Here is a 70718-nt window from a genome sequence, read left to right as displayed (position 1 = left end):
CTTGAGTTATGGAACCAGCCATGTTCCTGTGGCTGTTGGTGTTTTTAGTAGCATTGTTGTTCTCCTGTGTTTTATGCCATTCCTTCAACTAAGCCTGCTTGGAGAGTGCACCCAGGAACATGCAAATGGCTGAGGTTATTACCTTGGGATGTGTGGGTGCATGCGGGTGTGTGTGGTGTGTGCATGTGTGCGTGCGTGCGTGCATGCGTGTGTGTGTGTGTACTGTGGCTGTCTGCCTCTTGTGGGATACATGTAGATGTGGTGTAGAATCCTCTCACTTAATCCTTTCAGCTGCCCTCCAAGGTTGTACAGATGTGGGACTAAGGCTCAGGGAAGGGAAGTCACTCTCCTAAGCCACGCAGCCAGGGTGGGATGACATTTTGGCTAACCCAGTTCTATCGGTGCTTTCTGCATTGCCTGGTGAAACTTTTCAGCCTGTGACAAGTTGCACCTGACTTTCTGTCTGTCTCTCAGCTTAGCATTTGTTTGCTTATACCCTCTCTTGTTCCTTGGAGGGTATTTGCAACAACTTATGTCTATGATTGCTACAGGCACAAGGAATGCGAATGTCTTGTTCTAAAAAAAAAATCCACAAGGGGATGGAGTTCTGATAAGCATAATCAACCTCCAGTTTACACCATATGGCTGCTTCTTATGAAGCTGATATTTTCAGAGTTTATCTTTAAAATGGAACAGATTCTATAAATGCTTGACAAGTCAGCTACCAGCTCCCTGCCCCCCCAACAATAACAACTACCATTTATTGATTACTTGCTATGAGCCCAGTTCTGTGCTAAGTACTTGACATTCATTACCTCTTTCAATCCTCAAATTTACCCTGCAAGAGGTGAGCTAGGACCCTCGTCTTCCATAAGAGAAGACGGGCTTGGAGAGGTTGAAGGCACTGACTTACAGGGCTGCCGGACTCCCGGCTGTCACCTGCCTCCAGCTCTAAGGTGGAACCTTCTCTGTTGACTCAGAGAGACCTTGCATTCTTTTGCCCCCACCTCCAACCCCAGCTCGAAGGGGTGTGTGCCACTCACCTGACCCTGGAGTGCCAAACTTCGTAAGGCAAGCGGCAGCTACAGTGCACACCAGGTCCTAGCCCTGAGGGGAGGCTTCTGATTCTGGAGGACCTGTCCTCAGCCCTCTGCCCACTAGCCAGGGCTGGAACTCAGGGTCAAAGTCCGGAGTTATGGACAGGACACAGCAAGAGGTGGGGCTGGGCAGTGAGCTGCTCCCAGGAGCTGGACCCCAGCCAAGTCTCCAGACCTCCCTCCCCTTGCCCTGGTCCCTGAAAAGTTGCCTGACTTTTCTGGCGGATCCCAAGCGCCCGTGGACAGGCCTCAGGAAAAGGAGGGAAGGAGGGAGGGCAGGGGCTCTTGGAGGGCTGATGGGCACAAGGAGGGCTGTCTCCAGGGCCAGCTGGAGACAATCCTCTTTCTTCCCTCTTCTGGCTGCCATCCTGGGGGAGGGGAGGGATGTTCTCTGGGCTGCTGTGGGCCTGGCCTGCGGGGTGGGGGTGGCCAGCCTGGCAGTCCCTGAGGAGAAGCCAGAGGTACAGAACAGGGGCTCCAGGGCCAAACAGCCTGTCCAGTGCCATTCTGGGACGCCGGGTGAACAAGGCCAAGGACAGACTCAAGGCAACGCCTGTTTGGGCTATGAGGATGCGTGGTCCTTTGGTTTCGTATCCCAGAGACACAAGCGGCAGGACTCCAGGTCCTTCTGCTGCCAGGGTTAGACCTGAAACTGTGCTTATTAGAGCCCAGTATCATTAGGGCTTTGCTTTGGATGGGGAGACTGAGGCCCAGAGAGCTGGACCAACTAGCCCAGGGTAAGACAGCCTTTACATCAATCAACTTTAAGGTCTAGCCTCCTCCTCCCCCACCTTAGCATCATCAAATAAAAAAAAAAATGAAGTTAAAATAAGATGAAGGCAAAAACTTAGTGCTTATACTTTCTTTAACTATAAAAAAAAATAGGGTAATCTCCTTTTACTCTATATACTTCCATTTTGTTTGACTTTTTTTTTTTTTTTACAATAGTCATGTACCATTTTCATGTCCCTTTGGAAAATTTCTTGCACCTCTAGTTCATCATGGGAACACTTAAAGGTTAACAAAAGTTAATCAGATACCTTTGTGCACCCCTCACCCATCCTGTCAATGATTTGTGTTTTGTGAACACAAATACACCAAGCGCCAGTTCTAAATACTTTACCTTGGATTATCTCATTTAATTTTTTCACAGGGCTATAAGGTAGATGCTCACTTTATAACTGAAATTCAAAAACTTGATTCTAGTGTCCCACTAATGTTGAATATATACCTAACCTGAAACCCAGGAGCCCTACCCTTATATATATTTCCAAGAGAAATAACAACACATATCAATTAAAAGGTTTATATAAGAACATTCATAACCTTGACCAAGAAACAAGCTAACTACAGAATGTACAAACAAGTTGTAGGATTTTCATAAAATTTCCACTGTGGAATATTATACAGCAGTGAAAAGGACAGATATTGCTGTACATAACAACCTGGATGAATTCCACAGTCATTATATTGAGCAGAAGAAGTCAGAAATGAAAGAGTCCACACTGTAGTCTTTCATTTATATGAAATTCAAGAACAGGCAAAACTAATCAACCATGATAGAGAATGTAGGATGTGACTACAGTCATCTGTCACTTAATGATGGGGATACTTTCTAGAAATGTGACACTAGGCAATGACTTCATTGTGCTGTTACTGCCATAGAGTATAACTACACAAATCTAGATGGTCCAGCTCACTACACACCTAGGCTAGAAGGTATAGTGTATTGGGTCCCCTATCGTATATGTGGTTCATTGTTGACCGAAGCATTGCTGAGTGGTGCCTGATCGTACCTCTGGGGAGGCACTGACTGGGAAGCAAGAGATGCTGGAAACATTGCTGTTAATCTGCATGGAGATTACGGGAGGGCATACGTGAAAGAACTTCCATCAAGCTGCATATAAAAGTGAGATTAATGTACTTGGCACAATTAGAGAGTGGCAGACGAGGGGGTGGAAAGAAAGCAGGGGAGGAATGAAGAGTGGGAGAGAGAAAAATGAAGTAATTTGTCCACAGTAACTGTCTACATGCAGAAGCCCAAATGTGAATCCAGGTTAGGGTTGCCACATATAGTAAATAAAACCATTTAAGAGCAGGTCAAAACCAATTGATGGTGACAGAGGACACCCTATCTTTTATGCAGAATCCCTCACCATGGCCAGAGCTGAAATGCTTAACTACAGAGCTTACCAGAGAGGTGAGAAGCGGCTCAGGCACCAGGGATGCCGGGCACTGCAAGACTAGAGGGGTTGTGTCTCTTGCAAGTCCTGTGCTGTGCGCAGGAAGCATATTCAGTGTTATTATTTAATTTGGGGAAATGAAGTGGGGAGACACCTTTGGTTTTCATGATACAAACTACAAGAGAGGGAAGTCCTACAGGATTTTTGGCTATTGGAATAAGAAGAAGGTATTTCCTGGGAGGGATGAAGACTTTGATCTTTATCAGAGAGGGGCATCAGCTTAAAAAAGAAACAAAAAAGAAAAAGTTGAGGAAAATGGATCTGGTTGAATGAGTCCATTTTACAGTTGGATAAATTGAGGTCCAAGGAGCCGAAGGGACATGCTTCAGGGGTAATGGGCTCATTCTGGTCTGGTGATGACAAGGCCATTAAGAAACCTCTCTGAAATCCAAAACTCACTGATCAGCATGCTAAAAGGCCCTGAAGAACCTTTGGAAGCAATTTGTGTTTATTTGGCAGGAGTTGTAGGAGTTGAAGATCCTTTTGATGCACTGACTGGTTGATAAACAACATGGCCTCTTAGCTGCTCTGAGGTACACTCAGGCCAGGGCACAAGGGTCATTTACCTGAAAATTCTCTGCAGGAAGCAGAACTGGGTGAGGTGGGGGCATCACGTGGTATTATAGAATAACAGTTAACCCCCCATACTCTCTCTGATGAAATTTACTCTATCATTACTCTTCTAAGTATTGAAGTAAGCATACCCCCTGTGATTATACATACAACACAGAAGGTATAAAGAAGAAAGCACTAATCACCTGTAGCTAATTCCACCTCCTAATATCAATAGGGGCCATTGATATTTTTGAGTGTATATCCCCAATATTAACAGAAACACACCCAGGCGACAGAAATGGGCAGGTCTTCTCCCTTCTGTTCCCGTGTCATACATGGGGAGTACAGCACCACAGAACAGCTGCAGCCGGACACACAGGACACCTTGTCCCCCAGGTGGAATGATTTTTCCAGACAGTCCCTATGGGGGCTGTCCCTGTCATTTTCTGATATGACAAACAAATATCCAGCGAGTGTTTCTTGGCACACTTGTCTAGTTATTCCCTTGGGTACAATTTCTAAAAATGGAAATCTCTGTGCCAGAGAGTTCACACATTTTAAATGAGATCCGCACTTCAGATGGCCTGCCAGAATGACTCTCACCAATGACAAATTGAAGGGGGGTGTCTACCCTCAGGTACTTGCACCTTCCTAAGAGAGCCTTCTTAAAATCTGCAAATGCACGACGCATGTGTGCACACACTCACACACACCTTACCCTAATGCCAGCTCTGCTAATGAGACTACAATTTTTTTCAGATAGTGATGGACCTTTGGATTTCTTTTCTTATAAAGTGCCTTTTTTTGCCCATCATTTTGTTGCAAATATTTCCCCTAATTTGTTATATGACATTTTCAAAATATTTTTGCCATCAACTCTACTCCTTTTTTTCTCCCTTTAGGATTTCTGCCATTAATGTCATGTTTAGACATCTGGCTCCCCACCAATACCACCTCATGTTATAAAATACAAAGACTTTCTAGAGCCTTTGAGCCTTTTTTTTTTACATTTAAATATTTGATTCATCTGGGATTAATTTTGGAGAATAAAAGGCAGGGTAGGGACCCAACTTTACTCACGAGCCAATGGCACCAAAACTCTTGGTTGAGTCACATTTTCTCTACCAATTTTGACCTGCTTTTATCATTCACTACACTTTCCTGTATTTCGAGTATATTCCTTGGCTCTTCACTGCACCCCTTTGATGTGTTCATGGCTTTCTAAGCCAGTGCCCATTCCATTTTCATTTCTGTAGCTTTGTCATGTGTTTTAATATCTGGTAAAATAGATCTGTCCTCCTCACTCTACTTTTTTTTTCTTTTTTGCCTGACTCTTCTCCTGTAGTTACCATTCTGGACAGGTTAGTTATTAAGGTATGAATCCATGGACTCTGGATTCAAGCACACTGGGTCAGTACCCCAGCTTTGCCCCTCTTCCTGTGTGGTCTTGGGCTGCTACTTAAGGAAGCTAGACTGTAATCAAGGCCATGTTGCAGGAGGTCCAAGAGCACACACTTTACTGTCAACCCCAGGTCTCCTCTTCAAGGTCCCCAGATTTTCAAACAAGTCACCCCTTATATGTGTAGTTGGGGAGAGGGTAATAACAATTCCTGACTATTGGAAACATTAAATAGTGAGGTACTTTCTTCTATTATGGAATATATGAAATGGTGATTGTTACAGGACACAGTGCCCAGAAGGTGCCTAATAAATGCTGGTTTGTTCAGTTATCTCTTATCAAGACCCCTCACACCCCCAAAAATTAGGTTGGGATTTTCAGTAGAATTGCAAGGGTTAATGTGTTGCCTGTGGACACACAGCAAGTGGCAGTGGCAGAGTCAAGCTAGCCCAGGTCCAGTGAGTATAACCACTGGAGCAGGGAGGAGAGGTCTGGAGAGGCAGAGCCTTCCGATTTCCCAGAAACAAGAACCAGATTAGATCAGAGGGTAAGCAGAGGAAGGGAGACTCTGGCCAACTCCGCACAGGGGTGAGGAGCTCCCAGACATGGCTGCTGGTGCCCATCAACCAGTCCAGAAAGCTACCTTGGCAGGAGTTCCTGGATACCAGTGATTTGCCAAGGCTTTGAGTCCTTAGAACCTCCATACCCTGAAAATGGTGTTCCAAACTATTGCCCCCCATCTAAGCTAGGAAGAGTGATGATCTATGCATAGCCCCTGGGGTCTAATCCGAGCTTTGCTTTCAGCCTCAGCTCCTGCATCCAAAGCAATGATAACATTAGTTATTCATTTCTTAGAGCTGCTATAACCAAGGGCCACAAACTGTGTGGTTTGAAGAACAGAAATGTGTTGCCTCACAGTTCTGGAGGTCAGAAATCTCAAAAAAACCTATTGGTAAGTCCTCCCTTTGGGGGTCTGAGGATCTGGTGCATGCTTCTCTCCCAGTTTCTGGCAACTTTGGACATTTCTGGCTTGTGGCAGTGTGGTGGCTTCCCTGTGTCTCTGTCTCTGGGTCCAAATTTCCCCTTTCTGTAAGGACATAGTCATGTTGGACTAGGCCCCTCCCTCATGACGTCATGTCAGTATGCTCATCTGCCCAGACCTATATCCAAATAAGGTCATATGCACAGGTCCTGGGCTTAGGACACAACATCTTCAGTGGGGACCACAATCAGTTACACTTGGTGACATTAAAGATCAGGACAGCACACAATGCCTCTCAGAAGCACTATGACATCCCAGCCTCACAACCAACCAGCTGATAAGCACAACCAGTCCTGCCCCTGGGTAAACAACACAGAGTAAGGAAGTGAGCTTGAAAAAAAGGAAGAGGCTGGCCAGGAGCCCCACCCCTTGAACCAGCAGCAGGGTCTCCATGCGTTCCTGGTGGGGTTGTCATGGTGATTCCTCTACTCAAAAGTCCCCTTGGCCTCCCTGGTGGTGCAGCAGGTTGAGCGCCACCTATGAAGCTGTCCGCAGCCTCTGCAGGATGGGTTCGATTCCCAGGCGCCAGGGAGAAACCCACATGACGCGGCAGACCTCTCCTGCCTCGCCCATTGCTCCCCTCAGCAGTGTCTTCAGTCTGTCTGCCTGTTCTGCTCCCCGCTCTGTCTCTGGTGAATCTTCTCACCCTCCTGCGCCTCCGACTGTACCCCAGCTCTTGTATAAATAAATCTTTTTTAAAAAAGTCCCCTTGTCCAGAGGTTCCCCTCACCCTATGTGTCAATAGCTCCTTCCAGTCCCTATACCTTTACCTTTGTTTTCTCCCAATATTTTAAAGATTTTGTTATTTATTTATGCATACAAGAATTGGGGTACAGGCCAGAGATGCTGGGGGGAGGGTGAGAGAATTCACCAGAGACAAAGTGGGGAGCAGAACAGGTAGATTGACTGAGATACACTGCTGAGGGGAGCAGCGGGTGAGACAGGAGAGGTCTGCTGCGCCATGTGGGTTGCTCCCTGGCTGGGGATCGGACTCATGCTGCAGTGGCTGCAGATAAGCTTCATAGTGCTGAGACTTAACTCCATAGTGCTGAGACTTAACCCCTTGTGCCACCAGGGAGGCCCCCTCTCAAGTTTTTTTCAAAGCTACCGAATGCATTTCATTTATTCGATACTTACTGTGCTTGTCTAGGAACTTCACCTGTATTAATCCATTGAAATACCACATATTCAGCATATACTAAATATATTTATTTGTATGTTGTTTGGCTCTGCCCCCCACTTGCTACAGTGGCTGTTTTGTTCATGATGGACCCCAAATTCCTAGACTAGTATCCAGCAAAACGTTTATGAAATGAGGTGAGTGAATGAGAAAATAATACAATGTCCCAGCAGTGTCTGGCACGTACTATGCATTGTTATGGTCTATTTCACAGTATACATTAGATCAGTCTTTACATTCACCTTTCATAGCTGCTGTAATAAATTACCAGAATTTCAGTGGCTGAAAAGAACAGAAATTTATCCTCTGGTAGTTCTACAGGCGAGAAGTTCTAAAATGAAGGTGTCAGCTAGGTTGTGTTCTTTCTGGAGGCTCTGAGGGAAGAATTCAGTGTCTAGCTTCTTCCTGCTTCTAGAGGCTGCCTCCATGCTTTGCCTTGTGGCTGCTTCTTTCCTTCACTCCAAACCCTGGCTTCCACTGCCATATCTCTTACTCCTCAGGCCTGTCCTCCAGCCTCCCTGTCATTAGGACCTTAGGGATTATATTGGCCCCATACGGATAACTCAGAATTACCTCCCCACTTATACATCCTAAACTTGATCACGTCTGCAAAACCCCTCCTCCCACATCAAGTAACATACCCATTGTAGTGTAAGGGAAAATGTCAGGCTTTTCTGCCCTCCCACCATCAGGATAGATGATGGATCCTCGCGGTCCTGAATGCATGCCTGATGGCGGCACCTGGAGTAGGGTGTGGGCATAGGTAGATGGGATTCACCTGGGCTGAGACTGGGCTTTTAGTGGCAGTGTCACGGGGACGCCAGCAGAAGCCAAAAGAGAAACCGAGAGAGAAGCAAGAGAAGCAGAAGCCGAGAGAAGGCCGGAGAGCCCAGAGTGAAGACTTGCTGGGCACCAGCACCCCTGCCTGCCGTGTACCTGGTAATCAAAATAAAAAGACCTGCAAAAAGCCACTAAGGACTCTGACTCCTCCTTTACCTGGTCTGCTGGATCATAGAAAACCTGCACTGTGTCCATTCTGGCCCTTACAATTGACGTAAGTTGTCAAGATGATCCGTGCAGACAGGTAGGGAGCCCTCCGAAGACCTGGAGGGACTAAGAAGTAACAGACCATGTTTGCCTGTGACGACGCTGGAGGCGCTATGGTGGCACAGAGGGTGGACAAGGTCTGGGAGCTACGGAATAAGACCACGCCTGGAGGAGGAGACGCCCGAGAGAACCAGCCAATGACACCCGAAAGGACCAGCCAACAACCCCTGAGGCAGCAGAATTGTTGGGGAGGAGAGGACCATGATTCGGAGCTCGCCAGTGCTGACTCAGGGAGAGGCCAACAGACTTGGACTAATGGACTTGGACTGACAATCCCGCCAGAAGGCAGAGGACCTTGGCAGGTTATGTTTTTTTTGAGAATCTGGGGGTGGGCAGTGGGCCTTGATGGACAAAAGCAGCCTGTGTATGCCCAGCAGCTAGGCAGAGAAGAAAAGCCAACTGAAAAGGCAAAAGCTGGTTCTGATGCTAAATTGAGAAGCCCTGAGTGGCTGTTAAGCAGCCTGAGTATGCTGAAGACCAGTGAGTCTCGTAAAATCACCTGTGGGTGATGCCCTGCTCGTGGTCGAGTGAGGGTGAGGAGCTGAGGAACCCGTCCTTGGGGGACGGGTGGGGAACGTGGCTTGGGGTGGAGCCCAAGCCGAATGTAGAGTTTGGATCCCTGACCCATGTGCTTGTGCAGTGGGTTGGCCTGAGTGCAGGGGTCTGCGAGTCGCATTGGTGACTATGAAAGCCGAATGTTGGAGCGACTGCAGACAAACCCTGAGGGTTGGGTGATTACCCCCAACAGTAGAATAGAATCCCCAATCCCAGAGCTAGTGCATCCTGGGGGTGGATGCTGTGTGTGCCTTGTAGCCGAGACTACAGCCAGAGAAGGCCAGGAAGCCTGATGGCTCCTGGTGTGTTACAGCAGATGCCATGAGTGGTTCCCCTCCCTCGTATGAGCAGTGCCTTCAGCAGCAGATTTGGTGGCTCATCTGCTGGTACCAATAGTTGTCTTTTGCCACTAGGTTTGGGCCCTGCCTGGACTTATTTGTGTTCTGTTGTATTTTGTTGTTATATTGTGATGTATTTGCTTTTGTGGGCCATGGCTGCATTGTTTATGTTTGCTAAGAAAATTGTGTATATAAAGACTATAAGGCAGAAAACCCTGAGGGGGGTGGACTGTAGGGTAAGGAAAAATGTCAGGCTTTTCTGCCCTCCCACCATCAGGATAGATGATGGATCCTTGCGGTCCTGAATGCATACCTGATGGCGGGGGCCTGGAGTAGGGTGTGGGCATAGGTAGATGGGATTCACCTGGGCTGAGACTGGGCTTTTAGTGGCAGTGTCACGGGGACGCCAGCAGAAGCCAAAAGAGAAACCGAGAGAGAAGCAAGAGAAGCAGAAGCTGAGAGAAGGCCGGAGAGCCCAGAGTGAAGACTTGCTGGGCACCAGCACCCCTGCCTGCCGTGTACCTGGTAATCAAAATAAAAAGACCTGCAAAAAGCCACTGAGGACTCTGACTCCTCCTTTACCCGGTCTGCTGGATCATAGAAAACCTGTACTGTGTCCATTCCGGCCCTTACACCCATGCAGTTTCCAGGGCTGCGATATAGACATTGTTGGTTTCCATTTTTTCAGTCTATCAGAGTTTATCCCTGCATTTCACTTCCAAATAGTTAAGAAGGAATTGCAAGCTATCAGTCAAGTTCTCTTCCCATCCCCCTTCTGAGGCTGGCCTGGAAAAATTTCTTTTGCCTGACTTCCAAAGTAGAAAAACCTGGCTTTATACCCCCTAATTATATGACCTGGGTTGTGTGACTTAACCACTCTGTGCTTCAATTTTCTTACCCATGAAAAGAGAATCACAACAGAAGTAAAGTGGCCCAGCCCAGGAACAGGCTCGAAGGCCATAGAAGAAGACACAGTCCACCTGAGCCACCTGGGGTCAGAGAAGTCTTCCTGGAGGAGGTGACCTTGGAGCAAGAGTGGGGGACATTCACATGTTCCTAAGTCATGGCCCCAACAAATTCAAAAACACACTTTGCATTGCACCTAGCAGGAGAGCAAATAACTCCGTAACTTGTCATCTTTAATACTTGTAAAAGTGAGCTGAGACTATAAGAACGAAGTCAAGGATGACTTGACAAATAAATTATGATGAAACACAAGTTAGAATATCAAGTGAAAAGGATCCTACTGGATGCAACACCACTTGGGAGTGCCTCTTCCAGCTGGCTGCCCTCCTCCACGCCTGGACTTCCAGAGGTCTACAGGCTGAGGCCTGGGGCTCTTACTTCTCCTTTTCCTGCCTCAGCCCTCTTACAAGCCATGGGTAAGCCCACAGATCATTTGCACAGAAAGGCTCAGAATGACAATTCTTTTTTAAAGATTTATTTTATTTATGCATAGAGGATCTGGGGTGTAGGCCAGAGGTTTTGGGGCATGGGGGTGAGAGGATTCACCAGAGACAGAATGGGGAGCAGAACAGGCAGATTGACTGAAATACACTGCTGAGGGGAGCAGCGGGAGAGTCAGGAGAGGTCTGCTGTGCCATGTGGGTCAGCTTCCTGGCTGGGGATCCAACTCAGGCCATCTCAGTGATAGTGCTGAGACTTAACACCTACACCACCAGGGATGCCCTGGACTGACCAAAATTTTCAATAAAATGAGCATCAAATCAAGATAGGATTGGTAAAAATGCCTTGCTGAGTCACAGTGGAGCCTGAAGTGAGAGTAAAAGTCAGTGAGACAGTATTGAGCAAGCTTTGTTTCAAATGTAGATATTTTGCTTGTCATGGATTTTTGGCTTTAATTTCAATTCTCTAAAATATTGCATTAAAATATTGATCATATAAGAGGGCAAAAGACAAAATGTATTATTTCACATGCATATGGAAGATAAAGAAGTGAACAAAATGAAGAAATAAAAGTAAAACAATCTCTTAGATTATAAGAACAAAATGGTAGTTACCAGAAGAGAAAAAGGGAATGGGGGGTGTAGGTGTACCGGATAAAGGGGATCAATTGCAGGGTGGTGGATGGAAACCAGACTTTTGGTGGTAATCATCATGTCAAATTGCAGTGTTCTACACCTGAGGCCTATAGACTATATTAACCCAATGTTTGTTCAATTAAAAAATCAATAAATATTGGGCCTCCCCAGTGGCACAGCGGGTTGAGCGCAGCACTGTAAAGCTGTCCGCAGCTTCTGCAGGTGGGTTTGATTCCCGGCTGGCCAGGGAGACACCCACATGGCGCGGCAGACCTCTCCTGTCTCCCCGCTGCTCCCCTCAGCAGTGTACTTCAGTAGATCTACCTGTTCTGCTCCCCACTCTATCTCTGGTGAATTCTCTCACCCTCCCGCTGCTCTGGCCTCTACCCCTGTTCTTGTATAAATAAATAAATCTTTTAAAAATCAATAAATATTATTTCTCTTGGTTACTGAGTTTAGTTTTTGTTTTGTTGGTGGTCCTTTTAATTTTGTCCCCTCACCTAGGTCCCTGCCCCCTGCCCAGGGACCATGTGATGAGACCAACAGACATAATTATGACAGTGCAAATAACACTCTGTGGTTGTGGGTAGCAATGGGGGCGAGATGGGCATAGGGCACTACCAAACCCCGGCAAGGACACTGCGTCCAGGCTAGGGGGTAAGGAGGGCTACTTTGGAGGTGGTGTCTGGCAAGAGTTAGTTGTGGCAAGAAGAGGGCTTTCAGCTCTAGGAGGAAGAGAGAAGGGATGCAGATAGCTTGGAAAAGTGGGAGCGGGAGTGGAGAGGCAGTCAGAGCTAGGGCAGGAGGATTTGGGCTTAGTGTTGTCCAGGTGGCAGAATCAGATCTTGCTAGAGGTTTCTTGATGGCCTGGAAAGGAAGAGAGTGGATGGATGTAGGGGCAGGAATGACACAGGGCAGGTTTCTGATCCAGCAGACCGGGTCAAGGAGGAATCAGAGTCTCAGTGGTTTTTGCAGGCCTTTTATTTAGATTTACCAGGCACACAGCAGGCAGTGGTGCTGGGGGGCCGGGAGGCTGGCAGTCTCCCAGCCCCCAGCCGATCCTCACTCTATGGGGTTCTCTCTGGCGTTCTCTCTGCTTCTCTTCTTCTCTCAGCTTCTGTTCGTTCTTGGCTTCTACTGGCGTCCCCGTGATGCTGCCCTTATAAACTCAGTCTCTTAGCCCAGGTGTACCCACGTCAGGTGCCCGCCATCAGGCATGCATTCAGGACCACAGGGTTCCCTCATCCTAATGGAGGAAGGGCAGAAAAGCCTGATACTTTTACCTTACCCTACAATGGAAGAGCAGCAGGAGTCTACAGCATTGTGTAGGTGCCACGGTCCTCAGACCAGGACCATCCGCACCACCAGGGACTTGTTCAAAATGCAAATTTTCCAGCCTCACCAAAAACTTTAGTAAATTAAAGACTCTGGAGAGCCGGGCCTAGACGTCTGTGTTTTCTCCTGGGGATTAGCAAACATGCATATTTGAAAACCACTGGCCTGAGGTTCTCAGTCCTACAAACTCACACCACTTTTACAAATTCTGAGTTTGTGATTACCAACCAGAGACAAAATTCATAGGTAATAAACCCACCTAAATCTGTAATCTACAAGCCTCCAATTCATAATCTCACTGTAATACACAGGAGACATACAAGAATAACTGTAAAGAGGCGACAGGCATGTCATTCTGTAAGTGCTTGGGGACACTCCCTGGAGGGACACGGTGCATCACCGAAGCCTGTGTCTGTCTATAGTGAATGTGTTTGGATTTGAGAACTAAGATATTCTCCAATCAACTGAATTTTGTCACGATTTTGTCCTACACTTGACATTTTAAAATAAGTGCTAAATAAATATGGCCGTCTGACCGCTAAGAGTCATCAGCAAAGGCAAGTGCTTTTGTTTTAATGTAAGGAGTCCTATTAACAACTCCTTTTCCTAAATGGGAACAACTCCTGACAGATCAAACAAAACAAAGTGTAATATTCTCTTGCTTTTAACAAAGTCGCACTTCTGAAAATTCAGCAATAGATACTTTGTGTTGGTACAGGAGTCAGGTTCTGGCTTCAGAGAATCAGGTCTCATGGGAATGGAATAGTTTGGGGGGGACACTGCCCTGAGCATTGCCTGGCATTAGCATTCCTAGCTCCCCCTCTAAAGGTTAGAGGCTCCCCCTCATCACAGAGACACAGCCGAAAATATTTCCGCAAAATTCCCTCTTGCCAGAAAAGCTCTAGTGGCCCCACTGAGAACCACCTCGGACATGAATGGTGCCGAGTCACACCCCAGGAAGACGAAGGCAGTCCCTGGATGTGGGGGAGGCAGGGATGGGACCCAGAAGCCTGCCTGGGTTCTGGTTATTCAGTGAGGTGGATGGTGGAGCCATTTGTTAAGATGGAGAACAGGACTGGACCTCTGCCTGTGGGGGTGCTTGTGCAAGGTGTGTGTGGAAACAGGTGAGGGAGGGAATTTCAGGTATAGGAAACTTTCTATTAGCAAATCAAGTCAGTCCACTTTCTTTGATATCCGCCTTCATGTCACTCCATCCCTGTACTTGTTAGGGGGAAAAGGCTGTCCTAAAGCTAATTCCATACAGGCTTTGTGGACTCCACCCCCACCCCAGGCCAAAGCCAAAGACACTGGGAACTCCAAATCCCATCACCACCAAAGGGAAGGTGGCTGGGACCTGAGGGTGGGGTTAAGCAGTCAGGTGGGTATAAAGCCAGACACGTGGGCTTTGGAGGGGGGGGTCCCCCATTTTGGCTCCCCGCCAGCTCGCAGCGTGCGGCCAGCTCTGAGAGTAACTTTGGGTTTCCAGGTCGTCGGATCGGGTAGGACGCATTAAAGACTTTATTTCCCTATTTTCTCCCTGAGTTGTACAGTTTCCTTATTTCCTTTTCCCTTGTAAACAAACCTTTTATTAACCTTTTGTGTGTGTCTGTAGTGGAGTATTCATAAGTCCCTTGTAAGCGCGCGGGTGAGGACCCACAGCCAGGCAACCCGTTCAATATCGGGGCTGCCCTATAACATACTGATCACCTCTACCTAGGAAAATGGCAGCAGTGGCCTCCTCCCTGGCCTCTGTGGGGGCGTAATATCAGGCTGAGGCCAGAGGTGCAGGGGTGAAATAATTCACCAGAGAGGGTAGAGAACAGGAAAGGAAGGTTTATTGAAGTACTCTGCACGGGAGCAGGGGGTGAGAGGGGTGATACACCTCTGTGCAGGGGGGAAAAGAATTTGAGGCTCTTATTTATACTGTTTTACAGGCTTTCTTGGGGCTCGAGTTTGCATGAGTTATCCACTGGGAGGTCTGGCCTCAGCGCTGGCCTTTGACACAGAGTGTGCCCTGGCCCTGCTTCTGCATTCCTGGAGCAAGGCTGGGGTTTCTGGTCATGGTGGTGGGCCTTGTGGTCCTGTTTCCAAGGCAACCTCACCAATTTCCTTTATCTATTCAAGTCTCCCAAACCAGCCTGCTGGGCAAGGAGTGGGGGCTTGGTTTTTGACTTTATTAAAGGGTACCCCAACATTCGCTTCCTAGACGCCAGCTTCTGATGGACAACCTTCTTCCAGTTTCACTGTCTCTGCAACACTCTCCCTGCAGAGCTGACCTCCCTCCCTGCTCTGGTCAATCCTGCTCATCAGTTGGGCCTCAGAGCCAATGGCCCTTTCACAGGGAAGCCTTCCTTTGCTTCCCAAAGAGTTGGCTTTGTTTCTGGACTCATAGGAGTAATTCATATAACAATATTAGCAAAAAACAAACAAACAAACAAAAACCAAAACAACAATCTTTAAATTTGCCTAATAATTTGATTGACCTCTGCAAAGTCCCTGAGGACAGGCCCAATCTATTCTGCTCGCTGCAGACTACTCCAGGCCTGGCATGCACGCACGAGCTGCCTGTCAGGTGCCCCCACCGTGTCTCCATCACCCATCTCCCCGCCCAGCCAGAAACCCAGGCGGCCTCCAGGATCCCCGGGATCCAGGGACTGGAGCCCCCTTCATGGTCCTGGGCTCTCGCGCGTCTCAATGGCACGGCGGCGCAAGCGGCAGCTTTTGCTTTCCCGGCCCCTGCTCCTCCCTTGCCGCTCCGGCTGCCCAGCGGCCCGGCCTCAGTTTCCCCGGCTGCGCAGCGGCCAGGCCTGGGGGCGGCCGCGCCAGCCCCGGGGAGCGCGCCTGCAGCCGGGGCCGGGCCTGCGCGCGGGCGGGGCGCGCGGGGGCGCGCAGGCGGGGCGCGGGCGGGGGCGCGCGGGGGCGCGCGGGGGCCGTGATTGGCCGCCCGGGGCTCGGGCCGCCGCCCCCCCGCCCCCCGCGCCGCGCACGCGCGCCCGCGCCCCGCCCGGCCTCCCCCCCGGCCGCCCCCCCGCGCGCAGGTCGGGCGCGCGCCGGCGCGGGAGGCGGGGGCCGGGGCGGCGCGGCGCCCAGGGGGAGGGGCGGGCCCGGCCCGGCTCGGCCCGGCCGCCCGCGCGCGGCTGCTGGAGCGCCCCGGGCCCGGCCCCGGCGGTGGCGGCGGCTCGAGCTCCCGGGGTGCGCGTCGCCCGCGCGCCGCGCCGCAGCCATGGCCCTGGTGACCCTGCAGCGCTCGCCCACGCCCAGCGCCGCCTCCTCCTCGGCCAGCAACAGCGAGGTGAGCCCCGGGCCCGCGGCCCCGGCCCCGCCGAGCGGCCGCCCAGCCGGGCCTGGGCCGCGAGTGCGGGGCGCGGGGCGCGGGGGCGGCGCGGGGCTGGACCCCGAGGTGCCCGGGGCCTGCGGGCGCCCCGCCTGGGCAGCCGGGCCGGGCGGCTGCGTGGGAGACTTGTGGGCCGGGGTGTCAGACCGGCGGAGGGTGCATGTGCGGGACGCTGTGATTGTGGCTCCATGTGCGGGTGACGGCGGCTGCGATGCCCGCCGCGGGGGGCTGTGCGGGAGGGTGTGAGTTTGACCCCGGTCTGGGGGTGCCCCCCGTCTGGGGGTGATGGTGTGTGCTGGTGTGATCCCCGTCTGCGTGTGACTGCGTGTCACCTCCATCTGGGGGTGACTGCAGGAGACTGAGTGTGACCCCCTTCTGGGAGTGACTGTGCGGGTGTCACCCCCATCCCAGGTTGACTGTGCAGGGGATTGCATGAGTGTGACCCCCTTCTGGGAGTGACTGTGGCTGTGACCCCTGCCTGGGGGTGTCTGTGCGGGTGTCTCGAGGTGACTGTGTGGGTGTGACCCCCATCCAGGAGACTGTGAGTGACCCCAGTGTGGGGGGTGATGGTGTATGGGTATGCCCCTTGTCGGGGTGACTCAGTGAGCCTCTGGGTGTGATCCATGTGCAGGTGTGACCCCTTCCTGGAGGTGAAACTGGATGTCCCACTGGGACTCCTAGTTGGGTGACTGCGTGACACTGGCACTGAGATCTGTCACCCTTTGGCTGGCTGGCTCGGCCCTTCCCAGGTGCTGGGCTGGGGGCCTGTGACTTTCACTGTGCGGGACTCCAGCCTGTCTGCAGGGAACTGTACCTGGGGGTGCTGAGAGTGGGTGCTTGAGTTGCCCCTGTGAGTGTGCGATTGTTTCCCTGACCACATACCCAGGGACTTCTCAGTGTGCGTGGCTGCCATGTCGCCATGCGACAGTGACCGAATGACCCCCGAACACTAGGTGACTGTGTCTCACGCGTGTGCAGCTCAGGCAGGGGCTTTCCTTTTTGTAATTTCACTCAGGGATGCATGTGCCTGTGTCTGGAGCTGCATAGCTGAGGCCGGTCTGGGTTTCTGAGGCTGCCCTGTGTGGTTCTGCGTAGCACCCTTCTGTGCTTGGCTGGCTTCTCGCTGGGGAGCGGGTCTGTGCTGGGGCAGTTAAGGCCCTGGCCTAAACTCATATCCACAGCCAGGCTGAGTGTTAACCTGAAGACCGAGCAGCAGGAGATGTGAACTGTTTAGAGAAGGGAAAGAAGGCCGGGGAGGAGCCCAGGAAGTGGGCCCCAGCTTCTGGGTGATTTAGGCCCCTTTGGGGCAGGAAGGGGGTGGTGCAAGGGGGAAGTTGACAGAATAACAAAGCAGCAGCAAAGGTCTGTGTATGCCTCTGAGAGATGAGGGCCTGTCTGTGGTTTAGCAGCACTGTCTGTCCTGTGGCTGCCAGTGGGGTAGCGCTTTGACCTATTTTGCCAGAACTGGCAGGGACATTTTCAAAGTGGCTGAGGATGCCATTAATAGTTATCTTGTCTACAGGCAGAAGGTTCTAGTCGCCCCTCTGCTTGCTGAATGGGGCAGAAGGACATGGGTAGTCAATGTTGACACCTGAGAAGTTAGGCTGTGGTAGCTTCTCTGCTCTCCGTGGAGACATCTGCTCTCCTCCATCATCCCCATCACTGCTGTCTTGCAGTTTACAAAGTACTTCCATGCGCTTGATCTCATGTTCCCTTCCCAGAAATATGTGAGATGAGCGAGCACTTTGGTTTCAGGAAGGGATAACACAGAAGGCCTCTCAGATGAGGGCTCGGATTCTAAACTCTGCGTAGCCTGTGTTTACTTACACTTGAACTATTTGGTCTTAGACACAGCTCTACATTTTTATTACTTGTAAGCTGAAATATAATTCACATACCTTAAATTCACCATACAATTTAGTGGTTTTTAGTACATTCACAAGCTCGTGCAGCCATCAACACTCTCTAATTCTAGAACCTTTTCATCAGCCCCCCAAAAAAATCCCCAACCCTTAGCCATTATCTGCAGATTCCCTCCTGTAGTCTCCCACCAATTTCTTACCAGTTCTAGGCTACCACTAATGTACTTTCTGCCTCCACAGATTTGCCTATTCTGGACATTTCATATGAGTAAAGCATATATTATGTGGTCTTTTGTGGCATCTTTCTCTTAGTATAAAATTTTCAAGGTTCACCTGTGTTGTAGCATGTATCAGTACTTCATTCTTTTCATTGCTGTGTAATATTCCACTGAATGGACTGTTACACATTTTGTTGGATATTTGGGTTTCTTCTAGAGAAATGTTAAATTTTTAGATAAAGAATTATTTTCACAAAGCATCAATAACCTGATAAACATAAAATAAAACTCAACCAGCTTTTATTTGACTTCAGTAAATCAGCAACATCAGTTGTCCAGGCAGGGCCTGGGACAGTCCCTTAAAGGAAAGGCTTTATCCCAGCAGGGGTGAGACATGAAGAAGCAAAATGGAACTGAGCATACAAACACAAGTGCTCAGAGTCTGGGGATATGGCTCAGGCCATCTCTGCCTCTGGACTGACCGTCCATGGCTTGCTTCCCCACTCTGGGCCTCAGCTTGTCTGAAAGGGCTGGCTTCTCTGTATGTGTGTTCTTTGGCACAGGTTGCTCTCTTGACTGATCTTGCATGCCTTTTATCCTGAGAATCTCAGAGTGACCGAGACTCAGATGGTTTTGTAGTTCTGTACCCCCCAGATCACTTCCTTGCTCATCCAAATGCGTCTGGCTGGTGGAGTCAGAGATATTTAGGCAGCTTATTTCTGCCCCCGCCAGTCTGCTGCGCGCATGGGGCCCGAGGGAAATCACAGCCTGGCCAGCACAGTGACTTTCCTCCTTTTGTTTTCCCTCTTCTTTTCAGTTATTTATTTTCTCATTTATGTCACTTTGCTGTTAACCTCATCTCATCCTTTATGAGAACAGGCAGAGAGAACAGAATAGATAAATCAGTAATTTTCAGGAATGGATTGTAACTTTGTTATTTTTGACAAATGTTCATGGTGACTAATTTTCATGGGCAGATCTCCAGTCACATTTTTTGGGGTTGGATCAGGGTTTCTTGACCTCAGCACCGCTGACTCTGGGAACAGAAACTTCTCAGTTGTGGGGGTTGTCTTGTGTATGGTAGAACGTGTAGCAGCAGCTTGTCCTCTACCCACTAGATGCCAGTAGCACCCTCCAGAAAAATGCTCCAGATGTTGCCCACTGTCCCTTATTGAGAACCAGCTGAGATTCTCTTCTGAGTTTGTTGCTGTTGTGAGTTGGTTTGCTGCTGCTTCATTTTGGGACCGAAGCTCATGACCCCATGGCCAGCAAAGCCTGGGCCTGGGTCGCTCCCTCAGTGTGGGGTAGGGAGCGCGAGAACTAATCGATGGGTCTCCAGAGTGTGTCTCTGCATAGTACAGTGAGTCCAGCGATGTGAACATGTTCTTGGCAACTGAGACTTTAAGGGAAATGACATATAAGGAAACCGATTTTACCATAGGCTGATAGAAACGAGAGTGGACCTGCAGCAAATTTCTGATCACCAAAACATCTAAATAAAGACCCATAACACTCCTGACATGAAGCAATAATTGGCATTCATTCATTCATTCATTCATTCTTTCTTTCTTTTTCTAGCCCACTTATTTCTAGTTGGGTCGAGGGTGGTCAGAGCCTTCAAGGTCAGATCCAGTCCTAGACGGGACACCCCGCTGTTCTAGACCACATGCAACACACACCCATGAGCACATATGCTGGGACGCTTGAGACCCAGCAGGGAACCTCACGTGCACAGCTTTATGATGTGGGAGGAACCCAGGAACCCGGAGAAAACCCACACAGCCCTGGGGGAACATGCAAACTCCACAAGCGAGTGGCCCATGCAGGAATCAGTTGATTCTTTTTATCAACAGGAATTAATGTTTTTTTCTCATCAATGTCATAACAAAACAGCATTACTCACAGCCTGCCACACTGTCATGCATCATCATCATAAATGTAGGCACTCGGGAGCCTCTGCTGTGCTCATTCCCTGTTGAAATCGCCAGCTCTGGTGCCTGGCCCCTCCTGCGTGTGTCTGGTGCCCCTGCCCCTTGGCCTGGGCTTCTGTCTGGTTTCTGTCCTCGATCAACCTCACATCTCTCCCAGCCATCACTGCTTTCCAGGTTTCTCTTTCCCATTCAATGGGCTCCTCTGTGTAACATACAACACATGCCAAGTCCTAGCGGCACAGTCAGTGGGGGCTGGGGAGGGGACTTCTTCTCATTTCAGTTTTCTTGAAAGAAAAAAAAATAGTGATGGGGGCTTGAATCCTAGTTGCTTTTGGGGCCTGATCTCTTGACCTTTTGACTTTTGGAAAATAGCAAACTCACTTTCTCTCCTTTGTATAAACAAACCATTGGTCTCCCAAGTTTTATATAGAACATTTAAGAACCATCAGGAGCTTTTGAGACACACACACACACACACACACACACACACACACACACACACGGCCTAATCCTGGCCATCCTCCCTGGTGAAAGACTTGCATGGAATGGTGTTTTTAAACCCAAATGTTGGGACTTGTAATCGTGTTGATCACTCAGCTCCTGCCCAGCTCGAAGGAGGAAATGTCTTCAAACAGCCCCCTCCCCTTAAAAAAGAAAAACAGGATAAGATCCAAAACCACCCTGGAAAGTGGAGCACTCAGGGCTAAAAGTGGGTTGTGTAACAATGCCAGCTAGCAGGAATCGCTCCACGGGACTGTGGCGGGAATGTGGGTGAGCGCTGGGAAACCCGAAAATTCCACCGGGAAGTCACTCAAAGGAGCAGCAGAGCAGGATGGGCACGGGAAGGGCGTGGCTGTTTAAAACGGGCTTCCTGGACATCTGTGTGTTTTTCAGACACCAGAGCAGAAAATGCGAGACTCGTGTCTCGGGCTCTTGCTGGTGGTGTCTGTGGTGTGACCCTCTGTTTCTCTCTCCGCAGTTGGAGGCTGCCAGCGATGAAGATCGAAAATTAAACCTCAGGTAAGGAGGCTTCATTTCCTTCTCGAGGCTTCTTTCCAATCAGGTAAGAAATACTCTTGGGGAGAAGAACCTTCCAAAAGGAACATTCGCATTTCTTTTGGGAGTGCTTTAAAAATTATACCAAAAGCATATTCACAAGTAGCCTTTAGAAAGTATGCATACATTGAATGAGAAGCATCTTTACTAACACTGAACATTGAGAAAAGAAGGAAAGTAATTCCCATTTCACCGCCTTGCTTTGTCATTATGAGTCTTTTTATATACATTCTTCCAGATTTTACCTCTCCTTTAAAAAAAAATAATCGTCGTAATAGGCTCTCACTTTTCCATCCTGCCTCTGGGAAGGTATTCCCTTTGAGGTAAGCACATTGCTGATTTGAAACAGACATTCGACCCCTAAGTTTATTAATTCAAGGTGTAGGGTTTTTTTTTGTTTTGATTTTCCTTGTGAAAAATTTTTAGCCATGCTCATTAAAAAAAAATTCCTTAATCTTTATGTTGTAAGTTGCTATATTCGTCTATAGACACCAAACCATTTTTGTTTTTCTTTGCTAAAAACAAAGACCTTTCCTTTGGTATTTTGTTGGTTTACAGAAGATTTAGCACATTATATAGAATGTAATCTTTTGCACCAAGGGACTGGTCTTAAACTCTGACTCTCCAGAGTTTTAAAAAGTAAACAAAATTTCAAGGATGTTCTTCTTTTTAAAAAAAAAAAATGTCTGTTTGGTCTTGTGAGGGGGAGGAAAATTAATTGGAAAAGGAAATATGTGTCAGAAACTGGGGTCAGCGCTTCATTACCAAGACCAGTATGTCCCCTGGCTTCGGCTCAGGGGCAGAAGGGGTAGCAGGATCCGCAGTCTGGCTTTGAGGGCCTGTGTGTGGTGAAGGACAGGAAAACATCCTCTTTTACTGTGTGGCACTGTGTCTGTAGGTGATGTGCTTAGAGAAATCACAGCCTGAAAAAACAAAGGACATGTCCTACCGCAATGGCTTGAGGAAGCCTCAGCTGCCATGACACATTTATTCTCTCGCCTGGGGTGTTTGGTTCCTCCGGGCTTAGGTCAGGACCTGAAGGTCCGAATCAGCCAGACTCCCGTGTGGGGGCAGTTTGGAGGGAGAGAAGTGGAAGTTGTCGGGGAGAAGGCCTTGCTGGACGCCCGGGTCAGAGCAGCTACGGCAGCAGGAGGCTCTTCTGCCCACTCCCTGCCCCGCCCCCCAGCTTCTCTCCAGCCTTCCCCTGGAGCTCTGGCCTTGCCCCTCTTTTAGGACTCCTGCCTAGGAGTTGGCGTTCAGCTCTCACTTAGCTGGTCTTTAGGGTGTAGCACTTTTTTTTTTTTAAGATTTATTTATTTATTTATTTATACATGCACTGGGTACAGTCAGAAGCGTGGAAGGGTGAGAGAATTCACCAGAGCCAGAGGGTAGAGCGGAGCAGGCAGATTTGCTGAAATACACTGCTGAGGGGAGCATCGGACGGCAGGAGAGGTCTGCACGCCATGTGGGACCCTCGCCGGTGGCCGGGGATTGAACCGGTGCTGCAGAGGCTGCAGGCTCAACCGCTCAACCGCTGCGCCACCAGGGGAGGCCCTTTTCAGTCGCTTTTACATGGCTCACAGCATAGTGCTGGCAATTGTTTCAGATCATGAGAACTTGCAAAGAGCAGTGATAGGAATTGTGTGTGTCCTTGTGGTCCAGAAAAGGCCCTTTCTCGGCCCCGTCGGGAGCTGGAGAGGACCTGCAAAGGGAAGGGCGGGAACTCACAGCTGCTCTGTATGTGGCCACTTTGAATCTGCACAAGAGCCCCAAGGGGCATCTTCCCAGTTACAGGTGCAGAGCCCGAGCCCCAAGCTTGCACATGGAAGCCCCTGAATGGAGGCGAGGCCTGTGCTACCTGTAACACCTGGACGCCCCGTGCCCCTGGCTTTTTGGAGACCCATTTGGTGGTTCAGTGGAGTCATCTGTCTCCAGGGTGCAGATGAGGGAGCTGACCTGAGTCACTGGGGTCAGAGGCAGCTCCAGGCCAGAGCCAAGACCTCTGCCAACTCTGGTGGTGTTCCTGGGGGTCACAGCCTTCTGATGATCTCTGTGACTCTCCCCTGCTCTCAGGAGCCCCAGTGCCACTGTGACAGCCAGGAGACCCTCATCACCTTGACGCCCACTCCCGTGTTAGGCAGAGTACACCGTCCTGCCTTCTACCCTTCTGGACAAATGTGAAATGTCTGGCATTTTGGGCTGAGCTTTCACCGGAACCCGTTCACATTCCTGTGTCAGTTTGCATTTTCAGTTCTTTGTTCTCTAAGCTTCTAGAGAAAAATATATGGGATCAGCCAGTGTTTTTGCTTGTCTGGGGGGACCAGCATTAGAAGGTTTCTCTGATTGATCCTGAAGGTAAATAGACAGGACCTGGTTCTAAAGGCTGCCGGCAGCAGCCCCACCAGGGACAGTAGGCTGTTCCCCTGGTTTCCCCTCTGTCTCCCCTTAATTGATAGTTTCGTCTTTCAGGTCATTCAAGAAGTTGTCTTTGGCTCAACCAGAGCTAGTGATGTCCTGAGCCCCAGGGACTGGCTCTTCTGTCTTCCTTGCCCTTTTCCTGGCCCCTGGCAGCACCGCTCAGGTCCTGGTTCCTGCCTGGTCTCAGGGTCCATCGGCCCTCACCTTACCTGTGTTCTTCTGCTCCCAGGTTGACATCTCACAGCACCCCGCTTTTTCCTCCAGACCTCCACAGCCCTTGCTCACCACCCCCACCTCTGCCCTGTGGCTCAAGCTGCTTCTCACATGGGGTGACTCCTGCCTCACCATGCTCTTTTCCTGAGCCAGTCAGTTCCTTTCTCACCCCCCAGCAATCCCCACTGCTGGCTCACCCCAGTCGTTTACAGCTTCCCTGTTCCAGCAGGTAGCACCCCTGCCTTATGTAGCAGGCACCCCGCTTTCATCTCACTCTGGACCACTGATACTTCTCTACAACAGGGCCTTAGTTCTCTGCCCACACGTAGCATTTCAACAGTGCAAATTTATTAATTTGGAGCCTGCGGCAAATGGCAGACATGTACGCAGAAGAGCAGGTGTAGGGGCGCGAGCACGGGCTTCGGCACCAGGCAGACCTGGCTTCAGAATCTGGCTCCTGCGGAAGTGGCTGAGTTCCTTTAGCTGTGTGGGGCTCACCTGCAGGACCTTGCGGGGCTGTCGAATAGCTTGTGTGAAGCTCCTCGCCAGGAGCTGGCCCATGATGGTGGGCCTGTTGGGTCTTCGTGGTTCCCGTCGCCCTGGCTCACAGCCTAGAATTAGAGGGTCTGATTCCCCACAGGTGCTGTGTCGGGCCAGGTCCAGCCCTGAGAGGGCATCCTGGGGTGTGCTCTGAGCCTGCACCCCCTGAGGTGCGCAAAGGAAGACTCACTGTGCAGTCAGTGTTGTGGTTTGGGGAGTTTCTCTGAAGGCCTCTGGGACGCATCTCAAATGGGAGCTGATCTCTCCTGCAGAGGGAAACTGGCTGAGGCAGGCCCGGCCCTCGCTCTCCCTCCCCACCTCTGCGTGTGCAGATGCTGCTGGCCTGCAGTGCCCGTCTCACCAGAGGCTCCGGTCCTCCCCAGGCCTCCTTGCCACTGTGAAGACGTGGCTTCTTCAAGCCCAGCAGGAGACTCTGCTGCCCCATCCCATTCCCTGGTCCCACCACACACAGAATAGGGACTTCAGCCAGGGCCCTGCCTGCACCAGGGACCGAGATCATGGGCCATTTCAGAATTCTGCCCCCCCAGCGTCAGTCTGGGCATCCTTGAGATGCCCCAGTCCGCTGTTGAGAAGATGTTCATCTGCCCCAGTCTGCTGTTGAGAAGATGTTCATAGAAATAGGTTTCTGTTCAGTGTTACTAAGGTAGCAGGGGTGCGTTACCCAAAGGTGGTGCCAGCTGAGGGGTGCTCCGTCCTCATGGGAAGAGACCAGGAGCACTGGGAAGGCCACCGGGTTTGACCACCATGCCAGAGCCGCCATGTTCTCTCCAGCCAGCACCCACATCCTTGTTCATTTTGGCTTCTGAAATACCACCTCTGTTGTCCCTTATGTCATTTCTCCACAAGCTCCCTGTTAGGCAGGGACTAGCCTGGGTTTGCCTCCCTCCCCCCACCCCCATCATCTGTCACCTCTCTGGGCTGTTCCATGACCAAGCGCAGGCCTCAGTTTCCAATGGGCAAAGTCATGCCCAGCTGGTAGGGTTGTTGTCAGAATTAAATGTGATAGTCTCACAACTCTCTTCTCCCATAGCAGACACTCAGCAAATGTGCCCTGCCCGTCCCTCCTCTGGGCCTGGCTTCGGTAGGAAGTGACTCACGACTCTTCCTTTTTCTTTCCTTGGGCATTTTCCTCTCCTTAGTATGTCCTTGGGCCTTGCTTTGTAGTATATTCACTTCAGTACATAAATGTTCCCTGCTGTCAGGGCTGGCTACGTAATTTGTAGAGCCTGCAAGGAATATTGTGGAGGCCCTGTCTTCTGTTTCACACTGAGGAACTCAAAAGGGTCTTAGAGGACACATGAGATACAAAGGATAGAGATTTTTCCTGCAGTTTCTTACAGTTTGGCCACAGAGGCATTGTTAGACCAATCCCAGGACCCCTCTGGCCTGATCTGTCTGCCTTTGAGCCAATTATTCAGCATTTTTTTGAACACCTACTATGTGCCAAGCTTTGCACTAGTTGCTGGAATATAGCCATGAACAAAACAAACATAAATCCCTGCTCTCATGTCTAATGTTCTGTTGGGAGAAGACAGTAAGACACATAAGTACAGTGCTGGTGTGTGAGTAAGTGCAAAGGAGGAAAAGTGAAGCAAGGATGGGTACATGGCAGTGAACCCCTCAAACATGCTCTCCTCTGTACATTAGTTCATCTCATCCACACAAAAATCCTGCACGAATGGGCCCATTTTAATTCCCATGTTGCGGATGAGGGGACTAAGCCTCAGAAAGGGAATGACCCTGAAGCCACATAGTAGGAGGTCCTGAGCCAAGGCCCCATGCTCCATGGTCTCTGACTCCTAAACCTGTACTCTCAGCCCCAAAATTCCAGAGCCATCTCTGGGAACCCCTTTCCCTGACGCTTCACCACCTCTCTCCAGGAGGACCTGATGAACTTTACTGCCCATTTTTCTGCTCAAACCCTGGAGGTTCCACTGTGAGCTGCGAGCTCCAGGCAAGTACTGTCCCTTATCTGAGGTCTGCGTAATGCAAGAATGTCACGTGTCCTCTCCCCGAGCGGTGCCTGGGCAGAGCACCAGGACCTCACAGAGCAGCTTCTGTCTGTTACAGCTTCGGGTGCCTGTAGGTGCAGCCCCGGCGCTGGCACTTTGTGCACTTGATCTCTTTTTGTTGTCACCACAAGCCAGCAAAGTGTGTGTGTGTGTGTGTGTGTAGGGGGCGCCGGGTGAAAGCAGGCTCTGACTCAGAGACCCGCGTGCTTCCTTTCTGCTCCCTCAAGGAAGCATGCAGATTTGTGTTTGACTTTGCCCCTTCCCGTCCCCACCCCTTGGGCTTCACCGGCTTAAACATTGGTTAACATAAGCTTTTAGAATCCTGCAGCCATTATACTGTGTTTCTGTTCCCTTGGGTTTCATTCAGGTATTATTCCTGGCATTTGTTGGAACGATTGATTTCAAAATGAGAACTTGCCTTCGGTATGTGTTAAATTATTTTCTCATCAGAAAACTCATCTACGGGTGGGGAGAAATGAGGACAGAGGTGAAGAGTTAATTTGATCCTGTTGGAGTTTAATTAAACTTATTATTAAGGTAACTTAAAATGAATTTTGCTTGGAGTCTAGTAGGTTTCATTAAACTTTGGAAATACCGGTACTTAGATGTCTGCAGAACGCTGTGGGACCCACGCTTAGCACAGAGCGGGGAACAGAACAGGCAGACTGACTGAAATACACTGCTGAGGGGAGCAGCGCGCAAAACAGGAGAGGTCTGCTGCGCCATGTGGGTTTTACCCTGGTCAGCTGGGGATCGAACTCGTGCTGCAGAGGCTGAGAATTGCTTCATAGTGCTGTGCTTAACCCCTTGCACCACCAGGGAGGCCCTCTCACTCTCGCCTTTGTAAGAAGAGGCACAACCACATTATGGTTTCCAGATCCAAGAATGAGAGTCCTCAGCCCCCCTCCCCATCTGGTTCTGTGTCCCATTGTGCTTCTCATCACTCACCGTAGATTGGTGGCTGTCAAGCCTTGTCCTTTTTTTCCCATACTGAGTGAGAGCAAGGTCAGATACTTTGGGAGTGTCTGGCCTGGTCAGGGTTAGGGTTTGACCCCCAGGTGAGAGAACTAGTTTGGCCAGTGAGAGGCAGTGGACCCTCTTCTCGTACCAGCCTCCTTCTAGACTGAGGGTTGAGCTGCCCACATTCGACTTAAAAAGAAAAGTCTCGGCCTTTTGAACTCCTCCTCAGCTGAAGTCGTGCTGCGGCCAGGTATCTGGATTTGAATAGCTGATTAGAAAATTCCTTAAACCAGGGGAACCTCCAAAACAGAGGTCTTGCTTCAAAGAAGGCTGTAGCCAGAAAATGGGATTAATCAAAATAGGATTAATCAAGGTGGGGAGGAGCTGTTTTCAAGATGCCTGAGTGATTGGGCTAGGGGTGAATCTGGCCTGGGGGGCTCCCACCCGGGGTTCTGGTAAGCGCTGGTGGTATTTCCTGTGGCAAAGGTGGTGAGCTGATGAGGACGCGTGCTGGTGAGAATGGAGTTGGGCCGGCCCCGAGCAGGGGTCTTCCTGCCCCCTGACAGCCTGCTGGCCGTGACCTTGGCCCAGCCAAGTGCCCTTCCCACAACTGAGTCCTTACTTCGTGGCCCGTGCAAGGCCTCGAGAGAGTCTTACACTGTGTAGGGTCTGGTCCTCACTTGATCCCGCTTGACACGTGGCTCTGTCATCTCCATCTATGGCGCCCGGCGAAGCCCCTCCCGCCGCCCCTCCTGCCCCCCCCCCTCCACATAGACTCCAGGTACTTGCACCACAACAGTCCAGCTCACGAAGTGGAACCCAAGGAGGAGCCTCCGATGCTTGGCTGTGTCCCTCCAAGTTCCGCCGGGCCTGGGAAGCATCCTGTCTTGCATCCGTTATTTTCACTGATTTCTTTCTTTCTTTATTTTCTTGAATGGCCACTTTTGAAGTCTTCTTAAAAAGACTTTGTTGCAGAGAAGGCTGCTGGAGGTCCCGAGGTATTGGGAAACGTGTTGTCCCCACACTTGCTGGCAGAAATAATTCCCAGTCAGGGCCCAGCATGTGCTGGCCATGAGTTCTCAGTTGGTTTCCCCAAATCTGGGAGCGCGCTGGATCCCCGCAGGGAGGTCGGGCTGGTGTGGGTTGGGGAGAGCTGGGCTGCCCTGGAAATTGCTTTCCACTTCCTGAGGTCCAGCCTGCCCGGCCCGTGCCTGGCCTGTTGTGTGTGAGAGTTTGGGTCTGAGAGTGAGGCCACTGGACGATAAAAGAGCTCCCTGGGGAGCCTGCACCCCAGTGCTGGGTACCCCTGGGCAGGCCCCCCAAATGGGGCGTGAGGAAGAAGTAAGTGTCTCTCGGGAGGCAGTGGAGGTGACTCTTACTTAGTCTTAGGCTGGCTCCTTGACCAGCTCAGTCAGTGCATATTTTGGGCCTAGACGTGTGTTGCATTCAGTGCCAAATTCTGGGGCGTCCATGTTTAGTGGAAAAAATAGTCCTTATGTTCGAGAGGTGGCATGTATGTGTTGTGTCTGCCACCGCTTTGTCCAAAAGGGATTTGCAGCAGCCTATAAAATTCACAGACAACAGTGTGATTTTAAATCAGGAAAGTGGGACATGGAGAAGTAGAGGAAAATAAGATGAATAAGAAGGCTACAGATCTGACGTCGCGCTTCCTGGGAGTAAAAGCAAAGAGAGAAACAGGAGCAGCTGCTTGGATTCTTGGTGTCCTTAAAACGCCGCCAAGTCGGTTCCTTTGAACTCGGATGGGTGTCTGGGGTTCTCATAAACAGACCCAGTGTGATGGGCGGGCAGGCAGGTTGTCTTCGGTTGGGCCCTGAGGCCTGCAGGGAAAGCTGGTGCTGTGGCCCGTCCCACCAATTAACCTGGGTATTTGTGGTCTTGGGAGGTGAAGTCAGCGGCAGTGCTTGGTGCCAACCCTGCTGGCCGCCCGAACATTGAAAACAGGATGCTGAGTCACATCCTGCAGGCCTGCAGCATCCTGACTCTGCCTGCCCTTCACAATGGGAGGCTCGCACGGGCAGGTTGGCCCCCCGTCGCTGCAAGAGTGGTCTCCCTGGCAGGGAAATGCTAAAATTAGATCTTACGTGGACCAGGGCTGTGTGTGCACGAGGCCTCAAAGTCTGTACACACACGGGCCAAGAGGAACTGGGAAAGCAAATCCCCCCCTCCCTCTCCAGCTGGCCTTCGAGAGGGCTGCTCCCGTTCTGGAAGTTGCCAAGAGAGAAGAGGGCCCTCGGGCGGGGAGAGACACCTCCGCTGGGGTTGGGGGAAAGTCTCCAAAGGGTGGCTGGAGAGCCATTCAGTATGCCAGTGACAGTGATCAGTAAAATAGTCATAAGCTTTTATCACCTGCCAGTAAAGTCACACGGAGTGTTTTACCAAAATCCAGTTAAGGAAATTTAAAAACACAATGAAATTTGAAACATTATAAACTTACAGCAAAGTTGCAAATATAGCACCGAGGACTTTTTCTGAAGCATCGGGGAACAAGCGGCCTGCCTGATGCCTGTTACGCGTTGAATATAGGCCAGGGAATTCTCCCACGGGCCAGACCTTTGACCCTTGACCTCTGACCCCAATGCATTACTGCCATCTAATTCTCTGATCCCATTCAGGGCGCCCTGTTTGATTCAACAATGTCCTTTGTCGTAGCAGGATCCCCGCCCAGGGCCCCCTGTTGTGTGTGATTGTTCTCTGTCTCCAGTCTCCTTCATCTGGGACATTCCTGAGTCTTTCTTTGACTCCCTGGACTGGACACTTGAAAGGGACAGGCTAGGCATTTTGTAAAATGTCTCTTAGTTTGAGTTGGTCTGATGTTCCCTTGAGAATACCTTGGGGTCATGTATCTTCGGCAGGAATGGCGGGCGCGATGCTGGGGCCCTCTCTCTGCGTCCTTTCAGGTGGCGGTGACTGGTTTGTCCCATTCCTGGCGATGTTCACTTTGGTCACCAGCAAGGATTTTGCCCGTTTGCTTGACTGGACTGGACTCTTTCCCCCATTATCATTAAGAAATAGTCCTTGGAGGGATACTTAGAAACTACGTTAATATCCTGTCCCCCCAAATCAACTTTTTGAATTACTTACACCTGTGGACTCATGTTTGTCTCTTATTCAGTGGCTCATACTTTGCCGGTTGTATGTTTGAATTTGGAGTTTGTGTTGTCCCCCATTTGGCCAGTGGGATCCCATACGTCTGGCTTCTGTGCCCCTTGGCATGTCTGCATCACCCTGAAAGCACAGCCTTGCTTTCTAGAACCAGATGTTCCAGCCTCATCATGCACTTTCCATGTCCGTCTCTGGAATCAATCATTTCTCTGAGGAGCCCTGGCTCCTTTAGTGGAGAATGGGACTTAGAAACTGAGGTAATTGTGCTGCTGTGTGCTGCTGTCACTATTGTGTTTCTCCCCACGGGCCCTCTCGGGGCGGGGGGGGGGGGGCGGGGGCCCAACTGGGGCGCATGTGGATGTGTGTGCATATGCGCACGCACACACATGCATCTGTATTCATTTTTCAATTTAAATATGTTGAAAACCAAGAGCTTAGATTCATACCTTCAATTCTCGTCCAAATGCTCAGGGTTCATTCTCCTTTTCTCTCCCAACTGGTAACTCCTTCTCTGACAGTGAGGAGCTTGGCTCCCAGTTGCCCACCTAATTTTACTTCTTTGATTGGTCCCCTGTCTGTAATTAACCCCCAATCCCTGAAGCCACCTCTCCCCCACACGGATGCCCTATTCACACAGACACCCCAGTTTGGAGAACCACACCCCTGCCCCAGCGACAATGCCGGCATTGCTCTGCCCACCCTGTGTTTTAGTCTGAATTGTTGGGAGAAGTAGATTTTCTTGGCTGGTTTTCCTGAGTCAGTTCTGCAGAGATGCAAGCCTCAGTCAGACGCCTGGATTCCTCTCCTGGCTTCTCCATTTCATGGCGTGTGACCTTGGGCAAGAGATGTAACCTCTCTGAGCCTCAGTTTCCCCATATATGAAATACAGGTGGATGCTGAGAATTAGGTTAATTCATATGTATCTTAGCACGGTGTCAACAAAGATGTTCATTATTAGCATTGTGGACATTGTGTTCCCACTGGGAGGGACTCTGACTTGGAGAAGCTGCTATGACCAGCTCTCTCCATGCCCAGGGTGACATGGAGAGCATGGTCGTGTTGTTTGAAGCACTTGGTTGCCAGGAGGACCCGACTGCCACGTGACTGACACCATACCTAGAGCATTTATGTGGGGAGTCTTACCTGTCCGCTGCATCATGTGTGTGGGGAGCACCCGTTCCCAGCTGCTCAGAGATTACCCAAGTAGGTTAGTCATGAAATGCGCAGAGGCGGAGAGCAAGGCCGCCGGCCGGCTCAGTTTACTCTTAAGTGTTTCCTGAAAATTCTGCTACGTGTCACACAAAGGAGATTTCAAAAATTTTGTGATCTGGCCCTTGAGACCCATTGTGAAGTGAAAATTTACTGGTGTGATGATGACTTTGCCACCAGTTTGTAGGTAAATAATTCCAGGAATGTGATCGGAGAAGTGGGGGGCTTCCGTTCCTATGACATCCTCGAAGCCTCAGTTTCCACACCTACAAAACGAGAGGAGATGGGAAAAACATTGGCAGGGAAGCGCTGTGGCTTGCAGCTGGGGCACTGAGGAAAGGACTTCTGGAGAAGGCCTGGACCCTGTAATGCAGGCATGAAGTGGGGATACAGAGAGGGAGAGGCTGTGGCTTGAGAGCAGAGTAGAAGCATTGATGAGGACAGTGACAGAGGTGGGGACAGTGTGGAGAGGACATGTGGTGTGGAGAAGGGAGAAGTAGTGTGAGCTGTCACAAGAAAGGCTTTTATTATAAAGCATTGTTCTGGTGGTATTATATGCTCCTTGAGGCCAGGCGTGTCCTGAAATTAGCATAGCGACATAGAATGGCTAACAGTGGCCAGCAGGAAAGCTGGTGTAACAAGCTTGGACTCTATAGTGAGTGTCACATCACTGAAAGTCCTGGGCTGGGGAGGGGTGTGGTGAGCATGGGGGGCACCACCTGTGCAGAGTAGGCATAAGGCCAGAGGCCCAGCCCTGACTCTCCTTAGGCTGAAAGCTCCTCCCTGTGTTGTCCTTGGCCCTAGCTCTTAGCCATGTGTGGATAATTCAGATGTAATTTATTTTTTTAAAAGATTTATTTATTTATTTTATACAAGAACCGGGGTACAGGCCAGAGATGTGGGGGGTGAGAGGATTCACCAGAGACAGAGTGGGGAACAGAACAGGCAGACTGACGAAATACACTGGTGAGGTGAGCAGTGGGCAAGGCAGGAGAGGTCTGCTCGCCATGTGGGACCCTTGCTGGTCGGCCGGGATGGAACTGGTGCTGCAGAGGCTGCGGACAGCTTATAGTACAGCACTCAACTGCCTGCGCCACCTGGGGAGGCCCCAGATATAATTTAAATGAGAAATTTATCAGTCACGCTTAGCCCCATCTGAAGCGTCCAGTAGGCCTGGTTTGTTGGCTACCGTTGGACTGTGTAGGTGGAGAACCTGTCCGTTCTCTTGGACAGTACTGCCCTGCCGGGCGCTGGGTATCCAGCATGGCATGCAGGGGTGGGGAGGCTCAGAACTGGAGCGCACACTGCAGAACCGGGAAGGAAGGGGCCCCTGGAAAGGTTAGGACTTGGCAGGTAAAAAATATGGGATGGGACTATAAACCAAAGAAAGAACTAAGGACCTGGGATGGGTGAGACAATTTGTTCTTGGAATTTTTGAGTTGTTTCAAGAACATTTCCTTCATGTGCCTGTTATTTCTGGCTGGGTGGGTTGTCTTTGCTGCCACTGCATTTCCCGCACAATGCAGCCTTTATGCCTCTGCCCTTACTCAGGGGGCTTAGATCCTGGTAGACCAGATGTACAGAGGAAGGAGCACTAGCTCAACTTTCACAGAACCGGCCTGAGGGCTCTTGAAGGCCATCAAGGAACTATCCTAAGGGCTGTTCAGGCGATTCAAGGCGTGTCATTTCTGTCTTATTTATGTGAGGGCAATATCCTGCTTTTGCGAGTTTACTGGTATATTCAGCTGCTTGCTCTTACCCATTGGTATGGAGGAGAGCTGTGTAACTGGCTTTAGAGAATGTTTCTTACTGTCTGAAATCCTTTTGGACATTCCTTCTCTCTGAGAGAAGCCTACGCTTTCTAGCCAAACAATACATTGCCCGAGCAGCAAAGACATTTGTAGTGAGCTCCACCAACATTTCTTGCCTATCACCCTCTCCCCAAGTTTAGTGCTCTGCAGATTTGGAAATTGCCCCATTCACAGTGTCAAGGAACAGTCTGGAGCTTTAGCTGATAGGTGTGCCAGATGAGTTCCTTGTTTTCTTATGTTCTGAAGAATGCTATTTGGAGCAAGACCCTGCCCAATTACACCATGAAACACAAAATTAAAAAAAAAAAAAAAAAAAAAAAAGGCAAGACTTTGGTGTAACTCAGGGGCCCTGTAACTTCTGGCCCAGTAAGTTCAAAATGATGGATCAGCCTTTGGGAGAAAAATTGGAAGAATTTTCTGTCTCCACATTCAGTCTTCTTTGCTTACTTCGGATACTAAATCTTCAGTCTCCTTTACATCTCTGTAAACCTCACTTTACCAGGAGTGGGATTCTGAGTCCATCTGACATCGCCAGTGGTGGTTAGGAAGTAGATCTGTGTCCGTCCGGCTTCACCTGCTAATGCTATTGCCACGGGTCAGACCATCCCACCTTCTGATGGGAGCATTCTGCAGACTGAGTGCAAAGTTGAAGCCTCTCAATCCAGTTCTGCCCCTTCTTGGTCCTATAACCACAGACAGTCCACTTATTTTCTCTGTCTTCTTTCATCAGAATGAAGTTGTTAAGAAGTAAGTGGAAAAAATGTAGGGGCAAGCGCTCAATAAAGCACCATTCAAACGAAAGGTGTCATTTAATTATTTAAAAGACCCCACACTGAGCGCCTGCTGTGTACTGGGCATTCAGGTGCTGAAAGCTTTTGTGCTGAAACTTGATGGCTCAGCCAGGAAGGAGCCCAAGGCTCCTCCTTAGCTTTGCACGTTCTGAGACCTGAATCTCTCTTCACTCAGGGGTGATCACTTTCTGAGAACCAGTTTCTGCTAATCAGACTTGTGGGGAACTGATTTATAAGAATGTTGTGAATTCACAGTGGAGCCCTTTAAAACAGAAGCTAAATCCTGTTCTCTGTAGGGTGCATGTCACGCAATCTCCCTGCCCTCTTGTCCCCTCTTTATTTGATGATCCTTTGAGGTTTCTTCCTGCGAATCTCTCTGGGCTAGGTGTCCCTCCTATGTGTGTGCATGTGTGTAGGGGTGCATCTGCAGCTCCCTAGTCACCCCTCTGCTGGGAACCCCATTGCACTACGTTGCAGTTAACTGTCCTGTGTCTGTCCAACCACTAGACTGTAATGTCACTCCAGGGCCCGCAGGAACCCTGTCTGTCTCATTTGAAGTCTGCAGTCTTAGCACTGACTGTGCACAGTAGGGTCCCAGCAAATATCCATTCATCTAAATGGGATTAACGAAACCTCTTGGGACAGCTCTTTGGCCCCCACATTTTCAGTGGTAACAACTTTGCATTCATTCTCCCTTTTCTAGAATTAACAAGTCCATTGGGCAAACTACTGCCCCCTCAGTAATCACCCTGCAGAGCCGAGTGCAACCCAGGGTTAATTCTAACCATGTAAAAGTAGGTCTATTTTAAAAATTAAAAATAAATGTAGGTCTGTTCATTTCAACCAGTCCAGTCGACTTGGGACCCTTTTCAGATTCTATACTTTAGCTCAGAGTGTCTGAATTTTTGCGTGATGCTGCATGGCAATCCTAAACCAGACACTTACCTGACTTCCTGTTTCCTCCTCTATAAAGTGAGCGTCATAGTGACTGCTCAGTTCTAGCTTGAAGGGTTTTGTGAAGATAAATGAGTTGGCAGGAGCTGGAATGCCTTGTCAACAGCAGAGTATCAGAGGTCTGCCCTGTCCTCGTCATTATTGTCATGCTGTGTCATTGTAACCCAGGGCTGCCTAACAGGCAGGAACACCTGTGACTCTGCAGGTGTTTGGCAGAAGATGTGCACCTGCAGTTTTCCGCTAACCTGTCTTGCCACTTCTGAGGAGAGTATTACATTGTTTTCTGACCTAGCGTGCTCTCCCTTCATTGCCCCTCATTGTGTTACTCTCCTGTGGGGGGCCTCACATTTTTATTGGTGTTATCTTTTACCGGCAGAAAACATTTTCTGATACAAGTGTTGTGGAGGGTGAGGAGAAAAACACCTCGTGCTCTGTTGGTGGGGCTGTGGACTGGCCCACTCCCTATGGAAAACAGTATGGAGTTTCTCAAAATATTAAAAATAGATCTACCACATGGTCCAGCAGTTCTACTCCTCAGTGTCTGTCCCAAGAATGCAGGAAGATAACTGGAAAATAAATGCACTCCTGTGTTCATTACAATGCTAATATTTACAGTGGACACTCTGGAAGAAACCTAAGTGCCCAGCAACGGACAAGTGGATAAAAAGATGTGGTATATGTACAAAATGGAATATTACTCACTTATTAAAAAAATAGATGAAATCTTGGTATTTGTGACAACGTGGGTGGAACTGGAAGGGATTATGCTAAGCAAAGTAAGCCGGAAGAATGACAAATACTGCATGATTTCACTCGTGTGGTATATAAAGAAACAAAACAAAGGAAAAGGCAAAGCTAAACCAAAACAAATCCTAGAAATCTGACTGAAGAATTGAGGCTACCAGAAGGGGAGGTTGAAAGGCGGGAGCAAAGCGGGCAGGGGGCCCAGTGGGCTATTCTGGAGGATCTCTGGTGTTTTGATGGTGGGCATGGAGTGGTGACATACATCTGAAGAGGTGAGAACCCCTAAGTCATATACGGTGTTACAAACCAACGTTACCACAATTGAAAAATGATACGATTAAAATACTTTCATTGTGTGCCTACTGCATGTAAGGCATTTTTTTGAGATGGGTTTTCTTTGTGTCTTTTATTATGGTTAAATCCAGGAAACCCCTGAACTTAACCTTGGCTCTGCATCAGAAACACCTCTGGAACATTCCAAAAAGCAGATTCCCCAGGACCCATACTGACCTTCTGAATTAGAATCAACTGAGGTTAGACCCAGGCATGGATATGTCCTAGAAGGTTCATCGTTTCTTTAGATGGCCAGCCAAAATTGGAAATCAGGGACATTAACATCATATTTTCTACCGCTGTATTTCCAGTCTTCAAGGAGTTATGTTTCTAAGTGGCATGACCCTCACCTAAACCACCCAAACCATGTCCATCTGTGAGCAGAGTCTCTATGGTGTCTGCCTGCTGAAGCTTGGGTGGCATGGCTTGGCATTATTCTCCATGGTCTGCGGGTACTTGATTATTTTGGATGAGCAGAGCCCTGCAAATGAATAGCAGAACTTTCATATAGTAGAACATAAGTTAGATCCCAAAAGTGTGATCCCCACACCAGTGCATATATTTTTCTCTCAGTGTGGGGGGGCAGCAGGTTTTGGGGACCTCTGTGGTCTGGGGTAAGTAATCCTGAGCGTGCTTGTAATGCACGTGGACACAATTTGCTGTTTTAATGGCTCTGGAAATTTTAGGTTAATAGTATTTTCAGAGATGTGGGATATTCGTCCCCATTTCACACTGCACTAGAATCCCTAAGGGAGTGTGTTGAAAACGTGGCTGCCCAGGCTGTCCCTGGAGATGATTTCAGAAACTCGGCTGGTTTCCTTCTTGAGTCACACGGAGGGAATAATGACTACCCTGCAGTGCTGTGGGAATTAGACGCCCTGGCATAGCTAAGTGGCTGGTACAGTCTCTGCCACGTGGCAGGTGCTCAGCAGATGAGAGACCGTTGATGAGAAGCAGCTTCTCCACCAGCCTGGCTGGCCACCCCGGCACCGCTGGATTCCCGCGAAGTCCTGACCGTGTGTCCTGTGTCCTAACGGTGAGGCTGACAGTGGAGGGGGGGTGGCGGAAGAACTCCGCTTCTCTCCCTGAGGTTCTGTTTCCCAGAATTGAACCTTTTCTCTCTTCCCTACACACGATGTTGGGCAGCAAGACTGACGCCTCATCCCAGCCCTGACTTCCCGGCCATGTGTGCTTTCCTGGAACCAAGCCGCATGCTGCAGGTGGCCCTCGGTGCAGGCATGGGTGGAGGTGATGCGGGACCCCAGCTCTGACTTTCACTCTGGACCAGCAGAAACGACGGGCATTGGTGGAGTTAGGAAGGTGGGTGTGGGGTAGAGATTTGGGGCTAGTCCCATCTTGTTGAGGTGTGTGCTCCCGGGCAAGCTGGGGTTTCCTCAACTGCAAAATAAGAACAGTGGTAGTATGTGTCTCACTTAATCCTTTTGTGAGGATGCAGCGATCTTCTGGGAACTGGGGAAACCTTCCAGGCGACGCCTCCCTCACCAAGTGTTCCAGAACCCACTGCTTAGGTGCTGTCTCTCCTCTCTGTTCCTGTTGTAGGATACTCCCCCATCCTGCCCTGCCTTATGGTTGTTCCTAGCTTTAGTTTATTTCATCTTTTTTTTTTAAAGATTTATTTATTTATGCATACAAGAACTGGGGTACAGGCCAGAGGTGAGGGGGTGAGAGGATTCAATAGAGACAGAGTGGGGAGCAGAACAGGCAGATCCATTGAAATACACTGCTGAGGGGAGCAGCGGGCGAGACAGGAGAGGTCTGCTGTGCCATGTGGGTCAGCTCCCTGGCCAGGGATCAAACTCGTGTTGCAGTGGCTGGCCATAGCTTGATAGTGCTGCCTTTAACCCCTGTGCCACCGAGGAGGCCCAATTTATTTCATCTTTTGAGAGGAATGAAAACATAGCTCTCAGCTGCTCCTGCCAGGTGGATGTTGAGGTTGCTTTGCCTCCCCTGCCCCTGTCAAGGTAGCTTCTCAAAGGGGCCCCCCCACTCCCCCGGCCCCATGGGCACATGCTGGTCCCTCTACCTGGAGTCCCCCCTCCAGAATTGCCTTCTCAGATAGCGATTAGCAGGACTAAAGAATTTTTAGAATGTAAAAAGGCTTTGAAAATGCTGAGTAACTGTGACAGCTGCCCACGGTCACCATGGGGTGAATGGATGGCTAGCTGAAAGAAATAGAAATCCTTCAATATGTCGATTCCACCAATAAGGGGGTCCTGGTCGCTTGGCATTCGTGCCTCGGCGGCCAGCTGTTTTCCCTTTCCACTTCGAACACACACCCTGTTGCTTGTTCCTGGGGCCTGCACAAAACAGCCGTAGGAGTAAAGTGATTAGAGGAACTTCAGCTGTTTTGCTCCCTCTGAATGGCCGTCTTTCATCAGGAGATGCAGGGACAAGGGCCTTTTTAAACCCAAATATCAGGGGAAGACAAGAATTCCGCCAGAGCCCTTTGCGCTCAGGGTGGGATCATCGCCCAGGAGGCTCCTCGCCTGGAGACTCCGGCCTCTCCCCGGACCGGGCTGCTCCTCGCCGGCATGCAGGCCTGAGCTGGGGACGCTCCAGATGTGAGCCCTGCCGTCATGAGCCTTTGTTATTTCACTGACTTCTGCATCTCCCTGCAGCCAGCTCACTACTTCTGCTGTTCAGAGGTTTCCAGCCCAAATTAGTACGTATCACCACCTCTGATTTCTGTTTTCCAGCCATGTGTCGGTTTCGGGATGACACTGGTGTTTATTCGTTTATTCTCTGAGGGCTGGGGTTTTTCGAGGAGCATCGATTGAGGTTTTGGTCTGTCTGCAGTGCCTGTAGAAACTTTAATCTTGTGTCATCTTTTCAAATGACAGGAACCAGTGTCTGAGAACATTTGTTCTGTGGAGAGAGAAGCCTTGAGGGTGGGGGGAGGGAGGGCAGTAGTGGAACTTGTTTTTAACCTTCCCCCTCACCTCCCACCACCCAAGATTTTTCTTAAAGCCGCCGAGGAAAACATTTCAGTTTTCTTGGTCTGAGTCCGACCTCCTGTGACTTGAGTCGCTCTCTGAGGACTCCATCCTGGGTGCTGAGAAGGGCGATTTGTGGATTTGCGCTACTAGGTTCTCAGGGCCAGGAAATGTGCCATCACCAACACGGATTGCATAAAGGACTTCCCCACCACGGCACCGTGAGAGGCTGGTGAGTGGGGGCTGCACTGCTCCCTGTTAGGTGCAGAGCCCCCCAGCCCTAGCAGCAGGACTGCGCTCTCACCAGTGGGCCTGGGCCTGCAGCAAGCTCAGCACAGAAGACAGGAAATGGGGTCATGAGGAATATCTGTGGCTCGTTTTCATAAATCCTCTCGGCCCCAAGTCATCCTGTGTGGTTATCCTCCTGCTTACGCACCCCTGGCTGCCCGCGGCACACAGTCCTGTGCTGCTGGTTGCTGGTCGCCCTGGAACAGAGGTGAAGTGTCCCGACCCCTGTGGGTGCAACCCCTGACTCCGTGTGTAGCTGGGAGCTCTGATTCTTCATCAGCCTCAGAAACACAGAGGAACAACCAGCCTTGTGAGCGAGCAGGGATAAAACCGGCCTGTTCTTTTGCATTGTTCCTTTTTTAAAAAAATTTTTCCAAAGGAAATGTAAGGGAAACCAAGGGAAATTTTTGCCCCTGATTTCCAAGGCAAAGGTCATCATTCATGGCTGGTTGTTTCCAGAGCATTAGGGTTTCTGGTCAGTATGGACTCTTTCTTGTTCTTTTTTTCTTTTTTGTTAATAACTCGTGAACAAAAGAGGTTGCTGTTGCCTTGCAAAGATTGCCCCAGCAGTTTGGATGATCTGATTGCTCATATACACTTCATGGGTATTGGAGTCCCTTGTAGCTCTTTCAGGTTTTGATGAGAATAAGTAGGAACTGACCTGTGTCTATCTAAAACCAAATAGTTCTGAAAACAAACTTAGTCATCAGCTTTTAAGGAAGGTAAGGGTGATGAGGTTTAGGGGTAGAAAAATGGTGGGTGACTCTGCATAAGATGACCTGAACTTTAGTTGCTCAAATGGGTGCTAAAGAGCTTTTTGTCACTGGCGGGTGAGAGAGATTGCAGAACAGAGATGATTCTCATTTCCTCCATTATTTATAATCCTGGCTCCTTAGCACTTGAAACTTGCAGAACAAATATATGACTAATAGTGGAGAGGGTGAGCTGGTTGTCCACTGGCAAAAATAGGACCAGGAGGATGTAAAGTATCGGTATTATGAAACATACAAAACCGGTTGTCAGTGATTCAAAGTCCAGAATCGGAGAGGCAGAACCCAGGCTGCTTATTTGGTATCTGAGCAGTCACTATTTTTTTTTTTTTAAAGCTCTATATCTGTGCATACAAGAACTGGGGTACAGGCCAGAGGCGTGGATGGTGAGGGGATTCACCATAGGCAGAGTGGGGAGGAGAATAAGCAGATTGAGTGAAATACACTGCTGAGGGGAGCAGCGGGCGAGTCAGGAGAGGTCTGCTGTGCCATGTGGGTCAGCTCCCTGGCCTGCGGGGCATTGAAAACTCCTGCTGCGGTGACTGCGGACTGCTTCATAGGTTGTGTCTTAACCCCTTGCGCCACCAGGGAGGCCCAGCAGTCACTATTTTTAGCATGAGAATTCACCCAGAAAAATGAACAGATTTCAAAGTGGACTTAATAATATAGAAAAAAGATCATCGTTTTGCTGATTCCTGGAGCTGTTGACTTAGATGCCAGGTCATTGGTGCATTTCTTAGCTCCTAGAATTAGGTACTAGACTCAGCTGAATGTTTTTCTCCAGGATGAGAATGTCTGACGACTTGTATTAGGTATCTGGGGCAAAGGTGATCTTGTTTTTTTCACATTCCTGAAGACATCCTTGTATTTCAGGAGTTGATTTGCTTTCCATTAAAACAGGAGAAAAGTGTTGCTTTTTCTTAGAGATTTTTCTCTTTAAGTTTATCGTGTGTTAATTGGGTGCTTAAGAGAAGATAAGTGGTTTTTGCAGTTCCATGTAAATTGAACTGTCATCTTCTTTCACCAAATTAATGAAAATAAAATTTTCCCATCATAACATGTATGTTTTATATTAGTTTGAAAAACAAACAAAAAATGATCACTTAAAAATTAATATTTGCTCAATTGAGACATTTGAGAGATAGTAAGAAATACAAAGAAAATGATCACATGTGATACTCCACCCCCCCAGAAAAACCCTGCCATCATGTTGGTATTTTATGGGTAATCTTCAGCATTGATAGTACTTTTGAATGATTGGTAGCAATTAATATCTGAGGATTTCATTTTCATTAGTCTTACTTTCTGTATAAGCTAAAGATCTTTTTGATAGCCAAATCATTAATTGTAACTAAAAGAATCTTTAGGTTGAATGTGAATGTCATTGTTAGTTAAAATAACAACCAAAAAGGAAAAAAAAATCCACAAAGATTCATTCTGCTGAGAAATTTGTTGGCTCAACTGGACGGTTTCTGCAGCAGTACTGGACACAGCGACCTTGACGATGTCAAGTCACAGGTCAACAGCCACCTGCTCTTCTTAAGATGCAAGAATTAGTGAAAAGATCCTTTCATCCTCTCCTGGTATTATTACCTTGAGGGAAGGAAGCAGTGACGTAGGCAAAGGAGGGAGTTAGAAACAAAGGTCAAAGGTCACACTATGAAGCATGCACACAGTGACTCACGGCTCCCTATCAGACCTGTCCTCTATTTTTAGAAATTATTGTACTACAGTGACGTCGCTTTAATGTACCCTGTAGGAAGGGACTCCTGGCCCCGGCAGAGGTGCATAGAACCCAGGGTGTTTGAGCAGAAGCGTTATTTCATCACTCACACTCCAGCAGTAAGCGTGTGGCCAAGCTTGGGGAGAACGCTGTGAAATGACAGTGTAGGAGTAATCTTGTCCCATTTGATTCTCACGTGCCATTCCTTGGCTTCCCAGCATTTCCTGGTGACTGCCCACTGTCCTCTGATTTCCAGCCTAACTGCTCTGGTTTTATTCTTTCCAGCTTAAGTGAGAGCTTTTTCATGGTGAAAGGAGCAGCCCTCTTCTTACAACAGGGAAACAGCCCTCAAGGCCAGCGGAGTCTTCAGCACCCCCACAAGCATGCAGGTAAACCCACGTTTCTCACACCAGAACTTGCTTTCTGTGTGACGGAGGCACCTTCTGCTACCGCGGGGAGCGTCATGCTGCTTTTCAAGGCCAGAGAAATGGGCTGGGGATGGGTTTGTAACGACTGGTGCTGATCAAGCTCTTATCTGAAGCAGACATGGGCTGGCCTCACACTTCCCGGGTGGCAGTGGGGACTCTGTTCCTTTTGACCACACATGTCTACACAAGAAATGAGGGACACTCTGTTTGAATGGAAAGATTTCCTGCTCACAGTTGGTCAGTTAACTGCAGATTTTAAGTTGCTATCTTTTTAACTAAGCACCAGAATGTGTCATAGCCAGATGTTGTCCCCTTGAAAATGACCCTGTGGGGGGCTGTCTGCCTGGCTGGGGGCCCTGGAGACCCTGTCACTTCTCTGCTCATCGGGGAGTTTCTTCAGAAGCCTTTGGGGTGCACTGTGGGGGCAGGAGGCTTTATTCTTTAATGGTGGCTTTGGTTTGGGGAAATAGCAGGGGTGGTGAAGTAGGGCTCAAACCTACTGACTTAGGTCCAAAAGCAAACAACTAAGAAATGCCTGTAATGAGGCTAGTTTTCTTAGGTGACTTGACTTTGAAACCAATGGCAGTTTGAAAAGAGGAATTAAATCATTTGTATAAAGTGGATCTTTGGGACACTTCTCGAGGCGACTGGGGAGGCCCCTCCCCGTAGAGCCACAGGTGACAGCAGGTTGCAGCGGAGCCCAGTTTCTTGTCACTTTGGTCCTTTTGTTGGTTTCCCCTCAAGTCATCAGCCTCATGTTAAACCTGAGTGCCTCGGTTAGAATTCTGTGTCTTAGCCATTGACAGCAAACACCAAGACTCAGTATCTTTTCTCATATTCTGATATTTATAATCAAATTTAGGTCTGCTTTAAGCTAAGAAAATAATTGTCCTGCCCCAGGAGGCTGAGGGGTTTATGGAAAGACAGATTGCTTTGCAGTCACAGGGACCTGGCTTCTGGTCCCAGGACTGCAGCTCCCCAAGGGTCATGGGCAGCTGCTGAGCCTCCCATTCCTATCCACTGTGCACCAGATTCCCACCCTTGGAGGATATGGGGTTTAAATTTATGCCAGTCATATGCTTGCCTCCTCATCAGTGCTGGATGTGTGGTAGCGACCGTTATTAGGACAATGACGTTTAGTACAATAAAACTATAAACTCTCTCTTCTTTGCTCATGGTACTGCCCCGTTAGGCATTGAATTATTGTTCACGTCTTAACCATAATACATACAACAAACGAATGCTCAAGCTTTGTTCACTAAGTATAAAACATCTCCTTCCTCTAATTCAAAGAACATTTTCATCCTGTGAGAAATCTTGGGGAAATAAGTGCAAAACCATTCTGTAGAAACCCAAAGTCAGACTGGCCCGTGCTTCTCCGGCAGGAGCAGGAGGAGAGCCTGGCTTGCTTCTGCTTCTGCATCTGGAATGGTCTGGGAGCTCCCAGAGGCGGAAGGTGGCCAGCTGTGCAAGGATGCTATGTAAACCACCCTGGGGCAGGCTCAGATTTGACTTTAGAATAATCCCTTTTCACCTAGAGTTTCCATCACGTGCACAGTTCCTGCAGCCACCAGACAGAGCTGAGACGAGGGTGACTCTGTCCATGCAGGAGTACCTGTTCCAGCCAGCCTTGTCACTCAGTCTTTCTAGGGCTTGTACTTTAGGCTTGTACACTCTGATTTTTTCTGCAAATGCTTAGTGAACACTTCAACATATAGTGACATTGTGTGGATGGCAGACCGGGCTTGGGATTTCTGTCTGTCAGCAATTCCACACTCCACGGACAAGCCCACTGAAAGGAGTGTGTGTGGAGAAGGTCCCTTTCATTCAGGCACTCAATAGACAAAGGGGATTGTTTTTGCCTCTCTGACTCAGAACAAGGGTGGTGGGGCCCCAGCAGACACAGAACCGCTGTGGTGTCATTGGTGACCTGACATGGGGAGTCGCAAAGCAGAGGAAAGGGAACCATTACCTCCAGTTATTCTAGCACTAGCATGGGGAGCTTTACCCTGTGGCCTCCTGGGAGAGGACAGCTGAGAGGGGCAAGGTGCTGACAAGCAGGGCCTTCAAATCAGCCGCTCGTGGGTTTCTGTCTGTTTTAAAAGGTGGGAGACCTTTTAAAGTTTCCCTCACTGATTCAACAGGTGACTTGCCCCAACACCTTCAAGTAATGATCAACCTCCTGCGTTGTGAAGATAGAATCAAGCTGGTAAGAAGAGATGAGAGTGGCAAGTTTTAATTTTTAATTGTGAAATTTGGTAGGGAGTTATGCATGAGCAATGGGTGGGGAGTTGGGGCAGGGGCAGCTCTTGCATCTTAGCATATTCTCCCAAATTGTCCTCCCTCTGAACCCAGAAGATCCAGAGAAAAGATCAGGTCTCCCTGTTGGTCTGTCCTGGGTTGGAATCTTCATTCTGTGGATTTTTGCTTACCCATTTAGCAAACTTTAGGGGCCCCTCCAAGCCAGGCACTGGGCCTCATGCTGGGGATATAAACAAGCCTTGGCTCCTGCATGTAAGAATCTCATCTTAATCCCTAAACTCACCAGGGGCAGGGAGGGTAGAAAGCAGAAGTTCCTCTTGACTTGGTAAAGGAAGGGCCCCCACCCTGAAGGGCAGCCGGTGAGAGCACTGTTGCCTGTCTAGGCCGTGCGCTTGGAGAGTGCCTGGGCGGAGCGGGTCCGGTACATGGTGGTGGTGGACAGCAGCGGACGCCAGGATACAGAAGAGAGCATCCTGCTGGGAGTCGACTTTTCCAGTAAGGAAAGGTAAGTCTGATGAGATCTGGTTCCCTTCTGCCATCAGGGCAAGAATTGCTGTTAGAAAGGGGTTTTCATGCTCCTTCCATCCAGGGGAGGACAGTGGGATGTGTGATGGTGGGTGGTAGGTGGTGATCAGGCAGTGGGGACTGCCAATCACGCCATTTCAGCTCCCAGGTGCTGGGACTGTGGTAGATTCAGTCTCTGCTCTCATCCCAGGCTCTTCTGAGAGGCCAGAGATGTTACATTGAGAGGTTTAACACTGGTGCTGTCAGGGTTAAAATAGAAGAGGGCTCTATAACCAGGAGGACTTCCTGGAGGAGGTGACGGCTGTGGTGAAGCCCCAGGATGAGTAGGAGCCAACCAAGTGAAATAGAGAGGACTCCCTAGAGACAGATGGGCCTGTGTGGAGTGTGTGATTGATGGCACCCTCTCAAGAGCCTCATCCCACATTAATATTCTGTGGATTCCCCAGGACTTGTTGAGGAGATATTAAGAGAGGTTTAGAATTTCCCACTAACTGGAGGCCAAGTTCTTTATATCTTAGCCCTTATTGTGTGTGTGAATTGAGGGCGAACAGCTTTTTAACATCTAGGGTGAATTAGTGCATGTGAGATTGTTGCAAAACCAGGGTTTGTTAAAACTGGATTAAAGGAGACTCCCTTAATTCATCATTCATTAAGCAAACAATTTATTTGCATTCTCCCATGTATGAGGCAATAGGCTGGGCCCAGGTTAACAAAGAAGCAGCAGTACACACCAGTCTCGACCTCAAAGAGCCTCTGAACTTAGCGAGGAAGAAAGCCACAGCTGGGCACCTGGGTGATCAGCTCCATGAGGAGTAGACGAACAGAGGCTTGGGGAACACAGGAGAGGAGTGGCCTAGCACAGCTTCAGGAGCCTGCGATGACTAAGCTATCTTCAATGACCAGTGGGCAGTTGGGCAAATTCAGGGGTGGGGCCAGAGCAGGGCGGTGCATTTGAAGGGCCTTTCAGGCAGAACTGACAGCAAGAAAGTCACTGAGTCAGTGGCTGGGTGGCATGGTGACCGTTTTGCCTTGCTCAGGGAGAGCACCGCTGTGAGTCACTCGCCAGCCACTAGGACTCATTTGCTTGTCACAAGTAAATGGACAGAAAGGGAGGACTTTCCCTGGCGACTTTCTTGCCTGTGCGTGTGGCAGCAGGAAAGCTGACTGCAGCACACTCCAGGAGGCCAGTCGGAGCTGGCGTCTAGGCCTGGGGCTGCTCTGGAAATCTGGTCTGTCTGAGCAGGTGGGCTCTGCCAAGCCCCGTGGAGATGGAGGGCTGGGGGCTTCCCATGGAGGTTCTAGCAGGCAGATGCTGTCAGACAGGGCAGCACCCCGTCTTCTTGTCCTTGTTAGCTTGGCCGGGATGCAAAGAAGCATTTAGTGTTCAACAGAGTTGCAGTTTAGGTTTGTTCTAGTGATTTTCCAGCCTGTCTGGATTCTTTCTGTGCCAGGGGCTTCCCTCCCCACAGAGGATCCCATCCCATACCTGATCCTAAACTCAAGCCTCCTCCCTCCACGGCAGCCCGCCCAGCCTCAACTGCTGGTGGCTCCTGGCTGGCTGTCCCTTCTCTGGCTGCTCCTGTTGCTTTAGTTGGAGAGTGCAGTGCACTTAACAGAGTGCTCCCAAAATGTCTCATTGAACCCATAAGTTGCCCTGTGAGGCAACTTAAGGAGGTGCCCTAACTCCTTTCAGAGATGAGAGCCTCAGGAGGCTGGTGTGCTTGGTCCCACTGTCAGCAGCTTTTACTGTGGCCCTACAGCCTGGACCCTGCTCATTCTTTCCCTCTCCCCTCTACACCCCTTGTCCAGCAACTCATTTCAAGACCTGCCATGTGTGCGCTTGTTGGCACTATCCCTGTGCTGGGGCCCTGGCAGGGTGGGGGCCCACACCAGGGAGAGAACCCAGCCTCTGCTCTTCCCAAGCTCACAGCCTAGAGGCTCGGACGTGGCATGTACCCCATACCGGCTGGAGTAGACATCTCCGTGACCTTATTCTCACCCATTCAGAAATGCTCTGCCTTGCCTTTGCCTTCCCTTGGCGCGGGGCTCCATTTCTCCCTGGGGCCCCTGCCCCTGGGTCCTCTTGGCCTCCACCACTCACTTGGCTCTCAAGCCAGCATCCCTGCTGCTCTCCGACCCTGAGCCACAGCCTGTGTGCAGCCAGTAGCCCAGGCTGGAGCTGGCGTGCCGGGGTAGGACAGGTGGGTGGAGGGTGGCAGAGAGTGGGCAGGGGACCAGAAACAAGGTGGACCTCCCTGCAGGGGTCTGAGACAGCTCTCCTCCGCACGTGGAGGGGGTGCTGGGGCAGGGCTTTCTGCAGCTCCCACGCTGCTGTGCTCTACTCACCCTGGCTGGCAAACAACTCCTGGCTTCTCCTGCAGCCTTTGGTCTGCTGAGACCAAGATAGGCTTGTTTTTCTAAATTCCTGCCTGAGATTTTGTTTCCTTACTCCAAAAGAGAGAACTCAAAAGAGATAGCGAGAGGGGATCGTTGCCCCCACAGACTTCAGTGGCCCCCCGGGGAGACCACAGCGTGGCTGGAGAGGGCTGGGCAGGTGACTGGCCACGGCTCTCAGTCCCTTTCAGAGTTCTGCATCCTCACTTCCTGGGGATCGCGGCTCAGCTACCCCCCACACCCCGTCTGGGGTTCTTGTTTAGGCCCAGGGCCACCGAGCCTAGGAGCACACATGCTCGCTCGCTGGTGTTTCACACTCAGCACCCCATGCAGCCTGGGTCCCGCAGGCTCCAGTCCCAGTGCAGGCCTCTCTTCTCCATCTTTCAGGGCTCTGGATGGAATGTTCTTGTCCTGCCATCACCCTCACCTTCTTTACCCTTCAGGTCATTCTTCCTCTAAGAACCCCCCCCCCCCATTTCCCTTACTGCGTGCTCTCTGCTTCCCCTACGTGAGAACTCACCAGCCTGCCTTTGATGCAGACACTATAGGACTGCTCGAAACTCACAGAGTCACACATCAGGGGGCGTTCTGGAATTTTCAGAGTTGTCACAGGCACATCATGGTCCCCAGTCCCTGCTCCTGACTCGGGCAGAGACCGAGGGTGCCAGTCCTCTGTGGATGTGGATGTCTGCCCGGCGGGTAGCCCTCGCCTGGCTCTGCCTGTCTGCGCTTAGGGGAGGCTGGTTAGATGCTACCCGTTTCCTGTGGACAGTGTCAAGCTGGCCCCCTCAGCCTTTGCCTGCCAGGAGGACGCCCTCTGCCCTGGCCTGGGCCTGTGTCCCCATCTCTGCCCTTTGGAGCTCTGCGCTATTTCCTCCCATATTACCAGTTCTGGGCAGGAGTCATCAGTGCTGAGGAGAGCACGTCTCCCCGGCCTGCCCACTTGTTCTGGGCGCCCCGAGACCTGGACTGTCCGCATGTCGGTTTGGGGCTCTGAGGGGCCCCCCACCTTATCGTTTCTCCGTAGCACTGACCTAGCCAACAAGCTTCAGGAGCTCTGAGTCTCAGTGGAAATGTTATTTCTCAGCTCAACAGAGGAAACACAACTGGCCTGAGAAGGAGGGGTGGGGTTGTGGGTGGGGCTTGGGGATTTGCCTCACAGGAGGCTTTTTCTGACATCACCTGGAGAACTCACTACCTTCCCCACAGACACAGGGGCTGGTCCGGAGCCCAGGGCACTCGGTCTGCAAGGTGGCACACCTAGCCTTGCTCCCTAGGGGCACTGCTAAGTGGAAGCAGAAATGCAAACTCCAGATTCCTGGAGGTGGGCAGAGCTGGCCCCTGGCATGGTGACAGCAGCTCCTCACAAGCTGACTGTTTTTTAAATGCCTGAAGAATTTTTGTAATAATGTAAGGAGACCTTCTGATAAAGCCTTGTCTTTCCCTCTGTATTTTTCAGCGGTGCCAGCCTCTAAAATCGATAGTATCATTTCATGTTTAGGATGGGCAAAGCAAAAACAGACTAGGCTTTTGGACTAGGATGCATGTCTTTACAGGAAGTGAACTCCAGGCACCTGTGTCCCCCTGAGTGAGGGTGGCCTTGTGCCCTATGTGCACCCATCTGTGGCTTCACCTCTGCTGCAGTGGGGTGCACAGTTAGCCGATTACCCCATCTCCTGAGAGCTGCAGCTGAGACCCGGTGTTCACGGAGCCATGTCCACACCTAGTGAAGGGGTCAGAGCAGCCTGTGACTGTCCCCACTAAAGGATCCTATGGCAGCTCCTTGTAGTGGGGCCATCCCAGACCTGTGTCTTCTGGAATTCAGTGGAGAGAGGCCCCTACCCAGACAACCTAAGATGCACAGCAACCAGGCAGGGGGTGGTCACCCTTGTCAGCTCAGCCCTCTGGGGGAGACAGGGAACGGATTGCATGCCTGAGGGTAGGCCCTGACTCTGGACCCTCTTCTTTCCTACCGAGCAGTAAAAGCTGCACCATCGGGATGGTTCTTCGACTTTGGAGCGACACAAAGATCCACCTTGATGGAGACGGGTAAGGAAAGCCCCTTAACAGGTGGACAGGATGAGGGGCCATCAGGTTCCTCTCCCCTGGCAGGGAGGACACAGATACTAGGGTGAGTGGAAGAAGCAGGACAGGAAACTGACCCCACCCTCGGTGTCCATCTGTGAAGGTCCTGTTGCCTCATAAAACTGGGAGGGGGGATATAAAATTTGGATTGAAGAAGCAGAATTATGGTTATAGCTTTCCATTTTAAATTTTGTCTTCCACTGATACAGTCGCCATACAATTATAAAATAAATAAATAAGCAAATAGATGGGATGGGAGATAGCAGGTGGGGGATAGGAGGTAGCAGGTAGGGTAGGGCTGCTGCCTAAACCAAAGTAAATGGTGGTTCAGATGCTCTCGTTGCCTCCACCCATTAGCGGATTTTAGTGTCTGGAATATCTGCCACTGCTGAGTTAAAAGCAGGTCTTACAGATTTGAGAGCTTATCTTGGCTCTTTTGCTTTACCTTGTCTCCAAGGCAGCAGGCCTGTAGGCCCTCACCAGACAGTGTGAGACACGCAGGCCCTGGATACCACGCTGGGCCTGCTCCTGGGTCCTTGGTGACCAGTCAGCAGCAGTTCTAACCACAGTGTCTTTCTCTTTGCTTTTCATTCCCAGCGGATTCAGCGTCAGCACAGCAGGAAGGATGCATGTCTTTAAGCCTGTGTCCGTCCAGGCCATGTGGTAAGGACCTTATTTCCTTAGAAACACTTTCCTAGCCAACAAGAATATATAGAAAAACCCTCTTCTACTTGGAAACTCATGTAGATGTGCCAATTTTGTATATGTGGCAAAATATATGTAGCATAAAATTTACTATTTTATCCATTTTTTTTAAAAGATTTATTTTATTTATGCATACAAGAACTGGGGTACAGGCCAGAGGTGTGGGTGGGGGGTGAGAGGATTCACCAGAGACAGAGTGGGGAACAGAACAGGCAGACTGACTAAAATACACTGCTGAGGGGAGCAGCAGGCGAGACAGGAGAGGTCTGCTGCACCATGTGGGTCGTTCCCTGGCCAGGAATCAAACTTGTGCTGCAGTGGCTACAGATAGCTTCATAGGTTGCATCTTAACCCCTTGTGCCACCAGGGAGGCCCCTATTTTCCATTTTTAAGTGTACCATGCAGGGGCATTAAGTATATTCATGATGTAATACAGCCATCACCACTGTCCTTCTGCAACTTTTTCATTATTCCAAACAGAAATGCTGTACTTGTGAAACAATAACTTCCCTTTTCCCCTCCCCACAGCCTCTGGTAGCCTCTGTTCTGCTTCCTGTCTCTATGAAGTTGCCTATTCTAGATAGTGCTTGTGATTAGAATCATTTCTGTCTGGCTCCTTTCACTTGGCATCATGCGTTCAGGGGTCACCTGTGTTGTACCACGTGCCAGAGTTTCATTCCTTTCTAAAGCTGAATAATATTCCATTGTGTGGATAAACCATGTTTGTTTTCATCTTTTCATCTGTCCATGGACATTGGGGTGTTTCCACCTTTTGGCTGCTATGAACCCTGGGGAACAAAGTATATGTTTGAGTCCCTGCTTTTTGTCCTTTTAGGTATATCACTAAAAGTGGAAGTTTTTTATTATTTTTGCATCACAGAGGTGTAGGTTCACACCTCTTCAGGTGGGTGTTACCACACCTACTACCAGGTCACCATAACCCTTGGGGCTCCTTCTCCCCTTTCTGTCCTAACCCAGACTTCCCCTTTAGTAGCCTCAATTCTGCAGTCATAGTCTAGGGCTTGTTTTGGTTTAGTTTTGCCTATTCCTTTGTTTTATTTCTCTTTATTCCACATGAGTGTCATTCAGTATTTGTCTTTTTCTTTTCTTTTCTTTTTTTTAAAGATTTATTTATTTATTCATTTATTTATACAAGCACTGGGTACAGTCAGAAATGCAGGAGGGTGAGAGAATTCACCAGAGCCAGAGCGGGGAGCAGAGCAGGCAGAAGGACCAAAGGACACTGCTGAGGGGAGCAGCGGGAGGCAGGAGAGGTCTGCGCGCCATGTGGGACCCTCCTCCGGTGGCCGGGGAGCAGCCGGGGATCGAACCAGCGCTGCAGAGGCTGCGGGCAGCTTCGCAACCCAGCGCTCAACTGCTGCGCCACCAGGGATGCCCTTGTCTTTTTCTTTTTGACATTTCTTTTGACATAATCCCTTCCAGTTCCATCCATGTTGTCACAAATGGCAAGAGTTCATCTTTTTTCATAGCTGAGCATTATTCCATTTGTGTGTATATGTCACATCTTATTCCACAAATCTGTCATTGCAAACTTAGGTTATTTCCATAGCTTGTTTATTGTAAATTGTGCTACAGCCAACATAGGGGTGTATATACCCCTTTGAACTAGTGGGTAGTTCTTTGGGTAGATACCGAAGGGTAGAATTGCTGGATCACGTGTCACATCTATTTTTAATATTTTGAGAAACTTCTAAAAGTAGGATTTCTAGATCACATGGAAATTCTGCATTTAACTTTCAGAGGAGCCACTAAACTTTTCCATAGCAGCCGCCCCATTTTAGATCCTCACCTGCAGTGCGTGAGGGTTCCGGTTTATCCATAGCCTCTTCAAAGCTTGTGTTTGTCCTTTTTTTTCTTTTAAAGTAATAGCCATTGTAATGGGTGTGAGCGCTATTATCATGGTTTTGATTTGCATTTCCCCAATTAATTAATGTCAAGCATCATTTCATGTGCTTATTAATAGGCCATTTCTGTATTTTCTTTGGAGAATTGTCTTTTCAAGTCCTTTGGTCAGCTTTTAAGTGGGTTGTTTTTGTTGAAAGTACTTTGTCTTTACATATCTACAATGTAAAAATGTCATTATGGCACCAGTTCCCTTGCTTGTGCCAGGGCACAGCAGGCCCTCTGCTCCCTGAAAGCACTGGGTTCTGCAGGGCATTGAGCACCTGGGAGACACAGAACAGACACAGCCATCTTGAAAGTAATCTGGAAAAGACTCAGGAGGAAGCTGTGATTCCTGAAAAGACTGAGTTCCACCCAGTGTTTCAAAATAAATGTTCATGTCTCTGGGACAGCGAGACTTCTGCAGCGTTCTCCCAGGGACCACACGTTGACACTGCCCTCCATTCCCCCTCCTCTGTCACTGCACGCTGCAGTCAATTCTGGATCATTTTGGGGAAAATCGTGAAATTATCATTCTGTCCATGTTTCAGATTGTTTCTTCGTGTCCCTGGGTAATTTGTTATCTCCCTCTCTACAGGCAAATAAAAAAATAGGTCCACATGTTTTTCTAAAACTTCAGAACCAGAGCTAAATTTAGTAAACGCTCAGTGTAACTTCATTCCCTCAGCCAGCGCAGAGATAGGACAAATATGTACAATTGGGAGCCATGACGTGGCTCCCCGTCTCCACAGCTCTAGCTCTGTCCAAGGCTTCGTTCCTCCACCCTTTCTAGATTCTGACTCAGCCCATTCACTGAGAAATTTCAGTCTGTATTTTTGTAAAAGGAAGTAAAAAATGACTAGGTTGGCCCTGACCGTATATGTTTTCAATATTGTTTCTTCTGCCATACCTGCCCTCCCCGCATCACCCCCCCCACCCCACCCCCCCGCTCCCTGCCGTCACCGCAGCCTGTATTAAAATGAGTTTCTAGAACTCATTTCCTTAGGAAATCTAAGCATCTAAGCTCTTTCAGAGTTGATGAGGGGGTCAGAAATTGAGTATTCAGCATGCCAAAAAGTGTTTCTGGTGCTTTTCTTTGCTGGGCTTAATCGTGGTTCCTCTGTTCACAGAAGTAAACCTTAACAGGGTTCTCAGTGGAATGGCGAAGGACTGAGCCAGCCTGATGGTTAGGAAGCTGTTTGGTGTCCCCGTCTGCAATGGTGAAGGCTGTTCTGTCCACTCTTGGGCTCAGAGCGCCTTTCAGAGAGTAACTGCTGCCTGGTGGCTGTCAGTTCCAGGCTGCCTCATGCCCCCCACATAACCTTCTGTGGAAGGTCTCTGAACCACCCTCCCCCTGCCCTCTTGGTAAACCCTTTTTTAGGGCAGCCCAGCAAGCGTCCTTGTGCCCCCCAGGCCTGACCCTCTCCCCCTCCTCACCCCAGGTCTGCCCTGCAGGTCCTTCACAAGGCCTGTGAAGTCGCTCGGAGGCACAACTACTTCCCCGGGGGTGTGGCCCTCATCTGGGCCACCTACTACGAGAGCTGCATCAGCTCGGAGCAGAGCTGCCTCAACGAGTGGAACGCCATGCAGGACCTGGAGTCCACACGGCCCGACTCCCCGGCCCTGTTTGTGGACAAGTAAGTACAGTGCCTCCTTACCCACATGCCTCCCCCACCTCGCCCCACACAGGGCCACAGGCCCCCTGTGCTCCTCTGGCTGAGGGCTGCCTCTCCCATGGGTTTGTTTCAGCATCTCAAGCAGGGGCTCCTAAGCTGCTGCCCTTGTATGGTCTTTTTGGTAGGGGCAGGGTCTGTGACCACTGCTCCCTTTTAAAAATACTGACAAATGTGGGTGTCTTGCATTTCCAAGGAAAGGGTCCAACTTCTATCAGATTCTCAGTGGAAGACGTGACCCATTACTTCTTTGGCTCTTGAGCAGGGCTCTGTGGTCTGGCCTGTCCCCTTGAGGTTGCCAAAGACTTAGCTTCCAGAACCTCTCCCGGTACCCTTAGGAGTGTCATGGACATGTTCCCTGGTCCTTTGGATCCCAAAACACAACTGCACCAACACAGACCAAGGGCACCTACCCGCACGTGTCCTGTGGCCCCCAGTAGAACTCACGGGCCTGAGGCCGCGCTGAATTAAAGTATGCTTCCAGATAAAGGGGACAGCTCCCCACTTCTCTTGTGGTTGGGACTCACCTTCAGAGTGTGGTATTTAGGGACACAGCACACGAAGAGGGCCACAGGCAGAGGGGAGCAGCCTGAGCCAGAAGAGGACCAGAAGCCACATGCTGCAGGGCCTCAGAAATTACAAGCCAGCTGGGGAGAAATGCTGGTCGCCTTTGAGGATGTGAAGGGGAACTGTGGAAGAAGGGTCATCCTAGTCCATGTGGCCTCCAGTGAGAACTAGGGCTGATGTTCAGAAGCTGGGGTGGGTGGAAGGGAGTTTACATAGATAGGAGGGAGGGAGAATACATAGAGAGGGCTTTGGTGTTGGGAGGTCCTGGGAGCTGGGCCTTGCGGCTGCAGGAACATCCTTGACAGAGATTGCCAGGCCTGCTGACCCTTCGGGCATCCCACCCTGGGATCTGGTACTCTGCAGGTCCACAGAGAGGGACATGCTTGCCAACCAGTGTTTGTCCTTATGATCCACTCTCCACTCTGCTGACTCCTGGGGGTTCTAGACACAGAGCAGGACTCCCCTTCCCGCTGAGAACACGTCCAAGTGAGCTCTGTGCTCAAGTGGGGTTCCGTTTAACCCAGAAGCATCTGGTGTTTCGGTCAGCTCTGATCTCAGGCTTCTGAGAGCCCTGTGTTTCCCTAAATGCGATTTTCTCCAGGCCAACCGAAGGGGAGAGGACCGAGCGCCTCATCAAAGCTAAACTCCGGAGCATCATGATGAGCCAGGACCTAGAAAACGTGACCTCCAAAGAAGTAAGATAACTCTAGCCTTCTCAGCAGGCCACAGGCCACAAGGCAGTCACTTGTCCTGCTGCCCAAAGCTCAACGGGCACAGGCCCAGCACCTGCTGTTCTTCATCACTGGGCTCACCTGCCCCCAGCCTTTTCCTTGCCTCCTTTTTAAATAGCAGTGGGACTTGGCCAAAAAAAGCGTGGGCCTTAGAGTCAGAATCTCCTTTGAATCCCATTTGCCTACCAGTTGTGTGGCCTGGGACAACTTTCCTGACCTCTCTGAGCCTGTAAGACCTTTGCTGAGAATTGCAGGTGACCCATAGATTGCCTGCTAGCCCCACCTTGCCATGTGTTTTAATCGCAATGCAAAAATTTCTTACTTCTCTCGGATCATAACTTACAAGCATGTTATTAACCCTGGACTGTCTTTCACCTGCCTTTTCATATTTCTCTGAATCACTTTTTTTTCTTGATTTGGTTCCTTTTCAAGCAAAGAATTGTAACAGCCTAAACTAGGTAGATCTAGGAGGTTGAAATTGTCAGTTGAAAAGTCATATGCAATTGTTTTATTTATTTATGCACTTAAAAAATACTGTGGTGTGATTTTAGCTTTTTACTTCCAAAGCAATTTTAGCTTTTCACTGTGGTATGTTTGATACATAATTGTAAAAGGGTGAGTGCTTTAGACTCAGTAGGAAAGGTCCCGTGGAAGTCAGCTTTGGATTTGAAATAATAATAATAAGCTTCCCCCAGTCGAATTGCCTTTGAGACTGGGTCCAGCCACCTGCACTTCTGTTCTGTGTCTTAATGGACATGTGCTTATTCGGGGGCTGGGGGAAGGGACCTTTTTTGAAAACATGGGGAATTTATGTTGTGATGTGACTACTTTGCAGTTGACAGCTGTTCTCTTTAACAGATCATATTTCCTAATATTTTCCATTCCACAGATCCGTAATGAATTAGAAAAACAGATGAACTGTAACTTGAAAGAATTCAAGGAATTCATAGACAACGAGATGCTGCTTATCTTGGGACAGATGGACAAGCCTTCCCTTATCTTCGATCACCTCTATCTCGTAAGAGGCTCAGCATGTGGCAGGGTCTGGTTTGGGGAACATAAGTCAGACTCGGTTGTTTAAAGCTTGTAAGTCAGAGAGGGAACACTTGAATTTTACAGCCTGACTCTTCACGGGGACTCCCCTCTTGACCCCCTTCTCTCTGTGATGTGGCTCCCAGCTGAACCGAGGGGAGTTGTTTGAAAGCTCTTAGGCATTATCACTGGCAGCTTTTTCAGACTCTCCCCAGCCTTTGTCACCTTCAGTCCCTAACACCTGAAGTCCCATCCAGTTACCTCCACGTGGGCTAAAATCCACTATGCCTGGGCATCCTGAAACAGATCCCTCACCTGAAATGCAGCCTCCGAGCTTGTTCCTGCAGCTGCTGCTTATGTCAGGGCCCCCAGGGCCTGGCAGGAATCGTCCTGATGCTGCAGCTGCGAGCAGGCCACGCAGGTCTCTCCATCTCTCGCTCAGATTTTCTGAATGCTGTAAATCACCATAGAAGGCAACTGGCAAGGTTTCAAAGTCAAAGACTATCAAGGCAGGCATGTTACTAAAATTAGAGAGGTAGCATGGTGTGATGGAAATCAGACCCACCAGGCCAAGTCCCCGCTCCCCAGCCCAGCCAGCAGCGTGACTAGAGCAGTCTTTGTCTTCTCTTCTTTGGATGAGTCACCTGATCCCTCCTGGAGTGATGGCAAGGATTAAGTACAGTATGTCTTTAAGCACTGGGTGCAGTTTCCGAGGCACTAATAATGGGGGGCCTCATCAGAGCAGAAATCACTTGCTGGGAAAGTTGAGCAAATGCGTCTGCTGCTGAAGGCATGACGATCTTGTTTCTTCCAATTTTTGTTGGAAGTCATTGGTAATTCTCCAAGACGTCATGATAGGTTTTTAACATGCTAAAGAGAGGACATAAATATATATTTAATGCATTTCCACTTATCAATCCACATGTGTGCATATATTATCTAACATGCATGCACGCATATGCAGAGATGGGTGAAACCCATCTAGGGGAAGCGTATGCAGAGATGAGTGAAGTCTATCTAGAGGAAGCTGTGTGGGAACAACTTTCCTGTCTGTCTCTCCACTAGGTGGTGGTCACAGCCTTAGTGGCGCTGTCCTTATGTTTTCAGTATGGTTTGGTGCTTTATGTCACTTTTTCCATGAGAGATACTAAAGGAATTTTTATGTTTGAGCCTCTCCCTCAAGTATGAAAATCCAGCTCGCACCCGCGCTGCCAGCTGCGTCAGGGCCCCTGTAGTCACTGCATCCAGGGGTCCCCTCTCAGGAAAGGGAGTGTATGGGGACACTTAGGCAGGGGTCAGTGCTCTTGGTGAGTCTTCGTTTGCATGTCCTAAGTGCAAAGCAATATTGTTTCTTCCGTTTTTTCCCTTCCTGTGTTGTTCGCATGACCAGAAAATTTTTTGTCGTTTTTTTTAATAACATTTAAAAACATGCTATGAGAAGTTAAAAGAATATAAAAGTGAGTCTCAAGAAGAAAATAAAAGCATTCCCAGCTTCACAAATCTAGAAGTTGTCAAATGTTAATATGTTGGTGTGTTCAGATGGTATTTTCCCATCTGCTTTTTTTAATGAGTCTATAGCTTCTTAAAAAGGAAAGAAACCATATATATATATATATATATATATATATATATATAGCTTATATAAATTTAGTTACATGTACTATATATATGGTTTATATATAGTTATATGTAGTTACACATGTATAGTTATCTGTATGTTGGGTATATAGATTGTGTTCTGCTGTTTTAAGAAAAGTCTTTTTCATTATGTGCTGTTTCCCCGTGTCATTCAAGAACCTCCAAAAGTACAATTTATCTTATGGATCCACCATCATTTATTTTACCAATTTCTTGTTGGATCTTTGAGCTGTTTCCAGTTTTGTTCCTATAAATAGCGACAAATATCCTTGTACACAAATCCCTTTGCAAATTCTGGGTACTTCCTCAGGGTGGCTTTTTGAAAGTAGAATTGCAAGGTCAGAGGGTGGCAACTTTTCTAATATCGCTGAAAGGGAAGCCACAGAAGTCGCTTGGTATCTGCTTTAATTCGAGTGAAAGTGTCCTCTCCTGTGTGGGAGGTCAGAGGTCACTGGCCCTGCTTACAGGACCCTACTGGGGTCTTAGGAAAGGAAGAGCTGAGACACAGAGCAGGTTTTCTGGAACTTACTCCTCCCCGGAGGCCAGGGGGCTGGTGAGGGCCTCCACACCAATGCCGACATAGTGTGAATGCCTTGGGAGCTGGCTTTGATATCCACTTCTCTGTGGCCAAGCACCTCAGACTAACCATCAACATCAGGCCTAGGGCACACTGCATTCAGTGAGCAGCTGAGGCTAACATGTGACACTCATGGGGTTTGTGTGATCTGTCCCCCAGGGCTCTGAATGGAATGCATCCAATCTGGAGGAACTGCAGGGCTCAGGGTGAGTCTGCACCCCTTGTCTTCCCTCTTCCTTTCCGGCAGCATAGAAACCCCCAGCTCCGAGCAAGCAAGCCCTCCTACAGCCTGCCTGTGACCGCCAGCACCCTGGGGCTGCTGCCCGGCTGATTTGCATAACTAAACAGATGTGCTTCAAAATGCCACATCCTGAATAATTCATGGAGTTTTTGATTTTCTGGGGTTTTGTGTGATGGCTTGTGTTAGGGAGAATGATTTAAAATCACACTCAAATGGTATAGGACAGCCCGGTGCTGCTAGGGCCACAAGCCCCTCCCACTGCCCCCTGCCCTGTAGAGCTGACAGAGTCCTGGGGACACGTGTCCTACCTTCTGGGCAGGCAGCAGCTCTGATCCCCGGACTAGCCCGGTTCTACCTGAGATGATACTTGTGAGCCTGGTGGGAGTCTTGCAGCCAATTCCTCAGTGTTGGCCAGAAACATATGGCTTCCTTAGTCTGAGAAATACTCAGCAACAGGAATTAAAAAAAAAAAAAAAATGTTTAAATCTAGACCTTCAAGAACAGATGTCTGGACATTTTTTTTAAACCAATACAACCACAAAATCACCATTCTGTGAATCTGACATGTTGGCATTCTTGAATTACTGCATTTGAAAGTCAAGACTAAACAAATCTTAAAATATATCTTTAGAACTACTGGTTAAGATGTGTTCTTCCAACAGAAAGTATTCTTAAAATGTAGGGTGCTACTGTCTGATGCTTTCTCTTATGCTGGAAATAATTTTTAAAAGTACTTATTTCAAAAGCATTTTTAAGTATTCTATGAACTCTATTTGAGGTATTTTATAACTCCTTAAATGGTCTTCCAGGAATATAAATATAAAGTTTAGAGAACTACAGAACCTGGGTTAGCAGACCCTCTCAAATATTTATTTGTTTACAGTCTTCCTTGTTTCAACAAGGATTTAAGTCACTTCCCAAGGGCATAAATAATGAATGGCTATATTTTGCTCTTTAACTATTTAAAAGTGGAGACTTTGATTTCTCAAGCCTCTGTATACTCTTAATAGTTATGAATTTTGAAACTTTAAGCAAGTTTGAAGGTGCATTTGATATTTACATTTACTTTCCAAAATTGACACTGCTTAACAACCCTTTGAACTGAGTTTTCTTTTAGAAAGAAAATGTCTCAAGTGTTTTTTTTTATTATAAATATGCTATTCACCATATAAAGGGCATTTAGAATATACACAAAATATATTATTAGGAAAAATGAAAGTCCCACCATAACCATGTAGTCTGTTAATGTGGACTTAATTTTTCTCTACCCAACTTTTTTTGTCACTTGTTTCTTGTAGTTCCTTGTTCTCATTCTCCAGATTTGTTCTTTCTTTTTTTCCCGTCACAGTGTTGACTACATTTTAAATGTCACTAGAGAAATAGACAATTTTTTTCCTGGCCTATTTGCATATCATAACATCCGAGTCTACGATGAAGAAACAACAGACCTCCTTGCCCACTGGAATGAAGCATACCATTTTATAAACAAAGCCAAGTAAGTGGGAGGAGAAACCAAAGACACCGGGAAAAACTGGCAGATGCCGGGAGGGCAGAAATTAATGGCAGTCCCAGACAAGGCTCCTGGCTTGAGGAGGCTTTGATGTCTGATGGGCCTTATTTTAGACCCCAGCACCCCAAACACCAGAGGGGTCAGCTTGTTGATCTTCTCCGCGTGGGGGCCACAAATGAGCTTATTGTGACATTTGACCCCCTATTTTGCCATCAACACTGGTTGCAGGTGAGAATCTGACCCCAAGTGGACACTCTTGGGAGTTGCTGAGCTGAAGGAGGAAGAAGAAGGGCCTGGCATTCAGAGCACCTTTGCTCCCCAGAGGGGCCTGCCCATGACTTGCCTTCTTGCCTGACTTGTGCAATGTTCCTGTTTGAATGGAAAGGGACAGACCATCAGAGGTCCTCTGCCCCTGAGCCTGTCCCTGGCTTCCCCCTATTTGGTCCTCACCCTACTCTCCTGTGGAACAACTCTGCCTTATTGAAATCAAGACAGAGATAACCCTTGGCAATGCAATCAAGAGAAACACCATCGTTGGCTTTGCACCCCTCCAGGTCAAAGCCACATAACATGTCCTTACAAATCTTTGTTTGCATTCCCAGGGAATATACTCAGATCAGCCGTTGTAGAGAGGGAGCTCTGTGACTGGGGGTGCCTTTTAAGCGTGGGGTATAAGAAGTGAGTCTGCTCCCACCTGGTGGGCAGTCTGCGTCTGGTGTAAACAGGCAGGCGTCTACCTCCTGTGCAAATAAAGTCTCGCAGGTGCTGCCTCTGACAGCTGCTGTTCCTGTGCCGGCTCAGCCTGTCTTCCCAGGCTTCTCTTTCTTGTGGCCAAGTTGGGCTCCTGGACCCTGCAGTCTCCAAGTATCTTGTTCTCCCCGGGCCTTGCAGCGTTAGGTTTGCTGAGCCCATTTTATTTTTACAGGCACCCTCCGCTGTCACCCTATGCTGGAACGGCTAGTGGTTTCAACAGCTATCCCTTCCTCGACTCAGTTGCCTCAGGCAAAAGAGTTCTTAGTCTCCTGGCCTATCCCAGGGTGTGGAAGGACTACCACTTTGTCCCCAAAGGCAGCCCAATTTGGGGGCTCTCCCTGCAAAACTTGGCTAGACAAGGAGACAGATTTATCTCGATTTCCCATTGTGTGCTAATTGATTTAGCAGCCAAGTATTTCCTTTAGAGGGTGTGTGGACATCTGCTGCATAAACACCAGGACATGGGAGGATCTGGGCTATGAGATAACTCGGGTTTAAAAAAAAAATCCCTTGGGTAAAACCTGAGAAAATGAAGTTGTTGAAGCTTTTTCACTCTCTCCTGCCCTGGTAGGAGGAACCGTTCCAAGTGCCTGGTACATTGCAAAATGGGCGTTAGCCGATCCGCCTCCACGGTCATAGCCTATGCGATGAAGGAATTTGGCTGGCCGCTGGAGAAAGCGTATAACTACGTGAAGCAAAGGCGCAGCATCACGCGGCCCAACGCGGGCTTTATGAGGCAGCTGTCTGAGTATGAAGGCATCTTGGACGCCAGGTGGGTGACCGTCTGGAGGGCAGGTTGGCAGGACTGAGTTGGAGAACCCTGCCCCCCAAGCTGGCCGGCGCAGTCTGCATCTCAGACCTGCCCGCCTTGGCCTGGCAGGGGGCTCCCACGGCCATAACCCTGCCTTGCTTGGGGGAGCCATTTTGAAAAAACAACTATTGTTTGAGGTTTGATTAGTGGTTTCCAGAAGGGATCTGTTTTGATTTTGTTGGCACACACAGAAAGCTATTTTGCTGCCGGAGGGAATGGTGCCTAACTTCTAATCCGGGTCACAGCTTCGGCTTGGGCACGTGGGTGCCCCATTCCCAGGCATCTGCTTTGTGCTGAGCTGGTGCCAGACTTCGTTGCAGGGAAGTTCCAAGGACTGCAGAGGCAGAGCCAGGAGCTGGGCGACCTGGGGCCCATCTCAGCTTCCTCGTCTGAGTTGAGAACACCCACCTAGTGGGTTGTGGTGAGATTTACATACTTTTACAGGGGCTTTGCTAGTCCTTGCTTACAGCAGATAATAACATAGATGCCTTGTAATTCTCAAACCCCACCTGGAAAAGGTCTGCAAAGTACCCGTCACCCCCATTGGCGATGACTTTACCCACGCCACACAGCCGGCAGGCCACGGAAGGGAGGGCGTCCCCACTGGTGTCGGGACCACCTGCTCCTTGTCCCCTTTCTGTTTAGTTTGGATGAGGCCCGGCTGGACCATTTCTGGCTGGGGTTGTGAAAAAGCCACAGGCTAAATCCACCCGCTCCCTAACTTAAGTTTGGGAGGGCACGAGCGCCCCTGGAGGGCTGAATGGCATCTGGAGAGCAGCTCTGGACACCCTGGACCCCTTCACTGTCAACCAGAGGGCAGCTGCAGGGCTGAGGACAGGAAGATTGCCATCCTGCTCTCCTCTCCTCAGCCCTGCACTCACTGCCGCCATCAGGGGCTTCCAGGCTGGGCTCACAGCAGCACGGCGTTAACCTTGAAATGAGCCCCACGCAAGTGCCCTCGTGGCCTACCTGGGTCGTGCCCTTGGAGCCAGGGCTGAAAGTGTGTGGTTCTGCCTCGTAGAGCACGAGCCGGTCCTCACCCACGAGCCCCCGCCTCCCTCCATCGCCCTCGCAAGCCCACCCTGTTGGTGCTGCCCGGCGGTTCGCGGGCTGCTGGCTGACTGGCCTTAGTCCCTGATAGCCCTTCCGCGTTTCTCTCTCTTGGCGTGGTTTCAAACTGCGTCATGAAAGTAGCCGTGGCACGACAGACACTTTTAAAACTAACCTGGAATCTCTGACCTGAACCATTTCCAATTCTCGGGGGTCTTCCCAACTGAATTCGGCGCGACACACATTCACGTGGCAGCGTCGCGGCGCGTGGATCTTCACCGACGCGCCGCTTTGATCCCCTTTGCTCCCTCGGCGTGATTAGGAGAGGATGGTCATTCTGAGCTGACAACGGAGAAGCTGAGAGAGGGAACAGTCAGTGGCCTGACCGCGTTCACAGACGCGCCGGCGTCCGGGCCCACGGCCAGGGTTCCAGGCTGGCGTCCTTGCGCGGGTCGGCCCCGGCGCCGCCCAGGACGGGGTCCCCGGAGGCCTTGCTGGCGAGCCGTGGGGATTGAGGCTCCTAGGCTGCTCCTCTCATCCTGGAGTTTCTTGGGGACAAATCAACAGACCTGGCTTTGCCTCAGTGAGATCCTGGTGTCCACCAAGCCTTGGCCACACCTGGCTGGCTCGCTGTCCCAGGACCCGCAGGCCGGCCTCTGCTGACCCCCCTCTGCCCTTCTTCCCCACAGCAAACAACGGCACAACAAGCTGTGGCGCCAGCAGACCGAGCGCTGCCTCCAGCAGCCCTTGGGTGACCCCGCGGGACCTGGGGACTCCTTGCCAGAGACGCTGGACGACACCCCAGAACCTCGTTTGCCCTGCTTGAGTGACCCCACCCAGCCCTCGCTCCCAGGCGGCAGGGCCACGGGTGGACCCAGCCTCCCCTGCTGTTTCCGGCGCCTCTCGGACCCCTTCCTGCATTCCCCCAGCGATGGAACTGGCAGCCCGGTCCAGCTGGAGGACCTGGAGAGGGATGCCCTGTTGGAGGAGGTCGCCCAGCCAGCAGAAGCGCACAGGCCAGCCAGACCTCTCCAGGAAGGCCCTGCGCCCTGCGAGAAGGAGGTGAAGAAGAAACTTGAGTTCGGCAGCCCCAAGGCCCAGAGCCGCTCCTTGCCGCAGGCGCCGGTGGAGGAGAGCGGAAGGGAGGAGGCCCCCGGAGCAGAATGCTGGGGGCGGCCTCCAAGCCAGCTCGAGCAGAGCCCGATCAACCGGGAGAACCTCAATAACAACAACAGCAAGAGGAGCTGTCCCGAAGACTTGGAGGTAGGCGCGGGGGCCTTGTGGGGCAGCAGTCCACGCCCTGTGGCCCCACTGGAGGAGCACCCCCACCCCGCCCGGCCGCCTCTGCTCAGCCCTTCCCACCCCTGCGGCCAGGTTCTTTCCAGGACCGACTCTGCAGGCACCAGGGAAGGTGGACACAGTGGGTCGGGGTCCCCCGGAAGAGCTGCCGTCTCCCCACGTACCTTGTTCCTATTCAGGCGGGAACTCCAGCTCTTCTGTCTCCTGTGAGACATCAAGCCTCCAGCGTATCCCACTGGCTTCAGCATTTATCACTATGAGGCTGTTCTTAATTCATCTCACCCCTCGCCCACTGTCCCACACCCTGGATTATCTCGAACCAAATCCCACATGTACCCTGCTGTCCACACGCACGCGCGCTCTCAGAGCTCACATAACACAGGGCCATTGACAGCTTTGAAAAGCTGACAGTAATTCCTCAGCATCATCCAGTGTCTGGATTTGAATTCAGATTCTAATGCTTCACCCCATTTGTCCCTTACAGCTGTCGTATCTGGTCGATGATCTGCAGCAAGGCCTTAGCCGCAGTCTGGCACATATTCATAAAAGCATTATTTCACTGGCCGCCTCCTTCCTGCCAGGGGGTGGCCCAGGGTGGAGCTATGCCACCTGCTCTGCCCTGGCCCACCGTGGCCTCGGCCAAAGCTCTCCCTGTCCCTTCCACTACCCCTGCCCCCATCTCCCTGCAGCTGCCATTCTCAAGTGAGAAGCCTCAGCAGATACAATCTGAGCCACGCAGAGGGCTTCTTTGTCTTGTGATAATGCGGCAAAACTGCGAATTAGATCTGAAACATGTTCCAAAGCAAATACTAATTTCATGACTTCACCCACACTCACCCCTCCCTCGAGGAGTAAATATCTGTGGAGATAAGTGATGTAAAACCCCTAAGTGAGGACAGTGGTGCCTTCCTTAGTCTGAAATGGTAAAGCCGCGAGCTGTAGGACGAGAAGCCCGAGAGAAGCGGGGATGAGCAGGTAGCTGGAGCCCACAGCCTTCCTTCCTGGCCCCAGCTGCCACGGGGACAGCATGTAGGGAGCAGGACCTTAGACAGGCGTTGGCTCGTATTTATTAGCTGTGGGGCCGGGTTGGCGAGGGGGTCCAGCTGTGGATAACTCAGTGCAGGGAGTCTCAGTGCATGGAGGCTGAGGGTAGACACCAAACCTAACAAAACCAGGCAGATGGTGCTCAGTGTGACACTGGAGAGAACAGCTTGAAGAGTGGGGAGAAGGGCGGAAGCTAGCCCCATGGTGGTGGGGTGGTGGGCCCAGGTGTGCTTGGACAGGTGATCAGGGCCTGCAAGGCCCCCCAGCATGATGGCGGGGCTCTGCCTGTTGTCCCAGAGGTACTAGGCCATGGGAGGGCACTGGGGGAGGGGCTGACAAGGTCCTTGGCTGGGGTTGCAGGCAGGCAGGTGGAGTGAGCACAGGTAAGGACAGAAATGCACAGCTTGGGGTTCATGCAGAGCAGAGCCCACCGCCCCTCCTGCCTTGTCCTGCACACCATGTACCCCTGTGTGTGGGCTCTTCTCTCCTCCTATGCCTCCTCGCCTGCTTGTCCCTGAGACCTCAGCAGAGGTGTGATTCCTCCAGGAGGCCTTCCCTTGTGTGGGCTTTGAGCTCTGTGCACGATTTCCTGACCTGTTCCCACCAGTGGGGTGGCCTCCTGGGGGCAGGTGCACATCCCAGCCCGGAGAGGCTCCCTGAACTCGAGCAGGATCCCCTCCCACCAGGCCGGCCCGCAGGCTCTGGAAGGTGCTCTCAAGCCTCCTGCTGCGGTAACTTCAGCATATTTCAGGACTTCGGGTTCTAAAGGTTTTACAAGAAATGAAATGCAGACAGTGTGGTCAGAGTTCAGAAAGTTTCTGTGTCAAGAGTTCAGACCTTACCACGAGGGTGACCTGTTTCACTGGTCGAGCTGGAAGCCAGCCCAGGAATCCTGACTATGATAAGATTCCTCAGGCCCCGGGCCTCCTGCCTCCCGCAGCGCGTGCTCCTGACACGCTCGCCCGCGGCTCCCGGAATACTGCTGAGTCTCCTCTGGGCTCTTCCAGCACCGGACGGCCCACGACGCCTTACTTTGGGGGAAACTAAGTCAGCCGCACAAGATGCTGTTAATCTCTGACAGTCAGGGTCAGGGGATCCCCCAGGTTTCACTTGGCTGGAGCAACCTACCACATCAGCCTTGTGCACAGAGGCTCCGTGTTAGGACTCACGGCAGAACAGCTCTGAGGGGGTGGCCGACCCCCTTGCCTGCACTCGTGCTGTTCTCCACCCAGTGTCAGCCCAGAGGGCACCCCCGGCACCTGGCTGGCAGAGAAGGGACGTGTCCTCAGAGGTGGGGGTATAGAGGCTCCAGTTCATTTCAAGCCTCCACCCTCTCTGGCCCCCTCCCCCACCCAGTGACAGAGGCAGGCAGTTCCCATTGATAGATAAGCCCCCCTCCGCCTGGATTCCCTCATCAGGGCCGTGGCACCCCTGGTGGGGGCTGTACTCAAGTCTTTCCAAAGCCATTTCCACCTCTGCCATCCCTTGGGAGACCACAGCTCAACGATGCTTCTCTGGAGCCAAGCTGTTCGTGCCAGACGGGATGGGGTCTTGTGCAGGCTGCTGCCTCCCCAAATGCAGCTTCTTCCCAAAGGGAAAGAAGGGAGAAGCACCTGCGTGCCAGAAATGCGGGTTCATTTCATTCTCACAGGGCCACAAGGGTGAGTCTCCTGGCCAGCCGTGGCCAGCAGCAGCCATGTGGCCGAGGGAGGCTTGCCGTGGCTCTGGGGCACGTCACGGGTGGAAAGTTTGGCTGAGCATGTCCTCTAGCTGATGTTACCCACGGTCAGGTGGGCGCAGAGAGGAGCCCACACCCCTTGGCCTGCCCAGCCACCGCCCCTCCCGTCTTTGGCTCGTGATGACACTCTGACCCTGTTCTTGTCCCCTTTCAGCATGACGCTATCTTTGGGATCCTTAACAAAGTGAAACCTTCCTACAAATCCTGTGCTGACTGCATGTACCCTGCAGCTGGCGGGGCTCCTGAGGCCTCGGGGGAGCGATGCCAGAACCCCAGTGCTCCTGCCATCTGCACCCAGCCGACCTTCCTGCCCCACCTCACATCTTCCCCTGTGGCCCACATGTCCAGCAGGTCCCGAGCTTTGGAAAAACTGGCCTCGGGCCCAACCGAAACTGCCCTGTTCCTACCACCAGCAGGCTCCCGGAGGTCAGACACCGGTGGCTCTGGGGCCGGGGCTGCCGCTGAGCTACCAGCCAGCCTTTTGGAATCTTCCAGAGAGACCCCAAAAGTCACCCTGCCAAAGTCACTCCTTTTGAAGAATTCTCACTGTGATAAGAACCCTCCCAGCATGGAGGTAGTGAAGGAAGAATCACCACCCAAGAAAGACCTGAAGCCAGCCAAGGACCTCCGGCTTCTGTTCAGCAAAGAGTCTGAGAAGCCCACAGCCAGCAGCTACTTGATGCAGCACCAGGAATCCATCATTCAGCTGCAGAAGGCGGGCTTGGTCCGCAAGCACACCAAAGAGCTCGAGAGGCTGAAGGGCGCGCCCACAGACCCCGCATCTCCATGCAGGGACGGCCCCGCCGGCAGGCTGGAGGCCAGCATCCCTGAGGAGAGCCAGGACCCGGCTCTGCCTGGCCAAGCCAGGGGCGACGAGAAGGTGGAGGCCGCCCCCCCTCCATCGGAAGGAGCCTCGCTCAGGAGCCCCCCTGCTTTCCTCTGCCGCCTGGACCACACCACTCATTTCTCAAAAGACTTTCTGAAGACCATCTGCTACACCCCCACCTCGTCCTCCATGAGCTCCAACCTGACCCGGAGCTCCAGCAGCGACAGCATCCACAGCGTCCGCGGGAAGCCGGGGCTGGTGAAGCAGCGCACGCAGGAGATCGAGACCCGTCTGCGGCTGGCGGGCCTCACCATCTCGTCCCCGCTGAAGCGCTCGCACTCTCTCGCCAAGCTCGGAAGCCTCGACTTCTCCACAGAAGACCTGGCCAGCGAAGCCGACGTGTCCACCATCGCCGACTCCCAGGACGCCAGGACGGGCGAGTCTTCCTTCTTGCAGGAGCACCAGGCCACCCCGAAAGTCCCAGCCGCCACCTCTCAACCGTCAGGGAAAACTGCCCCAGAAAACTTGAAAAGCCCCTTGTGGATGAGCAAGAGCTGACCCGCCTTCCGCTGCCCTTAGCCTCCACGTTCACCCGACCTGCCCATCACTGCACGGTGGGTTTTGGTCGCCCCTGTTCCCTCAGGTGTCTCAGACGGCTGGCGGCCTCCGGACTGCCCCCTGCCTGCCGGAGTGAGGAGGGGAAGCAAGACTGAGGACGGGCAGCGCGAGGAGAGAGGGGGCTTCGGCTGTGTGGCCTGCGCGACCCAGAAGCTGTCGGCCAGGAGACACAACTCAGTCCCCAAGTCGTGTGGTCAGGGAGAATCCAGTCTGGGGAGGAGCGCAGCGGACACGCACACACGTCGCGGACGTTCCCGGCCCCGCGGAAACGCTTGAATGGCAATAGAAGTCCTACCTCTGTTCTTGCTCTGCTTTTTTTTTTTTAATACAGTCATGACCAAGGCTCATTCCAGGGAATCAAGCGTGTCGGGAAAGCGTTTTCCAAAAGAAGAATTGTTTTGTTTGGGTTGGGCCCCCCGACAGGTGTAAGGACTTCGAAGCCAGCTGCACGGAGAACCGCTGGGAAACCTTCCACGCGGGCGTCGGGCGCTGCCTGGACCCCTGTGCCGCCGGGTCTCTGGCCTGTGTCGTGGCCGCCGCGCGGCCTGTGTCTGGCCGGCATGGGGTGGGGTGGGGGCGCTGTGTATGGGGGTCCTAGTTTTGCTGATGAGAAGTTTGTGTTGCCCGGTGCACCTCCGAGTCTCATCTGCTGCTGCCCCCACAGCGGTTGTGTTTAGGACCTGAAAGCGCTCGAGGATCTGGTGGGTCTGGCAGTGGTTCCGAACTCAGGTTCTTTAGCTCCCGTCCATGCATATTCGGGGAGGAAAAGGAGGTTTCAGCAGTGAGCTCTTATCAGTCTCTGCAGGAGCAGCTCCGTGGCAGCCTCTCCAAGGGAAACGAGACTGTTGATAAGCGTCACAGATGTTTACAGTGGCCCCTTCCTCCGCTGAAAACACCACTTCCTGCTTCTCTCTGGCTCTCCCCAGTGCCATGAGGGGGCAGAGGCAGGTCTCCATGGGCTGAGCTGGTCTCCCCAGCTGAGCTCCATGGGCAGCCGAGTCAGGAACCCGGGCCCTCTGGGAGGCACATTGCCCTGGGCTCTGGGCCCGAGTAGAGGGACTCGCCTGGTTTCCAGCAGCCAGAAGACATTAAAATATTTTGAAGCAAGAGAAGAGGCTTAGAAGAGGGCAGAGGGTTTAACTCAGGGGTTAGTAAATGACAGTGTATGGCCCCATGACCTAAAAAATGTTATTTTAATGAGCTAAGATCATTTTCAAGGGGCTGTTTTAAAAATCAACTAATACGCCATAGAAAAAGCCAGCTGACTCCTGGCTTTATTTGACAACACGGGCGGCTCAGGGCCCTCTAAACAAAGCTGGCCCCATCTGAAGAGACTCCTGTTAGACACCCCAGGCAAGCCCTTCCCTCCTCCCACTCAGACTTTGCCAGCGCAGCCCCGGCCGGGGTCTTGTGCAGGGCAGGGCAGGGCAGCTGCGTGTGAGGAGGGGCTGAGGCTTCCCCAGTTGCCGCTGCCCTCAGCGGGGTCAGCCAGATGCATTCAGTGAAACTAGGAGTCCTTCAAGGGCCAGATGGGCTCTGGAAGCAGGTGAATGGGTTGCCATCTTACATCGGTCAGCACTGCCCACCGCCCCTGCCAAGTGATCCCCCGGCACGGTTTTTAGGGACAGGCCGTTCCATATTTTACCAGTGGGCAGAGTTTTTGCAAAAACCTCTCTCCAGGAACTTTTTCTCCCTGACCACCTTTTTTTTTTTTAATATACAGTATTTTTCTTTAAAGCATTTTGTTTTCCTACCACTGTCAATTGAAATCACCTTAAAAGGTGATTATCCACTTATTCCGAAACCCTTATGGGTTTCCCCTGCCCCTCCGCCAAGAAAAGCAGAGTCTTCAAAAAAAAATACCAAGTTCAATATGTTTTGCCAAATTAAATTTCATGTGGTAGATCAATTTTTGTGTCAAAATAATCCTTCAGATTTGGTGATGACAGGCTTCTGTTGGTTTTTAAACCATGTCTGTGTATGAGGTGACACATTTTTGAAAACTTTAATTTTGAAAGCCATAATTTTTCTTATCCAGTTAAAGGGTGGGAGGAAAATTGCAAATATGAGTGGTTATTCGGCTTTTGGCAAACTTACCCATTCATTTTCAGCAGCACAGCTAGTGTATCAACACGGAGACAGACCAGGGCC

The 70718-nt window shown here is 50.5% G+C and overlaps 1 protein-coding gene across 2 annotated transcripts; it reads left to right on the top strand.

Moving 5' to 3' along the window:
- Positions 1-16116: 16116 nt before the first annotated feature.
- SSH1 (slingshot protein phosphatase 1) lies at positions 16117-68527 on the top strand (the record flags this gene model as incomplete). 2 transcript variants are annotated; one of them, XM_084254445.1, is made up of 15 exons in its annotated part: positions 16117-16185; positions 21218-21258; positions 42444-42547; positions 44731-44795; positions 45232-45353; positions 49748-49816; positions 50450-50515; positions 53902-54096; positions 55301-55394; positions 56320-56448; positions 58837-58883; positions 60267-60413; positions 61753-61953; positions 63732-64305; positions 67278-68527. In XM_084254445.1, the coding sequence occupies 15 exons, from the start codon at positions 16117-16119 to the stop codon at positions 68505-68507; spliced, it is 3153 nt and encodes a 1050-aa protein (XP_084110571.1). In that variant the 3' UTR covers positions 68508-68527. The 2 variants fall into 2 exon arrangements, with proteins under 2 accessions (XP_084110571.1, XP_084110572.1); XM_084254446.1 differs by lacking the exon at positions 50450-50515.
- Between the last annotated feature and the right edge of the window lie 2191 nt (positions 68528-70718).

The sequence above is a fragment of the Talpa europaea genome (assembly GCF_964194135.1).
Source record: "Talpa europaea genome assembly, chromosome: 14".
In the NCBI taxonomy this organism is placed as follows: domain Eukaryota; kingdom Metazoa; phylum Chordata; class Mammalia; order Eulipotyphla; family Talpidae; genus Talpa; species Talpa europaea.
Note: the sequence above shows the minus strand (reverse complement) of the source record. Positions and strands in the feature narration are given on the sequence as shown.